Source organism: Mesoplodon bidens (assembly GCF_964165515.1).
Source record: "Mesoplodon bidens genome assembly, chromosome: 15".
In the NCBI taxonomy this organism is placed as follows: domain Eukaryota; kingdom Metazoa; phylum Chordata; class Mammalia; order Artiodactyla; family Ziphiidae; genus Mesoplodon; species Mesoplodon bidens.
The window spans coordinates 26,678,480-26,732,671 of NC_138171.1; the positions used below are offsets into that span (position 1 = coordinate 26,678,480).

At 43.9% G+C, this 54,192-nt stretch overlaps 1 protein-coding gene across 3 annotated transcripts; it reads right to left on the minus strand.

Annotated features, from left to right (window-relative positions):
* Positions 1-2,484: 2,484 nt before the first annotated feature.
* On the minus strand, positions 2,485-41,053 carry KIF3B (kinesin family member 3B). 3 transcript variants are annotated; one of them, XM_081255487.1, is made up of 10 exons: positions 40,881-41,053; positions 39,561-39,684; positions 18,226-19,695; positions 15,165-15,266; positions 14,828-14,950; positions 14,601-14,719; positions 9,995-10,108; positions 9,199-9,304; positions 6,734-6,912; positions 2,485-6,050 (listed from the first exon to the last, which is right to left on the minus strand). In XM_081255487.1, exons 3-10 carry the CDS (start codon positions 19,627-19,629, stop codon positions 6,044-6,046), a joined length of 2,154 nt encoding a protein of 717 aa, XP_081111613.1. In that variant the 5' UTR covers positions 19,630-19,695; positions 39,561-39,684; positions 40,881-41,053; the 3' UTR covers positions 2,485-6,043. The 3 variants fall into 3 exon arrangements, with proteins under 3 accessions (XP_081111613.1, XP_081111611.1, XP_081111612.1); XM_081255485.1 differs by having other exon boundaries at positions 2,485-6,168; XM_081255486.1 differs by lacking the exon at positions 39,561-39,684 and having other exon boundaries at positions 2,485-6,168.
* Positions 41,054-54,192: the final 13,139 nt, after the last annotated feature.

Sequence of the window (54,192 nt, forward strand, 5' to 3'; positions counted from 1 at the left end):
AAAATCACGCGCCCCGAGACAAAATACCAGTGTAAAGTTCAAAACAGTTTCCAAGGTCAACTGTTTTTATTCACAGTACTTATGATGATGAAATGTATGGGTTTTTTCCCTCCACCCGATAATTTTCTGATTCTCCAGACACCAAGTGGGTGTCCTACAATTCAATTCAGTACTGACACTAACTCCCAGTATTTCAGGACTCGGTCCCACAAGACTGCCCCGAATTCAGATGCTAGTCCAAAGTCCCAGGTTGCCACTTGTACCTCTGACCAACCAGCTATAACTGTCGAGGGTTTCCACAGTCCTGTCCTCAGGTTAAATAATTACTAGAATGAATGGCTCACGGAACTCAGGAAAGCACTGTAGCTACTATTACCGGTTTACTATAAAGGATGCAACTCAGGAACATCCAAATGGAAGAAATGCATAGTGCAAGGTTGGGGGAAGAGCGCAGAGCCTCCTTGCCCTTTTCGGGCATGCCATCCTCCCAGCACCTTCGTGTGTTCGCCAACCTGGAAGCGCTCCAAACCCCCATCATTTAGGGGCTTTTATGGAGGTTCCATTAGGTAGGCACGATTGATTGAATCATTGACTATTGGTGATTAACTCAATCTACAGTTCCTCTCCCCTCCCTGGAGGTCAGGAGGGGTGCTAAAAGTTCCCACGCTAATCACATGATCGGTTCCTCTGGCAACCAGCCTCCATCCTGAAGTTATCCGTGGGTCACTTTATTAGCATAAGCTCAGGTATGGTTGAAAGGAGCTTGTTAGGAATACCAAAAGATACTCTTATCACTCAGGAAATTTCGAGAGTTGTAGAAGTTTGGGGGGGATAAAGACCCCATATATTTCTTACTACATCACACAAGGTTTGAGTAGTTTCTTGATTTTTTTTTTTTTAAACAACCCGGAAGATGAGAAGACAACTTGGTGAGTCAGCAGGAATTTCCAAGTTGCCCAGCAACCCTGCCCTGTACCTCCCCTGATATTTAGCCCCTGACCCACCCAGATTTCTGCCACTTTCAAGAACACACTCAGAATTCTTCAAATCACACTCTGAACCCTTGCTTTCTGGCTAATGAGTTTTGATCTGTTCTCAACCAATAATTATATACAAGCTAAGCTAATCTAAATCATTTTGGAAAGAAAGGGGGCTATAGGGACATTACACATAGTTTGAGGCCATCTTATGAAGAGTTAAGAATCATTTGCCTAATCACATAGGCCACCGTCTTCTCTGTGCTCTTTACATTTCTTGTTGGTATATATATTTTAAAAGTCCTCTACTAAATTCTATAGTAGTTCTCCATGCTTCCCCCTAGTGAGGGTAAAAAAGGACTGCAGATCACTTCCTGTGAAATTCTACTTGTCTGCTACAAAAGGCCTTCACAAACGCTGTTCCCTCTTTAAACAAATTCCCTTCCTTACTTTCTTGTCCAGATAACTCCTTGTCCTCTAAATCTCACTTTATGCCATTTCTCCAGAAAGCCCTTCCCCTCTTTACTCGCCCAACCCCAATTAGGCCCGTTACTCTCATAATGTCTTATAATATCACTTCATGGCACTTGTCATGATTTGTAATTCTACTTTTGTGTGCATTAGGTTACCATTTACCCTGCCTCCCTCCCCATTAAAGCACAAGCTCCATGCAGGCAGCGACCATGTTGCTCTCACATTTCTATATCCAGTGCCCAGAACAGCATGGCACATAGTAGGTACTCAACATGTATTTGTTAAGTGATGAGCAGCTTTTCTATAGAGGCCTAGGGTTTTCTAAACATAATATGCCCAGTAATAGCTTCTAGTTTCTTAGGATACAAATTGTTCACGATGTCTTCTGAACACAGGGTCCTGTCACAGCAATAACCATATTTTATTATTTTTTGGCCATACCGCGTGGCTTGCGGGCTCTTAGTTCCCCGACCAGGGATTGAACCCGGACCACGGCAGTGAAAGCATGGAGTCCTAATCACTGGACCACCAGGGAATTCCTATTAACCACATTTTAAAATGTCTGCTCTCATCCACATACCTGAGTACTTGTTGCTTTAAATGTAATGCTAATCCTCCACAATGGCCCTGCTAGGTGGGGATTATTGGCCCTATTTTACAGACAAGGACCCCAAGGTTCAGAGAGATAAACTAAATTCCTCATAGTCACACAACTAGTAAGCAGAGGCACAACCAGGATTCAAGCCCAGCCTGGAGTCCACGGTCTGAGCTCCTTCTACTGAGTCCCCACTCCTCAGACAGGGTACATGACCCCCAGGGAGACACGCCAGCAGGCCTGAGCATACGAGAAACCATAAGACCAACAAGTGGCCCATTTCTGGTATTTTTTTTCTTGATGGTAAATAACATGAAATATTTCTGTGTTAAAAAAAGATATATATTTTAAAGTATAATATGTAATAAATTTAAAGAAACATAAAAAACAAAACACAGAAATTAAAAGAAATTTCATGCCTGTCTCAGGAACCTTCATGGAAAAACACGAGAAGCACTCATCACTCTTTCTTCATTTCATGTCCCTTTACCTCACTGCTATATTTTTAAAATGCCAACATTCCAACTCAATCTTCATTTTCCATTCCCACCCTCCTTTCACTAGAAAAATTCAAATGTTTAGAGAAATGGGCAGTGTGTCAGCCACAGGCAAGTCATTTTCAAAAACGTTAGTCATTTATGAGGACACCTTTTTGTAAGTACAATAAATCTGATTGATTTTTATTACACATCTTAGTTTAGAATCACTTTTACATTCCTAGACAAAGAGATGATACAAATAAATATGAGTTGTAAAATTAGAGCCCCAAGTATTGGCATATTCTTTGTCTAAAGGTAGCCAAAGAGAAGGTCAAGATCAATAGTAACTCCAAGGAGCCATAAAGCCCACTGCCTCCTGCCTGCCCCAGGATCACTCCTTTCATAAATAACCTCAAAAGCATTTCATTCAAGAAACAAGGGTGGGGAGAAGGGGGGCAGATTTCTGAACAGTACAAGACAAAACCTTGCATGACAGACAATAGCCAGGCCCACTCTTCTTATCCAGGTCCCTTTGAGCATTCCGATTATGGCTTTCAGAGAATATTAACAGCCCCCTTTTCGTCCACTGATGGCGCTGAGATGGCCCAAGGCGTTGTTTGCAGTGAGCCTCGACCTCAAGTGGGAAATGTGAGGCAGAACTGATATCCCACGTTAACAGGGAATCGACGCTTCTCAGAAACCTGGCAACGATTCTACATTCAGTGAAGGAGGACTTACAAGAGTCAGACAGAAGTGGGGCATGGCCCACGCCTGAGCTGCAGAACTCTCTGACGCCCTTGGTCGTGGAGGTGCGGGTGGTGAGATTCAAGCAGCATGCAGGCATTCGACGGAGGACAATCCAATATTAGGGCGGAGTCTTAAGAAAGTGCTTCATGCCTATGATTTGCGGCCTTGGGTTCTGAATCCAGGGGCCTGGGAGACATGGGATTTGAAATCGGAAGCCAGATACATTCCTACCAATCAGAGCAAAAGGGGGCCTCACTGAGGGGGGTTGCACACTCCGTCTCAAACTCCTTCTCTCAGATGAGCTTCTTAGATCCTGTTAGACTTGCTGCCAGACTTCATTAGCTGCTGCTGACTTGAAGGCCCTCAGATGGCTTGGAACATTCTAGCATGACTACAGACATGAAAACCAGGTCCCTCAGTCGACTTGGTAGGTCTACACATTTGGCTCAATTCAGAGCCCAAAGCAGCAGCTTTCCGGTGTCAGCAAGACATTCTACTGTCTACTCTATTCGAACATTTCTCGGATCCATTTTGAGAGAAGAAAAGCACCGGAGACTGCTCTGGGATGGGACGGCTTCACCTCCACCCAGGTGTCCTTCTACTTCGTTTCACAGACCACCAGATGAACACAGCCAAGTACAAGGCAAGCCTGTTTTCATAATCCTGCCTGTCAACTTGGCTTTCTTCTTTTGCCTTCTTAGAAAAGTTCTACGGTCACTCAACCACCTGTATTCAGAATAGCCACCTCGAGACATCAGTATTCAGCTACAGTGTTATCTGCAATTTTCAATTCTCAGATTTGCCAAATGGACATGTTCAGCCTAGAGAATTCAGACTAGCTTCGAGGAAATGTGGTGCAAGAGACAGGTGTAACCGGCAGGTCACCATCTTAGGCTACCCACCTCATTATCTGGTTCCTGTTCAAACAGGTAAACTCTTAGTTAATAATCAAGAAGCAGAGTTCGATCCCGAGAACGATGAGGGATGCCTCCATTATGCTCTGGGAATTGCTGAAAAGGGCCCTGGGTTCAGAAAGAATGGTTATAAAAAGGAGACAAGCTGTCAGACGACAGAGCTCCATTTGTAGAGCACTAAGACATTGCACTTGGCACCTCCTCTTTCCCACGGGTTCTGATCCAGAAATGTGCCCTGGGAACTGAGCAGCTGAGTTAAAGTATAACTCAAGGCCCACCTGAGTCGCCACCTTCCCGAGGCACCGTGCCAGCAAGGTGCGCCGGTGTGGCCGACTGGGGACGCATATTGTCCCCTCAGACTTGGCTCGTGGACTCAGACACCCACGTGGGAGCTTCCAGCCTGGATTAATCATTCAACGGGCCTTTAATACAGACAAAGGCAACAACTGCACGGTAGCATATTTCTAAAGTCGGGCAAGTTCTTCATCTCTCTCTCTCTCTCTTACAAACACACACAGACACACTGGAAGCTTGTGCTTGCACACCCGCACACGTTTATGAGCTTCGCTTAGGGGGAAATGAGTAACATTCACCTAATGACCAACGTAAAATGAAGCTTTGAATTTCAATAATACGAGTAACTAAAACTTACAAACCAAACTAGTATATGTAAACGGAAATTCCTAACTCTCTCCTCTGAGCCTATTCGATCGCACAGCCACGCCTCGCCACCACCTTTGGCTCTGCCTGAGAAGAGCCACAGTTCTAGGATTAGGTGAGTTTTCTGCTGAAGGCAGGCAGGATTCCTCTGCTTCCATCTGTTATGTCTTCCCTTGCCAATGCACCAAGCCTCGTGACTCTTGACCTGCCTAGTCACCCCAATGCTGTCTATGCAAGTACGGAACAAAACGGGGGATGCAAAAGTGCCACTATGCGTCTCGTCCCCCCAGCTCTCGTCCCATCAGAGAAGGCAGAGCCAGCCTCCCTTCTCCCACAAATCAGGCCCACTGCAGAGCATGCTCTGGAGGCAGAGGATGGGCCCAGGCAGGGATGCTCAGAGTATGCGTGCATGGGGAAAGTGGTGACAAATGAAGAGTAAAGTGACACGGTGTATGGACATGGCATCAACTTACAGATTTATGTCTTTGACAAGATGGTCATGGTTTTGAGGTTTTAAAGAAGCTGTTTCCCTAAACTCTCCAAGGAGGCAAAGGGAATGTTATTTCTATTGCCTCTGACATTGAATCCTTCTGGAGCAGAAGTCGGTAGCTTCCTCGAAAAACACTTACTCCTTCAGCAGATCCCAGAGGGAGACCCACTTCTTACTGAGGGGCATGGACTGTGCCCCTCGGAGGCTTGGCTCCAAATGAGATTTCTCATTTCTACCTACAAAAACAAGCACCTGTTCAAGTTCTAGGGCTTTCGTTTTCCAACCTCAGTATCATTTTATCCTGAGCCTCCAAAGACTTGGTCCTGCTAAGGTGACTCCTGATTCTGCCCTATTGTTCAACAAGAAGGGAGCCCAGTGTAAAGAACAGGCTAGAAAGGAGACGGGAGAGGGTGGGAGGGCAAGGGAAGGGAGAGGAGAAGGAGGCAAGGGAGAAGGGAAGCAAGGTCACTGGTCATTCTCTTGCTTTCCAATTCGGCTATAGCGCTTTACCTTACCCATGCATTTCTGAGATGCTAATTAAAGGACGGTTCCCAGAGGAGCTGAGTTCCAGATTATGTTCCAACCAGATTAAGTTGGTTAATCTGCAAAGAGGCTATCGCTTCTCCCCAGGGGAATGGTTCTGGGTTTGGGCTCGAGTCCTCTCTGCGGGTTTTGGCTTGTCTCTTCTCTCAGAAGGCAAACGCTGTTTATACCCTGGGAGAGGAGGAAGTGGGTTTACTTTGGAACCAGCCCCCGAGACTGTGGATAAAGCTGAGATGCGGGGGTTCCTGAGGAAGAGGAGGAGGATCCCGACTTCCTTCCACTTTTAGGTCTGCAAAAGTCAAGCACATATGTACATTACACATCCCGTCTCTGACACAGATCAGATTCCTTTCCCATCAAATGCCATTACATCTCAGGGTGGCCTTGCCTCAGTGGACTTTCAATTGTAAAACCACCAGAGACTGGCACAGCCTGCCTCTCTTCAATGGCCAACACAAGCTGCCAACGGAGGAGTGAGATCTCAGGGGAGGGCCTCTGATTCTCAGCAACTGTTATTCCATTAAAATCATATTTTGACTGTCTTCTCCAAATTGGTAAAAAAATACTAAGTTTGCAGGTAGAATTCACTCCTTTTTTGGTTTTTCACTCAATTATTTTCCTTAAACTTCAAATCCAGAATTTAATAAGGTAGGATTTCTAATTTAGCACCAAATTAAATCCTTGGTCATTTAAACTGAGGCTCAGAGCCTGGGTTGTGGATTCAGATAGACCTAGGTTAACTCTGGCTCTGCCACTTACTTCCATGATAAACAAGCACTTTTGCCACCCTCTCCCCTCATTTGTCCTCGTTCAAACATGTTCTGTTCAAACATAGGTCACCAAAAGCCACTCACCTAGCCTTGGGTTTCTTATTTGCAGTGCTTTCAAAGGATGATGCGTCCACCTGTATCTCATCTTCATCCTGCAGAGCCGCATCCAACGCGGCTTGGACTTTGGGGGCAATGGCGGGCCCCTCGTAGTCTCTGGTGGTCCGGCTGGGCATGTCCAGCTCCAGCAGCACGATGTTTTCTGCCTGCAGAAGCAGAGCCAAGACCAGCTAGGATGCAGAGAGTTCAAGCAATCTAAACCCAAGAACAGAACTGCAAATTGCATGCTACTCAAAGCCTACCAAGGGCCTGCCTGGAAGAAGTGATGTAGTTTTATAACTTTTTTCCTGGTGCAATTACAGATGATTTTTATTTTCTTCTCTATGCTTTTCTCTATTTTCCCTTTTTTTTTTTTTTTTGTGGTACGTGGGCCTCTCACTGTTGTGGCCTCTCCCATTGTGGAGCACAGGCTCCGGACGCGCAGGCTCAGCGGCCATGGCTCATGGGCCTAGCCGCTCTGTGGCATGTGGGATCCTCCTGGACCAGGGCACGAACCCACGTCCCCTGCATCGGCAGGCAGACTCTCAACCACTGCGCCACCAGGGAAGCTCTATTTTCCTTTTTTTTAAAAAAACAAAACAAAACAACGAACATGTATTCTATCCTAAGGGGAATAATCAGGGGAAAAGAATAAATTAAGTAAACCCCATTTATTGTAGACAATGTGAAAATACAAAAAGATACGCAGGAGAAAATAGTAGTCACCAATAATCTCCCCACCTACGGCAGCTTTGATGAACTTTTTGGTTGCAGAGGGAAGGAGGCAGGTATGGTGTATATATGTGGAGGGTGTGTGTGTGGCAGTATATGTGCTTATTGCCACATTTTAAATATCAGACTGGGCCCTGCCTCATAACTGGCCTTGGAGATAGAGTCCCTCACTTGATATCCCGTGGTGGGCCTTTACCTAGCTCCTAAATACCAAGTTGAGTGTGAAGAGGGAAGAACACCCATGGTTCCACATCTTCCCCTCTAGCTCCTCCCACGCAGTGGAGTTCAAGCCCCAGGGCCCCAGAGGGGGCACAAGGGGCCCCAGCTGGGAGAAGGTGGGGGAAAGAATGGCGTGGCTCCACTGATCAATTTTATATGTTGAGATACTGCATAACATTTCTCTTAATGGAGCCGGTCCATTGCTAAAAAATCACCTGAGAGCCACTGCTTTAAATTCTACCTTTAGATCAAGGTAAGCCACCTGGAAACCCACATATTTGATTTGTAGGCTTTAAAATCATGTTTTTGGCTTAAGACATGAAATAACCGGCACTCTCTGAAACTGCTAGAAAAAAGTTTCTGAGGATTCTGTGTGACACGTCACTCATCTTCCACTACATAAAGCCACACCTAATACATCTTTTTTGCTTTTGTTTTCTTTATGTAAAATAACTCAATGCCAGGAAGAACAGTGCCTGAGGAGCTAACTAATCCTAATCTGTTTTGCTCTGGCTGCTAAGGGAGATTCAAAAACATTTAAAAATTTTTAAGTGAAAATCTTTCATTATAAAAGTAATACAGGGAATTCCCTGGTGGTCCAGTGGTTAGGACTTGGTGCTTTCATTGCTGTGGCCAGGTTCGATCCCCGGTCGGGGAACTAAGATCCCATAAGCCATATAGTGCGGCCTAAATAGATAAATCAATAAAAGTCATACCAGTTCCCCACTGATAGTTAGAAAATACAGATAAGCAAAAAGAAGAAAATTTAGATGAGTTCACTTCCATTAACCAGTGACAACCAGTTCATATTCTGATCTACTTCGCACCAGATTTTTTAATTCATATATACACTTCCAGTACCAATTGCTCTATAACTTAAAAACACACGTGTCTCCTGATTCATCCACTTACCAGCTACCTGACCTTTAAGCCACAGGACTGACCGAACAGAGTAGGTGAGAGGGCTCAATTAGAGAAAGCAGCAAAGTGCTGAGTACAGTGCCTGGCACACAGCAAGTGCTTATCAATAGAAGGCTGTACAGTATTTTTATTGTAAAATACGTTTGGATCATTAAATAGTCATCCATTATGTCACTTCAAATAACTACTTGACTCACACACATTATGTTAAATGGAAGGACCGTCAGCTCTTTAACGCATTTCCATCTCCTGTTACTAGACGTCTACTTTCCTTCCCATCTCCCCGCAAGGCCATTCTGAAGCTTATTATTGGCTACACGGACAGTATGTTTGGACTCTCCTCCTTCCCTCCTGATTTGCTAAATCTCATTCTCTTTTACCTTTTTATTTATTATCATTTGTTATTTATTAATTATATTTATCTATTATTTGTTATAATTGCTATTATTAATATAACTGTCCTCAGGTCCCTCTGGGAAGAGGATACAAACTGTGACTTTGCAAACCGGTGCCTAAGGGTTTACATAAATCTAATCTCTTCTAAGAGAGAGGAGAGAGAAACGCGAGTACAATCTTCTCACCCTATATCGAGCCTCTGGACGAATCATCATGGACATTCTTGCGTGCTGGCTCAATGGTCTCTTGTATCCCACAGCTGATACTGGCCGCTTCATCATCTGTTGATTCCTGGAAATGGACTGTGGTGGTCAAAGCCCTGGCTGGAGTGTGTTCCACAGTCCCAGGATCGGTACTGTGGAACCAGCACTCAGAAACTCAGCCTTCTTTAGCTAGAACCTGAAGCAAGAAACTCCCTGGACTGAAGGCTGACATGTAAACGGGGCAGGAGCTGCTTATATTTTCTGCTGGAGTGGCTTTCTGATTCAAGTGTGAGCATCACGCATCTCTTAAGCTGGAAGGGCCCCGAGTCATCCTCCAGTTCTTAGACAGCAGGCACGAAGCCTAGCTGTAGACACTCTCCACCCCTGCAGCCTTGGCAGACATCTCCCATCTTTGCAGCGGAATCCAGATGCAGACTGAGAATCCTTCTCCACGTTGCCAGACTGACACGTAAGAGAACACCTATGTACCGCCCCTCCCTTGGCCCATCAGTTTCACTTGACAGCTGGGGGAGCTGAAAAGCAGAAACTTGGGAAAGGTCATTAGTTCACTGTGATAAAGTCTCCCAATTCCTAATACCATACTCATCACCAAACTTTTACCTCATGGACTTATGGCAGCCACAAAGACCTGCAATTGGTTCCAAGTTTAAAGGGATCAAACTGTATTCTTACCATAGCTCTCTGGCCAAGCCCAGCTTATCAACATTCTTTCCCTCCTCCCCACCTTAAAGTCTACTTGAAGTCATTTGTGACTTACTCCAGTCTGGTTATAGGATGTAATTTCCAATGATCTTCCTCTTCATCAAAGAAGGATCTATTCATAATTTTACTTTTTTCTTCCAGAGGGATGAAGTTTTCTATGATAAGATGCCTGTAACAGCACACATACACGGGTGAATAGATGGAGAAAGAATATGAATGGGGTGTTGGCTATCTGGTCCCACATGAAGTAAGTAATAGGCAAGGGTCAAGTCACTCAGCAAACATTTACTGAGCAGGTACTATGGGCCTAGCATCATACAAAGAGCTGGGGTACAGACATGAATGACACTTGGTTCTGCCTGAGATAGACAAACACTCCTAGCTATGCTGACAGGTCTGTCCTAGGAATATGGAAAGGTCACTTATGCCCAAGGAGTAGCAGCTTGAGGAGGTGAAAGGACTAAAGAGGACGGCAATGCCTGGGCTACGCTGGAGTGAACACGTGCTAAGTGAAGTATTTTGGGAGGGCCACTGGTACTGCTAAGCCAGCTTGTTAACTTCCAAAATGCTGAAAACAGATTAGAAATTAAACTGCCTTCCTCCAATCCTATGCATTGTTGCCCGAGGTGGAGAACTCCACATTCTAATCACCAGAACAAAGAGCAGAACGAGATGGATTTCCGTCCCTTAGACCCCTGAGAATGAAGACCATTCCTGAGAAGAGTCTCTGCCTAAGAAGCACCCAGGGAACATGGCAAACAATGAAACTGGAACCCACTGGGTTGTGTCTCTCCATGGTGATGACGATCTCCTGACCCCTCTCTGTGTTCACTCTTTCAAAACCTCAGGACAGAACAATGCCAAAGGGGTGTTAACGTGGGAGAGACACAAAACAAACACCACAGAGGTGGAGGGTGCTATGAGAAACAGGCTGACTCGCTGTTTATTCAAAAGATATTAATTAGAGGGACTTCCCTGGTGGCGCAGTGGTTAAGAATCCGACTGCCAATGCAGGGGACACGGGTTCGAGTCCTGGTCTGGGAAGCTCCCACATGCTGCAGAGCAACTAAGCCCATGCACCACAGCTACTGAGCCTACGCTCTAGAGCCTGCAAGCCACAACTACTGAGCCCGTGCGCCACAACTACTGAAGCCCACGCACCTAGAGCCTGTGCTCCGCAACAAGAGAAGCCACCGCAATGAGAAGCTCACGCACCGCACCGAAGACTAGGCCCCGCTCCCCACAACTAGAGAAAGCCTGAGTGCAGCAACAAACACCCAACACAGCCAAAAATATATATAATAATAATAATAATAATTTTTTAAAAAGATATTAATAAGAGACATAGCAATGAAAATGGCTTCCTTAAAGAAAAAAATATTTTGGAGAGAAGAAATTTTCTCTTTATTTAAGAAACTATTTTTTATAACATATATATATATTTTTTTCTTTCTGATTTTAAAGGTCCTATTTATACATTAGAAAATGTAAGAAATACAATTATGCACAATTTCACCACCCAGAGATACTCTTATTATTTTGGCATATTTTGTTCTGACCTTTTTTCTAGGTGTACATGCCTAGAAAGAGGACTGACACATACATTTAATTTTAAGGGCTCCTTTCCAAATTTAAAACTTAATCATTAAAAGAATCTCTTTGAGGGCTTCCCTGGTGGCGCAGTGGTTGAGAGTCCGCCTGCCGATGTAGGGGACATGGGTTCGTGCCCCGGTCCGGGAAGATCCCACATGCCGCGGAGCGGCTGGGCCCGTGAGCCATGGCCATTGAGCCTGCGTGTCAAGAGCCTGTGCTCCACAACGGGAGAGGCCACAGCAGTGAGAGGCCCGCATACCGCAAATAAATAAATAAATAAATAAATAATAAAAAATAGGAACCTTTTAAAAAAAAAAAAAAAGAATCTCTTTGAAAAGTTCCTCTTTTTTGGCCACGCCTCATGGCATGTAGGATCTCAGTTCCCCAACCAGGGATTGAATCTGTGTCCTCTGGAGTGGAAACCTGTAGTCTTAACCACTGGACCACCAGGGAAGTCCCCTGGAAAGTTCCTCTTTAAAGAAAACTTCGAGCAAATGTGGTGGAAGGACCGATATAAAAAAAACATCATTTTGCAAAACGCCTAATGAAATAATGGAGCCAGACAAAGATCATTGCTGGCTGAAACCATTAGCTCAGTGGTTCTCAAGCCAGGCTGCACATCAATAGCAGTTACAATATTTTAGCCAAACCTCATGAGAGACCAACGGTTCTCAAAGTGTGTTCACCAAACCAGCAGGAGCAACAGCTGGTACTTGTGAATGCAAATGCTCAGGCCCCACCCCAGACATACTGAATCAGATTCTCTGGGTGTGGGGCCCAGCAATCTGCATTTAACAAGCCCTTCAGATGATCTGGTGCCTGCTGAAAGTTTAAGGACCACTGCCCTAGACCAGTGAAATTAGAATCTCTTAGCAGGGACCTAAGCATCACTATTTTTAAAAACTCCTCAGGTGATTTTGGTATGCAGCCAAGGTTGAGCACTCACTTTCAGTTATAGAGAAGTAAGGGAGATAGAGCCACAAGTTAAACGGCACTGTGAAGAAGCAGACCGACAAATCCCGAACATGGAATGTTTCTATAAGCTATCTGCCCTAGCCTTTTCAACAAGTCAACTATGAAAAAAGGTTTTTAACAGGAAAAAGGATTGCTCCAGATTAAAATAAGCTTAAGAGACATAATAACCAAATGCAATATGTGGTTCTTATGTAGATCTTAATATTAATAAACCAAGAAAATCTGAATATGGACAGGGTACGAGAGAAACAATGTTAACTTTGTTAGGTGGAAAGATATCATTACGTACGCAGAAATCTATTTTATTTCTTCTACACTACACTAGCAATAAACATTCTGAAAATAAAATTAAGAAAACAATTCCATATACAATAGCATCAAAAAAATACTTAGGTATAAATCTAACAAAAGAGGTGCAAAGACTGCACTGAAAACTATAAACATCCTTGACAGAAATTAAAGAAGATTTACATAAATGTAAAGACATCCCATGTTCATGGATCAGAATATTTAATACTGTTAAGATGACAATATTCTCCAAATTGATCTATACAGTCAACACAGTCCCTATCAAAATCCCAGCTGGCTTTTTTTTGTTGCAGACTTTGAAAAGCCAATCTTAAAGTTTATATGGAAATGTAAGGGACCCTGAATAGCCACAAAGAATCTTGAAAAAGAACAACAAAGTTGGAAGACTCACATTTCCTCATTTCAAAACTTACTACAAAGCTACAGTAATCAAGACGGTGTGGTACTGGCATAAGGACAGACATACAGCTCAATCGAACAATACTGAGAATTCAGAAATAAACCCTTACATTTATGGTCAACTGATTTTCAACAAGGGTGCAAAGACAATGAGAGAAAAGCCTTTGCAACAAATGGTGCTGGAACAACTGGATATCCACATACAAAAGAATGCATTTGGAACCATACCTCAGACTATACAAGAAATTAACTCAAAATGGATCACAGACCTAAAGGTAAGACCTAAAACTGTAAGACTCTTGGATAACCTAAGAGAATTGAAAACCTAAGTCCACAATAAAACTTGTACACAAATGTTCACAGCAGCATTATTCATTATAACTAAAAGGTAGAAACAACCCAAATGTCCATCAACTAATGAATGGAAAAAATGTGGAATATCCATACAATACAATATTGTTCAGCCATTAAAAAGAATGAAGTGCTAACATGCTACAACATGGATGACCCCTGAGAGCATGTTAATTGAAAGAAACCAGTCACAAAAGACCACATATTGTATAATTCCATTTATATGAAAGGTCGAGAATAGGCAAATTTATGGAGACAGAAAGTAGACCAGTAGTTATTAGGCTGGGGTAGGCGGTAATGAGGAGTGACTGATAATTGGTACAGGGTTTCTTTGGGTGGGGGCGGGGGGCACACACAGATGTTCTAAAATTAGATTGTGGTGATGACTTTACGACCCTGTAAATGTATTTTTTTTTAATGACTTGTAGGGGAGTTCCCTGGTGGCTTAGTGGGTAGGATTTCGGGCTTTCAGTGCCATGGCCCAGGTTCAATCCCTAGTCAGGAAACTGAGATACCGGGTGCCACGCGGCACTGCCAGAAAAACAAATGACTTGTATACTTTAAATAGGTGACTTGTATGGTATGTGAATTATACCTCAGTAAAGCTTTTTTTAAGAAAAGAACTGTGGTCATGTATGTAGGTATATAGGAATGAGATAACATGACGTAAGATTTGCTTTAAAATATTTTTATGAAAGATAGAGGACAAAATATTGTTTATCATGGAATCTGGGTGATGGGTATTTGGCTGTTCATTATACCATTCAGAAAATTCTAGTTAATAAAATATTCCCTTTTACCAATAGATAGAAGCCTTCTTTAAAGGCAGGAAGGTAGAGTGGAAAGGAACTTGGAGATCATCTCAGTTAACAGATGGGACCCAGAGACAGAAAATAACTTTCTTTGGAATAAACAGAAGACAGACAAGGTGGCAGGAGATGGGGTGGAGAGAAGTAGGGCCCTGTCCTCAGGGGTGTGTTTCTGCCTGAACACACAGCAAGTGCTGGGGGAGCCCTGGAAGGCCCAGAACTCACTTGAGTTTCAGCTCCCTGGTGAGCTCATTCTGTGTCTGTTCCAGCTCCTGCCGTTCCTTGATGTGCTCTTCTTGGAGGTCATGGATCTCTGCCTTCACTGCCTGAAGCTTGGAGAAGAGCTGGAACCGACAGGAGAGGCAGGTGAGAGGGCCAGCCCTCTAGACAACAGAGTTCTCCCTCTGCCCCAAGCCTCAAGGCACCTCTGCCTGGCCTCGTTCCTTTCATACCTTTTTGAGCTTCTTGGTCTTGATGTCCACCTCTTGCTGCAATGAGCTGTACGTCTCTTTCAGTTCCAAGGTCTCCTCGTCGCGGCTTTCCATCTGTTGCTGGATTTCTCTTTCTCGACGTTTCTGAGCAACATCACAAAATTGATCAGGGTGCCTAGAGACAAGGTCTATACAAGAATATGGGGCTGGGTGCTCCAGATCAGGGTCTCCCGCCAGGAAGGGGCTGACACACTTCAGTTCCGTTCCCTTTGAAGAGTCTAATACAAGAGATGTTTGCTCTGTTGCATTAACACACCTCACCCCACCCCATTCTCTCCAAAAAGGCATGAAAAGTTACCTGCTCTGCAATTTCCTGCCGTTTCTGCTCCAGGATTTTCTGCTGTTCGTTTGTATGATCTACTATATTCTTTCCTCCAACGAGCAGCTTACTCTCCATGGCCTTTGTGAGGAAAAAGCAGAATCCATCTGATGAGTGGTCTCCCTCAGAACACAGCTCCTCACAGTGAAGCCCATGAAAGATAAAGAGCTCAGGGCTGAGCCCAAGGGGATGAACTCTGGGGGAAAATATAGTGTGCTCAGCTGTACCCTTCCCATCACGGGTGGGGCTGAGGCCGCTTCACTGGGGGCTTTATCTTGGAAACACTGAAGATACAGCTTCCCCAGACGTACATGAATTGCAGCTTTCTTTTTAAAAAACACTCTTTTTGGTTTGTTTGTACAAAGTATTTGACCCCACTAAGAACCTATTAAGCACCTCCTATGTGCTAGGTACTCAGGATGCAGCTGTAAATACAAATCACAAAGCTGAGAGTCCACGGAGAGCCACAGACAAGCAAGCGGCCTCTTACCCTATGGAGCCAGACCCCATCAGGAGGAAAAGACCGAGTAATAGGGGAGAGGCACACTGGAGGGAGAGCATTCTGGCCTTTGGAGGGAGTCAGGGAAAACTTCCTGTCTCAAGGAATTAGCTACGAAAAAAATTTTTTTTCAGAGGGTAGGGTAGGGAGTGGTGATACATGAAGTTGGCAAAGCAATCAGGGGTCAATTCAAAAACCTTCAAGCCCTGTTAAGGGAGACTAAGCTTGACCCTGAGAACCGCAGGAACCACGGATGTGTCCTTTGAGCATCAGGGTACAAAATCACATTTGTGTTTTAGAAACAAAACTCCCCTGCGACAGGAAGAATAACTGGAAAAGGGCAGGCTGGGTGGAAGGAGAGCAGACAGGAGGCAGTTTTAAGGGTCCAGGCCTGGGCTAGGGCAGTAGTGGTTGCGGAGAGCAAAGTGGATGGGTCCGAGAGAGGCAGGATTCAGAGGCTTCAGGGAGATGGACAACAGCTAGCAATGATAACTCTTCGGAGTCTGGCTAGACTGAGAAAAGGCAGGCAGGAGCAGGCTCTGGGTGGCCGCGGGCATCTCCGTGGAGATGTCCAGTAGGCAGAGGCTATCGGGCTGGGATATTAGGAGAGAGCTCTGGGCTGACTATACAGACTGCAAGCCTTCAGCATTTAGATGGTGGCTGAAGCCAGGGGAAGGATTTGCACCTGAAAAGCATGGAATCCAAAAACCCCACAACCTTGCTTTTAAGAAACTTATACCCCTGCCGCCATGTTTCCGGGAGCGCTTGAAATTTTCCTCTTCTCTCAAAACGAAGGGGCTGGACTGATTACTAACCCTCCCCTCACCACACACACCCTTCTGCCTCTAAAATTCTTTTGTCCTGTGATCTTACAGCATCCAGGGATGGAGAAAGACAGATGTAATGTCATTCTCCCATAAATAAAACTTGTAAGAGGTACAGTGACCTTGAGGTGATGCTGAGTCTTGCCACACTAGGCTTCTGAGAGCTGCCCAAATATCCCAGGTTGTTTAAAGGGTCTAGGTGGTTCCTGGGCTTGAATAACAGATGTGATCTTAAAAAACAGCATGGAAATCAAACATGGGTACACCCAGTTACACAAGTGCAGGAGTGAGGAGGGGTGAAGTGACATAATGGAATCCCATTGTAAGCCCCTCCCTGGAACACAGTTACCTCCTAAGTGTGTTGTATGTGACTCCATTTTCACACCAGGTCTTGAAAGTCTTGGAAAGGACCCCTGCCTCTGAAGTAAAATAGGACCCAGCTCTGTGAAAGGGCTACTGTGATGCCACAGATAAAGTACAGCTTCATATGGTAGGGGAAGGGGAAGCAAGAAAGAGATCACTTGTCATTTTTAAATTAATAAACATAGATACATTTTAGAGTAGAAATTAAAGTTTGCACAAATTCCATAAGATAGAACTTCAAAGGAATTTTGGGTTGTGGTCAAGCAGCAGTCATCCTCAGATTTCCAGAGCTAGCTCTGCACTCTCTTCTGTCATTAAAGCCCTGTGGCAGCCCAGAGTCCAGGCACCTGATGGAATTGTACACTGTGGACAGAAAGAACGCTCAAGAACACTCAAAGAACACTCACAAGGGGCACCTCCAGGCTCTAGAATACAATTCAGCCATTGCCACACAGTGGTTGACTGCAAGGGAGCCTCTGGGCGGGGGTGGTGACGGAACTGTTCTGTATCTTGCTTAATCAGAGACACAGCATATTAAAACCACAAGGAGATACCAGTGTATATCTACCAGATATACAGAAAGTCAAGTCTGCTAATCACAAGTGTTGGTAAGGATGAGGAACAACCAGGACTCATACCCTTCTGGTAGAAGCTTCAATTCACAGGGCCACGTTAGAAAGTGACATGTCATTGTCTAGTGAAGTTGAAGCTACACACACCCTAGGACCTGACGGTGTCAGGAAAGAAACTCTCACGCACACGTGTTCTCCTGGAGCCAAGTACAAGGAATTCAGGGCAAAAAAAAAGAAACAGAAAACAACCCACACGATCAGGAGAATGGAATACCATGGAATTCTCAGAACAATTATAATGAATGAATCACAGCTTCAGGCATCAATATGGATAACTCTCATTAACATAACATTTAGCAAATAAAAGTAGATCACAGTAGTGGGATTCCATTTATATAAAAGATAAAAATTATGTGAAACTAAAACTATCTTTTATGTAGAGATATATATACACATTTGGAAAAACTATAAAGAAAAGCAAGGAAAGAATAAACACCAAAACCAAGATAACAGTTACCTCTGAGCAGGTGGGGACACAAAGAGCTTGTAAAGCTATCGATGCTGTTCTGTTTCTTACACTGGGCCGGGGTTGGGGAGGGGGTACATGGGTGTTAGTCTTATTGCTGTCAAAGAAAAATTGTTTTTCGTCATCCAATTTAACAAATGTTCCTTGGACACTGGGTATCACAAACCCTAAAGAGACACCATCCTTCATATCATTTTTTTGATAAAACAAAAAGATTTTAAAGAAAAAAGACCACGCCTAAGGCAGGGTACAGTACCTTGATTTTGGCGCCCAGCATCTCGGCAGCATCCTTTTCCCGCCGCAGATCCTCCATCTTTTTCTCCTTCTCCTTTAGCAGCCTCATCTTCTCCTCTGCAACCAAGCTGTGGTCCTCTACAATGGCCCGCTTCTCGATCTCCAGTTTTTCTTGCTGTTCCCGCCAGTAATCATCCTTATCATCCCCTTCGTCCTCACCCTCTTCTCCCTCCTCCTCCTCCTCTTCCCCACCCCCACCCCCGCCACCGCCTTCCCTCCGCTTCTCTCGCCTCTTCCTTCTGCCAATGGACCGTTTTTCTAGCTGGGCCTTGAGCCGAGCAATCTCTTCCTGGAATTCTCGAAGGAGGGCATCCTTAGGGTCCTCATTGACCCTCGGCTTGTTCTTAATGTTCTTGGCACGGTTGGCGTATCTCAGAGTGGTTAGAGTCTCTTCTACGTTGTACGAGGCAGGCCCCACGTTGGCCACCATCACAGTTTTAGCATTGCCACCGAGAGAATCTTGGAGGAGCCTGGTAAGCTTTGAGTCCCGATACGGAATGTGGGTGCTTTTGCCGTCCACCAGGGCGGAGATGACGTTACCCAAGGCTGAAAGGGACAGGTTGATCTTGGTCGCTTCCTTCAATCTTTCCCCTTGCGCACCGGTCTTGGCCTGCCGTTCGCTGCCAGCAAGATCTACAAGGTTCAGTTTCCCTACCCGGATGTGGTTTTCGCCATCGAGGCCCACCTCACTGCACTCAATGGTGATGACAAAAATCGCATGCGAACGGGAACTGTGCTCGTTCATGTTGGTAGCACCGACAGAGCGGTTCTGGTTCCCCACATTCATCACGTGCTCTATTTCCTTCACGCTCTTGGTGACAAAGGAAGACAGGTCTTTCACGTACACTCCAGTGTCCGGCCTCTCCTTGAGCTCGAGCCTTTTGGTCTGATCCTTTGAGAGGAGATCTCGGATCTCCTCCTGGTAGATCTCTAAGTAAGAAGCCCTGACCAGGTACTGTTGATTCTGGGATCGAGAGATATGGGTGAAGATGTGATCAAACGAGTTAGGGATGACCCCTCTTTTTTCAGGGTCGCCCCGGACTCCTTCCATCGTGTACGTTTTCCCAGTCCCGGTCTGTCCATAAGCAAAAATCGTCCCATTGAAACCCTGCAGGACGGAGTCCACCAGTGGTCGGAACGTCTCGTCGTAGAGTTCAAACTGCTTGGCGTTCCAGTCGTAGACGGCATCAAAGGTGAAGGTCTTGGGCATTTCATGGGCCACTCCCTTGGGGTTCTTCACCGACACCTGCCCCAGCTTCACGTCCACATCTACCACCTTGTCGTACGAAGCAGCCTTTTCCTTGCCATTCATGGGCCGACAGCGAACCACCACCCGGACTGACTCTGAGCTTTTCAACTTTGACATGATGAGCTCTGACCGGGTCGATCTTAAGGGCTATGAATCCAAAATAAGTCTCACGATGCTAGGGTCCTAAGAAAAACAAAACAAAAGTAAGCAAGGACAGTACAGTTGTCACTGGGGGCTGCTGAAAAGCAGACGACACACCCAGGTCACCAACATCTTGCCAACCTTCTGACAGCTGCACTTAATAACTTCATTACATTGGATATTTCCTCATGGGATCTTAACCAGCTGCAGTGGGAAAAATAAAAGCACTAGTCCACCTACAGTGTTAACTAGCTTGTCCTCCCTTCAACTGATATTTTATCTTATACTACAGGCTGAGGCAGCTGGAAACTTTATAAAAGCCTGGGTAATCTTACATGCTATGGAACTACTACAACCTCTGCACAGAGCCATTTGGAACTATCTATCTAAATTTAAAATGCACGTCCCTTTTGATCTAGCAGCTGTATTTCTAAGAATTTATCCTACAGATAGAAGGATATCTGTGTTGTGGCATCATTTGTGGTAGCAATAGATTGCAGGCAACCCCAATTCCCATCAAGAGGGGACTGATTAAATAAATTTAATATATTTAATATATACAAATCCTGGGCAGTTACTAAAAAGAATGCGCTAACCTAAACGCAACCCTAAAACAAGATATGTTGTTAAGTGAAAAACGCAGATGAGGAACAACATGTATAGTACAGTTTACATATGCATGCTACAATGTAAGTATATATGTAAAAGTGGTAACAGTGGCAGACTCAGCAGGGGAACTATGGGCCCCGATGACACTCAGAGGTCTAGAGAGAAAAAACGACTTCAACACTCAGAGGTCTAGAGAGAGAAAAATGACTTTTCACAGTACAATTGTTTGTACTGTTTGAATTTCCTATCTTGTGCTGATAATACTTTTCCATTCTAAAATCATCAACTATGGCTTGTGCAAAAAGTATTCAAATAAACAAGTATGTGGGGTAATACATTACAAAGAAAGCACTTATCCAATCAATAAATTTAATACAATTTGAATGCAAATAAGAAAATAGATGTTAAGAAATTTTTAAATAAAACCAAAAACAGAACTTCATTTGGTGCTGAAAAACTCAGGGAGCAGAAGGAAGTATGATTAAATGGGTCCTTTGGGCAGGCGTAGGGAGCAAGCAGATCAGAGCAAAGCGGTATGTGCGAGGACCGTAAACTCCCGAAAACCTCAGTGCAAGGGTTTTTAAAAAACAGGTAAGTGGGCTTCCCTGGTGGCACAGTGGTTGAGAGTCCGCCTGCCGATGCAGGGGACGCGGGTTCGTGCCCCGGTCCGGCAGGATCCCTCATGTCGTGGAGCGGCTGGGCCCGTGAGCCATGGCCACTGAGCCTGCGCATCCGGAGCCTGTGCTCTGCAGCGGGAGAGGCCACAACAGTGAGAGGCCCACGTACCGCAAAAATAAATAAATAAAACAGGTAATTCACATGGTTCTTGATCAAAAGGCCCTTTGGTGACAGGTCTCTCTCCTTTACCTGTTCTCCAGCCACCCAGTTCCCTGCTTACAAGGTGAGTGTTATTAGATTTTTATCCTCCTCAACTTGTTTATGCATAACAAGCAAATATGTATTAATACATACTTACCCTCTCCCTTTTTACACAAGTGTAGTATGTTATACACAGTAATATGCAGTGTCCTGCATCTTGCTTTTTTTTCATTAAACAACCTATCTTGGAGTTTGTTCCCCTCAGTAAATGCAGAGCTGCCTTGTTCTTTATGACAGCAGAAAACTATCCCTCTGTATGGAAGCATCATTATTTATTTAACCACTACCCTAGCACTTAAGCTGTTTCTGTTATTTTACTGTGAAAAACCTAGGACCACATCCTTTCATGTGTGGGAAAATCTATCTGTAAGGATAAATTTCTAGAAGCGCAATTGCTGGATCACAGGATATACGCATTTGTAATTTTAGTAGATACTTGAACAGTAATAACAGGATCCTTTTTAGCTGTGAGAATGACCTATTCTTTGCCAACAAAAGGTGGGAAAATGTGAAGCAGGGCTGGGTCACTCTAGGTATATATGCTGCAAGTTAATAAATACAGAGTCAATATGTTCCTCCATTGGTCCTTCATAAAAACATTGTTCTGCCGCTAAGCGCATGGAAACATGAAAAGTTACTTTTCATACTTCTTCTAGTTGTTATATTAATAAAATAATGTTGTCTAGAATGCAGAACCAGGAGACCTCTTACCCTCTCTTCACCCATTTTCTGTAAAATCTGTAAAATAGGGGTAATTCTTCATTTTGGATGCTTGTGAGACTAAAAGCCACTTACAAAGGTGGAAGTACTTTGTGTACTAATATAAAGCTGGATTAAAATTAACTAATACAGTTTCATCCAAAACCCTTGTCAAAGGGTCATTCCAGAGGTTACTAGTGAGCCCTAACTTTATGCATTAAGAAACAGAAAGGGGTGGGTGGGGAACGGGTCACTGGAGAGGATCAGTTCTTTTACATTACATACCTGGCAAGAGGCCGAGCTGTCCAGCTTTTACCTGTCAAAACAATGTGGCCCCAAGCCTGTTTAATAAAAAAAGCCTGCGGCAGGCTTTCTTGCAGATCTTGATGTTCAGATGCTTCTGTTACAGCTGCATATATTTTTAAGCTCTCCAAAACAATAAAAACAAAGGAATGATAATGACCTACAATAATCTTAAAAATCTTTTTAAAAAGAAGTAATTCCCAAAGCCTGAGTCCCCTTAGTTAAATCTCCTTGATTTGGAACACAGAACACCATTTCTTTTCTGAACTCACAGAGCTCGGCTGAGCTAGTCATGTACTACTGACATATTATTTCAGGAAGATGGACTAATTTAATTTCCTGCCACCAGGGCTTAAAATCTTGCTGTGGGTCCTCCTCAAAGGAGAGGGTTTTCTTGGAAGGATGCCCTGATTCTCTCTCTTTATTACCTTCCTTCTCCTTCTTCTGGTCAGTCTAATTACAGTGATAAATCTTTAAAGGAACTCACAGCATTGCCAGGAAAGAAGGAACCACAGGTCAGCAGTTCAGCATTCTTGTCCTGAATACTTTTTCTGCTAGAACTTGTCATCCCGATGTTAACAACCACTATTTGAAAGGCTACTACACGAGAAAAATTGAGTCTTTCCCTAACTTCAACTCTTTTGTCCGCTGAGGAAATCAGCTGCACATTTCTCATGGCAGCCACTCTCTTCCAGAATCTTTGAGGACTTCCCTGGTGGTGCAGTGGTTAAGAATCTGCCTGCCAATGCAGCGGACACAGGTTTGAGCCCTGGTCCGGGAAGCAACATGCCACGGAGCAACTAAGCCCGTGCGCCACAACTACTGAGCCCACGCACCTAGAGCCCCTACTCCGCAACGGGAGAGGCCACCGCAACAAGAGGCCCAAGCACTGCAGTGAAGAGAAGCCCCCACTCGATGCAACTGGAGAAGGCCTGCATGCAGCAACAAAGACCCAACAAAGCCAAAAATAAATAAATAATTTTATTAAAAAAAAAACTTACATGTTTGGATTCACACTCTCTCACCCTTGCTAGCTGTCATGGAGTCCACCTCAAATTCTAGAACCAGGTGCAGATTGGATGCTTAGTAACGACTGGCTTCCTATAGAGATTCTAGGACAGAGGTCACAGACTGGTCACATTCTACCTGCCCCCGCTCGCCCCAACTAGAGAAAGCCCGCATACAGCAACGAAGATGCAATGCAGCCAAAAATAAATAAATAAATTTTAAAAAGAGAGAGAGAGTGGTGTCGTTAAAAACAAAAAACAAAAAAAACCCCCAGCAATTCCACATCTATATTTGTGTATGTCCTGGTGAAAAACCTTTGCACCTGTGCACAAGGAAACACAGACAAGGATGCTTCTTGCAGCACTGTTAAAATAATAGAAAACTGGAAACAACCATCCATTTATAGAGGAACTGAAAAATAAAATATGGTATACTCATATTACAGATAGTATACTATTCAGTAGTTCAAAGGAATAAATTAGAGCAGGGGTCAGCAAATGACAGCCCACAGGCCAAATCCAGTCCATAGCCTGTTTTTGTAAATAATGTTTTACTGGAACACAACCATACCCCTTTGTTTACATATCATCTATGGCTGCTTTAGCTATAAAATAGCACAGCTGAGTAGCTGCAGCAGGCAGTATGGCCCACAGAACATAAAATATTTACCACCTGATCTTTCACAAAAAAAGTGTGCCAACCCTGAATTAGAGTTATATATATTTACATGGATAAATAAATAGGTTGAGTGGAAAAGCAAGCTGCAGAGTGACGATTATGACTAAAAACTTGGAAAACAATATGGTGCTCATGGATTTGCATTTATGTATACATAAGTATTCCCCCAAATGGGCAGAAGGATATACAACAATTTATGATAGTGGCTGCCCAAGTTGGGCAGGGTGAAATGTAGAGAATGGGACAAGAAATGTGAAGAATTTTTCAATTTTATCTGTAATATTTTATCATTTCTCCTAAAAAAAGAAACAGGGACTGAGACTTGAAACAAGTAAGAGAAAATGTTAATGATTATCAATTCTGTTTCCTATATTTTTCTCTGAATGTTTAAGATTTACCAAAAAAGAAAAGAAAAAAGAAAACCAGCAATTTCACATTGAAACAGAAAAACCAGATTTTCTGCTTCTCTGGAATAATGGGAATATCTGACAGCCCAGGCCCCAGGTGGCAGCAATGGGAATTGAGTGCCGGCTGCCCCTCTAATGGGCCCGGCCACCCAATCCTCCACAGCCCACACTCCCTGCTGTCTCACACCCAGCATGCTCTGCTCATTTATACTGCCTGTCCGGCTCCTGTAGGCATCCCTGTCCATGACCAAATTCATGTATACATGATCTAATTGAGAAAGGCCTGCCATGCTAGTCCATCTTTTTTTTCCTCTTTTTAATATTTATTTATTTGTTTGTTTGTTTGTTTGGCTGTGCTGGGTCTTAGTTGTGGCACGAGGGATCTTTGTTGCGGCATGCATGTGGGATCTAGTTCCCTGACCAGGGATCAAACCCGGGCCCCCTGCATTGGGAGCGTGGAGTCTTAACCACTGGACCACCAGGGAAGTCCTAGTCCATCTTTTAAAATGACATTTACCGGGCTTCCCTGGTGGCGCAGTGGTTGAGAGTCCGCCTGCCGATGCAGGGGACGCGGGTTCGTGCCCCAGTCCGGGAAGATCCCACATGCCGCGGAGCGGCTGGGCCCGTGAGCCTGCGCATCCAGAGCCTGTGCTCTGCAACGGGAAAGGCCACAACAGTGAGAGGCCCGCATACCGCAAAAATAAATAAATAAATAAATAAAATGACATTTACCAAGGCTCTGTAATGACATGGAATATGCTTAGAATAAATGAAAAAGCAGTTTACAAAATTGAATGCATGCAATCACAACTGTATAAAAATAAGATACACATCAAAACATTAATAGTGGTCCACTTTGTGTGATGGGACTACATATAGGTGATTTCCCCTGCTCCTTCGACATTTCTATATTTTTCAAATTTTCTGTAACAAGCATGTGGTATCCTCAAATGGGGAAAAAATAAAGGTCTGGCAATTCACCAGAAACATCCCTGCAAGGAGGAGCAATCTGCGGGCACACAAAGTGCATACTAATGCATCTTTAATCAATGCACTCCAATGCAATGTCCTCTAAGATCTGACCGAGCAACCACCTGCCAATTGTCTGGCCTAGAGTTCAAGGACTCAGAGTGTCTGAAAGGCAGCCCAAACTATGGATCACAGGGGCCATCAGGAAAGCACTGCAACACTCAGGCAAGAAGATAAAAGTGACTCCCTATTAACCAGCCCAAACCAAGTCCCTGGGCAGGTTTTTCTCAGGGGAAGCAGCTGTTTCTACTCTGTATCCAACTCATCACCATCAACACTACGTTCTTTCTCAACTGTTGCTAATTGTTTTGAAGTATCTGGACCCCTTGTCTGCAAACACTGAACCAACACCAAGAGAGCAAGTCCACCTCTGGGTCTCTGGTTCCCATGACAGCCAGTTATCAAAATGTGAATTACACAATTTTCAGAACAAGATTATTCATCTCCAGTTTAAAAAATAACATCACTGTCTGGAGAACTTTTAAAAGGACATGGAATGTGTGTTGAGGGACTAGTCCTATATTTGCTTCTATGTACATAAAATATATCTGAAGGGATATGCTAGAGCCAGATATCAACACTGGTTGCCTGTAGGGAAAAGAGCTGGGTGGCTGAAGGCCAAGAGTATAAGGGAGGCTTTGCAGTGTATATCCTTTTATACCTCTTGAATCATGTAAATATATTACCTAGTCAGAAAAATTAAATTAGGGGAGAAAAAAGATGGAAAAAATCTGTAAAATTAACTATATCCAGGTGTTAAAACTCATTTTTCTCTTTTCATCTATCCACCATGAATATAATGTAATAAAATGTTTTAACTGATGAACAAATGGTCCGAGTAGTAAAACTATTTGTCTCAACTTCATGGTAAAGCTTCATAAAAGAGCTTCTATGAGGTCTACAGTAATGGAAATCCTTAACTTTCTAATGTCAATGTAGCATGTCACACAGCCTCAGCCATAAAAGGCATTCAGAGCAAAGATGTCAAAATAACAGACTAATAGAGTATATTCTGGGGACTTCCCTGGTGGTCCAGTGGTTTAGACTTCGCCTTCCAATGTAGGGGGCGCGGGTTCGATCCCTGGTTGGGGAGTTAAGATCCTACATGCCTCGCGGCCAAAAAGCCAAAATATAAAACAGAGGCAATACTGTAACAAATTCAATAAACACTTTAAAAATGGTCCACATCAAAAAATAAATAAAATAAAATATATTTATTTTAGTGTAATATAGTGTAATAACAGGCACTGTTTATAAACACAAGGTCATCTTTTTTTTGTAAGCCAAACAGTTGTGTGAACTGTCTAAACACTTTCAATCTGTCTCTTACAGTACATATGAGAGCCACAGAACCTCAAACTGGCACATATTATTTGAGGGCATCTGAGCAGTCAATATCAAAACACTGAAATGCAATACTCGAAATGTAATACTCCCTTGAGACAGCAACTCCATTTCTTGGAACTATTTTAAGGCCTTCAGTGAATAACTGAATACATGTGCAAGATGTATGTACACCTTTATGTTTATCTCAGCAGCATCTCTAACCACTTAAATACTCATTGATAAGGGACTGGTTAGATTATAACACATCTCTACAGTGGGAAATTATGCAGTCATTAAGAATGGCAATATAGGGCTTCCCTGGTAGTGCAGTGGTTAAGAATCCGCCTGCCAATGCAGGGGACACGGGTTCGAGCCCTGGCTTGGGAAGATCCCACATGCTGCAGAGCAGCTAGATCCCACATGCCGCAGAGCAGCTAAGCCCGTGCGCCTAGAGCCCATGCTCTGCAACAAGAGAAGCCACCGCGATGAGAAGCCCACGCACCGCAACGAAGAGGAGCCCCCGCTCACTGCAAGTAGAGAAAGACCGCATGCAACAACGAAGACCCAACGCAGCCAAAAATAAATGAAATAAATAAACTTACATTAAAAAAAAAGAATGGCAATATACTTCTAAGTATTTACACGTGGGAAGATGCTCATGACATTTTGTTGAGTGAAAAAAATCAGGCTACCAGGGACTTCCCTGGTGGTACAGTGGTTAAGAATCCGCCTGCCAATGCAGGGTTCAATCCCTGGTCGGGGAAGATCCCACATGCCGCGAAGCAACTAAGCCCATGTGCCACAACTACTGAGCCTGCGCTCTAGAGCCTTCGAGCCACAACTACTGGGCCCACGTGACCCAACTACTGAAGCCTGCCTGCCCAGAGCCTGTGCTCTGCAACAAGAGAAGCCACTGCAATGAGAAGCCCACACACCACAACAAAGAGTAGCCCCTGCTCGCTGCAACTAGAGAAAGCCCTCGCGCGGCAACGAAGACCCAACGCAGCCAAAAATAAATAAAATAAAATAAAATAAATAAATTTATATTAAAAAAGCAGGCTACCAAACAGAAGACTTACTATGATGCGATTTATGTTTACATGTGTACATGCACAAGTGCAGAGAAAGTTGTGAATGAGACAGTGTAAAGTCATGATTCAAAGCATGAACTTGAGTATTCAACAGGTCAGCATTTGAATTTCTGCTCTGCCACTTAGCTATAAAATCTTGAGAAGGGCTTCCCTGGTGGCGCAGTGGTTGAAGGTCCGCCTGCCGATGCAGGGGACACGGGTTCGTGCCCCGGTCCGGGAAGCTCCCACATGCCGCGGTGTGGCTAGGCCCGTGAGCCATGGCCGCTGAGCCTGCGCGTCCGGAGCCTGTGCTCCGCAACGGGGGAGGCCACAACAGTGAGAGGCCTGCGTACCGCGAAAAAAAAAACACACACACACACACAAAAAAAAAATCTTGAGAAAGTTACGTTGTCATAGTTTCTTCTACAAAATGGGATTAATAACAACACCTACCATAAAGAACTGTTCTAAGGATTATTAAGTAAGCTAATAAATGTTAAATGGTTAGCCTAGTGCAAGTTGTGTAATAAACACTCAAGAAAGGCAAGCAATATTGATCTCTGGGGGGTGACTTGCAAGTGGTTGTTTTTGCTTTCTTTGGCCTTCTTCACAGGTGCATGTATTTTGTTTCTTACAATCAAGCAGGGGGATGGCAATAAAGCTATTTTTTCTTTGGGGGAAAAAAGTCTAGTAACTTGGTTTCAGCTTACACATCTTAGGAAGACAGGCTACTTATCTGGAAAGAAACCTAGAAAGGTCACGGATAAGAAACATGAACAACTAAATGCCTGCTCTGAATTCAAATTGGCGCCAAGCACTCCCTGTCACTTGATGACCCCAACAGGCTAACAAAGAAAGCATTTAACTGATAAGGGGGAAAAAGAGGCAAAGAAATCCTATTTTGTGAAACATTCATAACATACATTCATAAAAAATATATTCAGGGCTCCCTGGTGGCTCAGTGGTTAAGAATCTGCCTGCCAATGCAGGGGACACAGGTTCGAGCCCCGATCCAGGAAGATCCCACATGCTGCGGAGCAACTAAGCCCGTGCGCCACAGCTACTGAGCCTGTGCTCCAGAGCCCGAGCCACAACTACTGAGCCCAAGAGCCACAACTACTGATCCCAGGTGCCACAACTACTAAAGCCCACACGCCTAGAGCCGGAGCTCCGCAACAAGAGAAGCCACCACAATGAGAAGCCGGCGCACCGCAACGGAGAGTAGCCCCTGCTCGCCGCAACTAGGGAAAGCCCGCGTGCCGCAACGAACACCCAACCCAGCCAAAAATAAATTTAAAAAATAAATAAATTTATTTTAAAATATATATATATATATATATATATTCAAGTCTAGAGGACGCTAATTCAGAATCAATGTGGGTCTGGGGCTTTGTTGTATTCAATAGTCACAGCTCACAGTACATTAGGAACTTAATGTATATTCCTCTTCTAATCCTCAAAATCGCCTTATGAGGAATAGTATTAGCCCTATTTTAAAAATAAGGATGGGAGGCTCAGAGAAATTAACTGGCTCAAGGTCACACAGCAATTAAATGGAACAGTCAGGATTCAAAACCAGGTCTGTCTTATTGAAAGACCCTAATTTAAACTTATTTTAAACACACAAACACACACACATGTGTATACACGTGTATTAATATATGAATAGATTAAAACAATTCAAGTTGTACATACAGTGAACAGGTAAATCTTCCCCCTACCCCTGGGGAGATACTCGAAGCATATGCAAGCATTAATGTATCTATATTGCTTCCTTACCTTTTTTTGTTTTGTTTTTAAACTCAAGTTTAAGTATAGTATCACCATTCTCTATCTTACTTTATAGATCTTGGGGCCCCCCACCCCCATCCCCACCTTTTAAGTAGCTGCCTAAATGCCATGGTACAGTTCTCTTATAATGTATTTGATTAGTCCCCTGCTGAGGGAACCTCCGATAGTTTCTGGTCTTTGCTACTGCAAACAATGCTGCAGTGAATATCCTGAACATATACCTTTAGCTACACATGAGGGTTCTTCGTAGGAGCTATTCCTGGATGTGTAAAACACTACACATGTTCCTTTTTGACAGAGGGCACCATCCTACCCACTTCCTAGGCTGTACCATTTATCCTCCCATCAATAGAGCACCGACTGCCCATACAACCCCAATATCCAGGGCTCGTGCTCTGAACCACCATGAAGCTATGAAGCTGGAAGAGCCTGCCTGTCAGGAACTTCTCATTCCATGTACTGATCCAGGAAAGAAATGAAACTGTTTCTCTGCTAAACATTTACACTCTGATGTCAGAGACTTAATCAACCAAATACAATATTTGGTACTTGAGTAGGGCCCTTTTTTGGATCTTGATTCAAACAAACCGACTGTTAAAAATGTATGAGACCATCAAGGAAATTTGAACATTAAGGAATATTAAGGAACGATGATGTTAAGGAATGTTAAGGAATTATTGTTACATTTTTAGGTGTGAAAATGGTATTTTTTAAAGAAGGTTCTTACTCTTAAGAGACACACAAAAGCATTTTCATATAAAGTTTTTTTTAACATCTTTATTGGAGTATAATTGCTTTACATTGTTGTATTAGTTTCTGCTATATAACAAAGTGAATCAGCTATATGTATACATATATCCCCATATCCCCTCCCTCTTGCATCTCCCTCCCACCCTCTCTGTCCCACCCCTCTAGGTGGTCATGAAACACTGAGCTGCTCTCCCTGTGCTATACGGCTGCTTCCCACTATCATATAAAGTTATATGCTGTCTGGGACCAAAATAATCAGAGGTGAGGTGAGGTGGGGTGGGATGAATAACAGGTTATAAGTGAAACAGAACTGCCATGTGCTGATAACTGCTGGAGCTGGGTAATGGGTCCACGGTTCATTACACTATTCCATTTTTATGTATGCTTGAGAGTTTCCAAGATGGGGGGGAGAAAAAAAAAGATTGCCCTCTGACCAATGCCTTTTAACTTTTAAGAAAATTTTAATTGTGGTTAAAAAAACCCCACATAATATAAAATGTACCCTCTTAACCGTTTTTAAGTGTACAGTTCAGTAATGATAACGATATTCACATTGTTGTGTGACAGATCTCTAGAACTTTTTCATCTTGCTAAACTAAAACTCCATACCTATCAAATAGCAACTTCCCATTTCCCTGTCTCCCCAACCCCTGGAAACCACCATTCTACCTCAGGGTTCATCCAGGTTGTAGCATGTGACAAGATCTCCTTTTTTTTTTTTTTTTTGTGGTACGCGGGCCTCTCACTGCTGTGGCCTCTCCCGTTGTGGAGCACAGGCTCCGGACGCGCAGGCCCAGCAGCCACGGCTCATGGGCCCAGCCGCTCCACGGCATGTGGGATCTTCCCGGACTGGGGCACGAACCCGTGTCCCCTGCATCGGCAGGCGGACTCTCAAGCACTGCGCCACCGGGGAAGCCCAAGGTCTCTTTTTTTTTAATAAGGCTAAATAACAACCTACTGTGTGTATTTACCACATTATCTTTATCCATTGATCTGCCCACAGACATCTGGGCTACTTGCACCTCTCATCTATTGTGAATAACGCTGTGGCTGATCACAGGTGTACTCAATGACTTGTCCTTTTAATCAGACTGCCATGCAGCTGGGTAGAGAGCCACAGCAAATTCTATATTTAAAAGAGGGAGGTGGCCTGGAATAACAAAAAAAAAGAGATTCAGACACACCTAGGAATGAAACCCAGCCCAACCATTCCCAGCTCTGGGACTCCAGGCAAGTTCCTTCAACCAGCTAAGCCTATATCCTCCTCTGCAAACTGGGACTACCACGAATGCCCTGCTCCTTGGGGCTGTGTGAGGATTAGAGGAGGACAAGCATGACAAGGTCTGGCCCACAGGAGGTGCTTTTGCCCTGACCCAACTTACAGGAGAAAAAAACCTGAGACTTGGAGAGAGAAGCAACATGGCAGACTGAGTTAATCAGCAGCAAAGTAAGCAGAAACCAGGGCTACCAGGCTCCAAAGTTCATGGCGTTTCTCTACACCAGCGTGTCCTAAATGTCAGTCATCTGATTGTCTCTTCACAATTTCTGCCATATCCATACACCACCTGTACCATTATTTAGTTAAGATTTTCCTTTAAATCTGCTTTAACACTTTTTATTTTTTTTAATTTATTTTTTTGGCCATGCTGCACGGCTTGCAGGATCTCAGCTCCCTGACCAGGGACTGAAGCCAGGCCACAGCAGTGAAAGCCCAGAATCCTAACCACTAGGCCAGGGAACTCCCAAATATCTTTTTAACAGAAACTTCATATGACTACCATGAATGGAAAACCAGTATCACTTGTTGTAAATAGAAGGTAACTGTGAAAATAAAGACAAACAACAATGTTACTAAATTCGAACTAGATACTGTAGCTTACCTAAGGCCAGGGGCCTGATCTCTCTCGGTTAGAAAGCCAGTAGAAGGGTGAGATAGGGAGGGTGGGAGGGAGGCTCAAGAGGGAGGGGATATGGGGACATATGTATGCATATGGCTGATTCACTTTGTTGTATAACAGAAACTAACACAGTACTGAGAAGCAATTATACTCCAATAAAGATGTATTAAAAAACAAAAAGAAAGTAAGAAAGCCAGTTTAGCACGTGTTAAGAAAGACTGGAACCAAACAAATACTCTCCTTGACATAGTCAAAAGAACCAAAAGAGTTTCGAAGGGAATAACTCTCACCGTGTCGTTCAACATAATTTAGGATGTTGTGTCTGAGTGTCAACTAAAATCTTCTGTTCCACCTGGTTTAGCTCCGGAATCTAAGGCCATCCATGTCCCCAAATCAGAGTCCCGTTATCAAGATCCCTGGTGATTGGTGTGTACATTAATGTTGGAGAAGCTGCCCACATATGCTACCTTTATCATAAACAGTTCCCAAAGTTGATCAAGCAGAATGTCCCATGAATCACAGAATTTGTTTCAGTAATATAACGAGTTAAATACATTAAAAAAAATCCCCTGCCTAAAGTCCACCAGAACTGTCATGGTTCACTGTCCAATTCCATAATGACATACTCTCACAGCTCATTCAGTGCACAAAACTGATCATGTACATACAATATTCCTGGTTAATGTCACCAGCCAACAGTCTGTTCAGAGAATGAAGGGTTTAAATGTTAAAGGCGCAGGTTCTGGGTCCTACTCATAGGGAATTCTGTATCAAAAAGAAAAACAGATTAAGAAGAAGCAGCAAAGAAGGTGACAAAAACTATGAAAAGATATCTTATGGCTTGTGAATTATACCTCAATAAAGCTTTTTTTTTTAAAGATATTTTTAGGGTCCTAATCAGATTTTAAGAAGGAAAATGTACAGTTCTCCTTTTCAACTTTTTAAAGTTCTAACTTTCCCCAAACTAATTTATTTAGAATTGTTCTCTTATGAGGCTGAGAGGGAAGCAAAGATATTCACTACAGCACTATATGTGATTATAAAAAGCCAGAAACAACGTCAATGCCCAATGCTAGGGAAAGTTTACTAGCTCATAATTACTAAACATGGAAAACTGGTTATGAAATGTTACGTGAACATTTCCAAATGCAAAATGGGAGATACACTTTGAGAGCAACTACCTAAAAAGATAGCTGTGCAAGTGGACAAGTAAGCTGAAACTGAGTCAGGATACCCTTTGCACAGGTAATCCCTCTCCACCAAACTGCACTAATGTCTGCCTTTTCAACTTTATTTAGACACTACTTTGTTAAAAACATTATTTAAGGAGGCTGCCTTTATAATTAAAAATTTTTAACAATGAAAGGATCTAGTTTAAAGAAATCATCAGAAATGTAGACAAAAGTTTATGCAAAGATAATCTTCAAGATGTTCTCTATAGCATTATTTATAGCATTTAAGTATTGAAACCAGCCTAAATGACAATGACTGGGGAAACAGGTAAGAACTGCACATTCATGAGATAAAATACATTTAGGAATATATTTTCCTTTGGACAGTAAGATGTTTTAACAGTAGTTATTTCTGAGTGAATCTTATTTAATCTTTTCAGGGTTTTCCTCAATGGAAATTATTTTTATAATTAAAAAAAATTCTATTAAAAAATGCTGGCGGGCTTCCCTGGTGGCGCAGTGGTTGAGAGTCCGACTGCCGATGCAGGGGACATGGGTTCATGCCCCGGTCTGGGAGGATCCCACATGCCGCGGAGCGGCTGGGCCTGTGAGCCATGGCTGCTGAGCCTGCGCGTCCAGAGCCTATGCTCCGCAACGGGAGAGGCCACAACAGTGAGAGGCCTGCGTACCGCAAAAAAAAAAAAAAAAAAAAAAAAAAAAAATGCTGGCAATTGAAGAAGTAAGGAGGGAAAAATACTATATATTTCTTAGGCTAGAATCTGACCTGCTGTTGCAGACGGTGCAAAACCAGTAACTATTTCCACCAAGAACTATCTTCTTGCTGTTATCTTAAGTAACTTGAGATGACATTTTGTCTTACCTGGATGGAATCTTTTATGATTTACTAGCTAGATTTCTTTGCTTGGGTTACTGAAATGTGTTATAAAGTAATGATTACTGCAGTCCCCTAAGCTGCTGGAGACAGTACTATGAGCTATAGTTTCTGTGTAATTTATGTCACACATAAAAGCCCCAAAGCAAGCCCTTCCTGAAACCACTGCTGAAAGGGATGTTAAGGACCCCAGAGTGGGTAACAGCCACGTCCAGTCTCAGCTCCCAGTAGTCTATTACAATCTCTATTTCACTTGGACTCACTTCCATTTATACACTATGTTCAAATATGACAAAATGCAACTGCTGCAAATATCTTGCCAAAAACTTAAAAATAAAACCACACCCACCACAATTATCACTGGTGCTCTCTAATGCAAACTATGATTTAAATAAATCAGCATACTAAAGATAGATCTGCCTGTGTGTGAAGAGCTCAGTGTCTGCTATCAGTGTGACAAAGCGAGGAGACACAAAGTGTCACCAAGATTAACTGAAGCCTTAAACAAGAACATCCCAAACTGCAATGCAGATGTGTGATGCTGATAAGATAAGCTGATTGCAATGATCTCTGACTGCCAAGAAACAGCTCTAAAAGCCCCACCCTGGAAGGTCTGGGAGAAAGTCCTGCATGAAGTCACCAAGGAAGAGGAAAATATTACCCAACTCAAAGCTGTCTTTCAGGCAGTGCTGGAAGAGCCTTGGAAGATTATCGCACATCCTTATTTTGCCTATACAGACACTGAGGGCCAGAGAGACTGAGTTACTTGCCTCGGGTCACACAGCAAGTGGCAGAATTGCTATTAAAATTCATGTCTCCACCCAGATCCCCGCTGCCTTTTCACACCAGAATTTCCTGTGGTGGCACAGGCCTTGACCAAGAAATCTTTCTAAGACTGCAGAGATAAGGGATGTTGAAGGGAAAATAACGAGCCCACGTGGCAGACAGAGAAAACTGAGGCTCGACAAAATTGAATCTTTTACAGATAAAAAAATGGGTAAAAATATTCTTTGGTGACAGAAGATAGGGTAGTGGTCACCCTTCTGGAGGGAGGTGAGGAAGGCTTCTGGAGTGCTGGTAATGTTCTATATCTTGATCTGGGTGGTGGTATCATGGGTGAGTTCATTTTATAAAAATTCAACAAACTATACAGTTACAATCGTCTAATTTTTCTGCCTGTATCTTATCCTTCAATAAAAACATTACATTAAGAAAAGAAAAGAAAAAAAAACAGAATCTTTTGCAATTAGTCAGCAGGTGGCATAGGGCTTTAGCCACCCTGTCCTCACCAGCGCAGATGTTATCACCAGAATCAAGAAAAGTTCAGGGCCAAATGTCTCAGAATACAAGCTCTCAGTTCCTACCTGCTTCATGTTTCAGCCCTGAGTTAGAGCTAAGAAGGAAGAGAAGTAGCCTATCTCACAAATTAGATTATCTATTTGTTGCCTATCAGTGAAGTAATTGACCCCCATAGTTATGTTAAAATACCTCAAGGGTTTTTCCCCTGATTTCTTCAAACATTCTATGAGGTCAGTTTCTTCATCAGCCTTTAAAGTTAGTTACCCAGATACAGAAGAGAAAGAAAGGCTTTTGACAAGACGTCAGGGATGTACTGCCCACCTGAAAAACAGATGAACAAGTGAGCGGTAGGAAGAGCAATGGACTTGGAATCAGCAGACCTGGGTAAGTTATTTGACTTTTCTGTGCCTCTACTTTCCTCTTCTGGAAAATGGGATTCATAACAGTCCTCATGTTACAGGGTTGCTGTGAGGACTAAATGAGACAACATGTGTAAAGTGCTGAAAACAGCGTTTGGCTCAATAAATGTTAGCTATTCCTATTACAGGTAGACCTCGGAGATACTGCAGGTTTGGTGCCAGACCACCATAATAAAGCAAATCTTGCAATAAAGCAGGTCACACAAATTTTTTGGTTTCCCAGTGCATATATAAGTAATGTTTACACTATACTGTAGTCTACTGAGTGTGCAAGAGTATTATGTCTAAAGAAACAATGTATATTAATTAATGTACACTAATTTAAAAATACTTTATTGCTAAAAAATGCATCGTCTGACAACGCAGGGTTGCCATAAACCTTCAAATTGTAAAAAAAAAAATGCAGTACTTGTGAAGCACAGTAAAAAAAAAAGGTAAGCCTGTACTTTTATTATCATTATCTTTAGCAAGTCCTAGTTTTGCTACTTATTACCAAAGGAGTACATCTCAAGCTTTAATGTACTCAGGAAACACCCAGAGCTCTTGGTAAAATGCAGACTGGCTTATTATATCTAGACTTAGACTCTGCATTTCTAACAAGCTCTCAGGGCACATGGGTGCCTCAGTCATGCAGAACACACTTTGAGTGGCAAGGATCTACCGAACCCAGCACCTATCGGGTGCTTCATATTACTGACCAAAATGAATGACTCCTCAGTAGCTCAATGCTTCATCTGTAAACTGGGGATAATACACATGCCATGTGATCTCAACTGACTGAACATTAGTACACGAGAATGCACAGGAAAGAGCATTCTAAACTGCAAACAAAGCTACACAAGCAGAGGTGGTAGGATTATCAGTCTTGCTATTCGCAATGTTGAATTTACAACATTGTGAAACCTAAATTTACAGGGGCAATTATTAGCATACGTTAAAAGAAGGCTCGAATTCCCTTGCTAGAATTCTAGCAAGAACACAACAGCCTCTCCAGGGATTCCCAAATCAAAAGCTCTGAAACTTTAGAAATGTCATTCGATGGCCAAGAAAGAACCACTTTGGCAGGGAGAGTGTGGCCATTTGAGGCACTAAGCTTCAAGAGTGATTCCATTCTCTCTCGCAGAGATGGCCAGCCTCCTCCCAAGCTTTCATCAGCCAAGATCTCAAGTCAGGGTAGCAATGCCAACAGCATGAGACAGATGGGCACTGCCCTGGCAAAGCCCACACCTGCCACTCCACAAGCTGGCAAAGAGCCAGACTTCGAGAAAAGCAGGGCTTCTGGATGTCCAAGGTGGAGGCTTCAAAAAGATGTACCTGGCTATCTTCCTGCAGTATAAGCAGGGATCTCCTCCCCAGAGGCTATAAGTATGATGTTTACACCTTGTGCCTCTCCTCCAAGGGTTCACAGGGAACCAGAGCTAATTCTTCCACACAGGGCGCCTTACCAAAAAGTTCTCTCATCATTTTAGAGGCAGATGGCACCACCAACATCTACCTAATTGCTCAGGCCCCAAACCCAAGAGACGTCTCTGATTCCTCTAGCTCTTCCCCTCAACCACCATCCTGCTGCTGGTTTCACCTCCATGACACATTCCCAAACCATCCTCTTGTACCATCTCCACTGTCACCACCCTAGAAAGCCACCATCACCTCTCACCTGGCCTCCTAACTACTCTCCTGGCTGCCATTCTTACACCCCTCAAAATTCACTGGCCACAGTGATTCTTTTAAAAAACAAAAAACAGATCACATCACTCCCCTTCTTAAAGCCTTCAATGCCTTCCCATTGCTTTTGGAATAAAGTCCCATCTCCTCACTCTAGCCCACAGGCCCTAGATGACCTGAGGCCTCACCCCCAGCCCAGCCCCCACTTGGCCATCTCACCATTCTCCCCTCCCCCCACCCCAGCCCACCTGCTCCAGCTGCTCTGAGCCTTCTTTCAGTTCCCAGAACTTACCAAGCTTATTCCCACCTGAGAGCCTTTACTTTTGCTGTTCCTTCTGCCATATTCTCAAATGTTTGGCCCCTTTCTGGCAGCAAGTCTCAGCAACAATGTCACCCCCTCAGAGTGGCCTTCTCAGACCACCCAGTTAATTGGCAGCATCCCCATGGAGAAGTCACTCTCCATCACATCACTGTTTTATTGTTTGCACAGTACTTATTTCCATCCAAGTGACCCTGTTCATTTATTGGTCTGTTTTTCTGCTGCTGCCACTAGAATGGAAGCTGCACGAGAGCAAGGACCTCACCTACCTCTCTATCATCACATCCCTAAGCTAGAACTGGGCCTGACACACACCAGGTGTTCAGCAAATGCTGAATGAATGAAACTGAGGCAGTGGAGGTAAGAGCACTGAACTTGGAGTCAGAACGCCTGGAGGCCAGTGTGAAATGGGCCACCTACTAGCAGCCTGGCCTCTCTTACCTCAGGTCCCTTGACTGTAAAATGGGAATCTCAAGCTGCACCTTCCCTTCCTTGCAGGGTTACCGATAGACTAAGTGAGTGAAGACACGTTTAAGCATTTTTGTAAACCATCAGGCACCATAAAGAGAGCACTGTATTATTAGCCAGCACAAGAGAATGCTCTTTCTCAGGGACCCATAAATCAGTGGATGAAAGGGCTTAGAGAGCAAGCCAAGGCTTCTAGCCCAGGCACCCAACAGAAGCATAAGGACACAAGAGATGTGAATCCGAAGCTCTACTCCGAGGAGGGGCAAACACAAGCTATGGATTCATTTAAAGACATCAAATTCATTTCCAATGCTAGTAATATGCAAATTAAGCTCTGAGGTCCTTGAGGAATGTGGAGTTGGGGCTGATCTCCACATGCTCCACTGTGCTTGGCATAAAGGGATTTAGTAAACATTTACTGAACTGGAGGTCGGACTACCAAACCTGGCATCCTATCATCAGCTTTCATTTTTCTTTGCAACCCATTCTGGCATGGGATTACAGGTTCCTGGGGCAACCCTGTAATACTGACATTTATGACATTTATATAATACTATGACAGCTACTGCTTCATGCATGCAATGACCCTGTGAGGTTGAGAGACCTGGTATCGTCAGCACATGCTTTAATTTATTCATTCACCAACCATAAATAGAATATAAAGTATAATACAGGTGTTATGTTAAGCCCAAATAACAATAGTTAATGTTTACCAAACATGCCAGGCACTTTACATGTATTAGGTGCAAATAAATCCTCATAACAGCCATATATAGTGGATACTATTATTATCTCCCTTTTACAAATGATGAAACTATAGCACAAAGAGGTAAAGTAAATTACTCAGTGGCATGCAGCTTGGAAGTGGCAGAGTTGAGACTTGAACCCAGGCAGACTGATTCAATGCTTTTAAACCACTAGCATGCAATCAGAATTGTACAATAGCACCAAAAGCGCCTACCAGCCTACTCCTCTCACTTTAAAGAGGAGGGGGCATGGGGACAGAAAAGCCCCTTGTAAACATTCCATCTTCGTTTTGAGGTCCACACTTTGGATGGTATCTATTTAAATGAAGCTTTATGTAAGATCTTGTTTCCTTGCCAGTGGAAGAAAAGCCTCTAGCCAAAGCAGTCAAAAGGAACAAAAGAAGGCCCTTGTGGCTTTGTAACAGCTACTGCTGAGAAATCAGAGATATCAGGGTACAGGGAAGAAAATACAGGATTTACCTGGAAATGTGTCCAGCTCCATCACTTAATAGGTATAAAATTCTTAGGCAAGTCATTCACTTTTCTTAGCCTCAGTTTCCTCATCTTCGAAATGGGGATGACATCACCACCTACCTGGCAAAGTCTATGTGAAGATTAAATGAGATAATATACCTGAAAAGTGCTTCTTAATCATATACAGTTGACCCTCAGTATTTGTAGGGGATTCCAGGAGCCCCCTTGGATACCAAAATCCACGGATGCTCAAGTCCCTTATATATAAAGTTGAAGTACACACCTTCCTTGAAAAAAAATCCACATCCACACATTTCAAACCTGTGTTGTTCAAGGGCCAACCAGACTTGTAAATAGCTATTACTGTTTCAAGCACTTCTCAAAAGACATAAAGATAACTCTTTGTCTTCTGGAAGGGTCAACAAGGCCTAAGTAGAAAATAAAACCATAACCTCAAACAACTACAAGGACTTGACCCCAGGGTTTCCCCCACCAGGACTACTTTGCGTAAGTCCACACCACCTCCCTTTCTCGGAGGAGAATAGAGAAGTAAAACTGAGGGTGGGGGGGGATGTCAACAGGGGGAGGAATATCCAATGAGCTGGTGAACTACACACCTAAATCCTACCTGTCTCAAAGTCAACCCCTCCAGGAAGCCTTACCCAAACCACCCCTCATGCTTCATAATAGCTTGCTGAGCACTTACTATGTGCCAAGCTACTTGACATACCCATCTTACTGGATTCCCACAGTGGTTCATTAACGCATTTTACAGATAAAGAAAAGAAGGCTCAAGGAGATTAACTTGACCAAGGCCACACAGTTACTAAGTGGAGATGCGAAGTCTCAAATTCAGACACTCGGACTTAAAGTTGACTCTCGGTCCTTCTCCTCCCCGTTTAGGGCACTTTCAACATACACGTCTCATAATCTTAACCACTCTGAGCAGCAAGTGATAGGACCCCATTGGGCAAAAAGGTCAATTGAGGCCAAGAGGAGAAGGGACTTGTCCAAGGTCACACAGCAAGCCAGGGGCAGCGCCGAGGTTTGGACCCCAAGCTTTCGCTTCCCCGCCTCCCTCCCGAGCTGGGTCCCAGACTCCGACCCCTCGCGGCCGGGTCTGGGGGTCGGGCCGCACCCCCGCCCGGGGGAGGAGGGGAGAGGTCGCCCGGACTGCCTGAAGATGCCCAGGAGGCAGGGCAGAAGATGCTCCCGCTCCCGGAGCAGCAAAGCCAGTCGGTGGTGCTGCACCGGGCCTTCGGGAAGATCCCAAGCGGCGGAAGGATCGGCCCTACCCGGCGGTCGTTCGCATCGTCGCCGACTCACCTGCAGCCCCAGCCGAAAGCGGGCGGCGGCGGCGGCGGCGGCGGCGGGGGCGGCTGCGAACCGTAGGCTCAGCCATTCCCCGCTGCCCCGGATGGGGCGAGACCTAGGCCGCTCACTTCCTTAGCAACCCGGCTCGGCGACCTACTTCCTTAGCAACCAGTGTCAATTTCAATAACTTTATTGGGACACGAGCGGCGGACATGGAGAGCCGGGCGAGCCAGGCGGGGAGGGGCCGGGCCAGGTATTGGCGCTTAGTAGGTATCCAACAGCCTTCGGTCCTTTCACCCATCTAAGGAGGTATGAGACGAGCGCGACCTGGCCTGACAACCACCTGCTAGTATCTCGTGCCTCAGTTTCCCCATCTGTAAAATGGAATGCACTGGCTTTGTTGCGCCATTTGACCTTTCCTAAAGCGCTTTCACATCTCAAATTGCTGAGATAGCTCCCATTTAGGGCCCACTCGGTCACTCAACCAAAAATTTAGGAACCATTCCTGTCCCTTCCCTCTCTTTCACTCCCCGCCCCGGCCCCCACATCCAATCAGTCACCATGTCCCTTAGAGTACTCCTCAAACATTTCTCCTATCCACCTTTCTTCATCTCCAGGGACACCACATCAGGCCAGGCAGAGTTCCCCTCATCTCTAGCCTGCCTGCCATCTCTGGGCTCTGCTTCTACTCTTTTGTCCAGCCCTGACCTGTCAATCTATTTTCCACAAGGTGGCCAAAATGATCACTTTAAAACATAAAACAGATCGTGTCACATTCTGCTTAACACCATTTAATGGACTCCCACTGCTTTTAAAGTCAAACCCAAAGCCCTTACTACTTTCTACAAAATCAATAAAACTCTGTTCCACCCCCACTGGCCTGGAAGGCCAGGTTCCATACCCGCTCCCCCCAAGAACTTGACCTGCTGTTACCCACTATGCAGAAGCTCCTGAGAGCAGGATCCCTTTATTCATGGTTACATCTGCCACTCTTGGTCCATAGTAGGTGCTCAATAAATATGTGTTGAATGAATGAATGAATACCTGGGATGCTCTTCCCCACCCCCCAGGCCCTGCTTTTGCCTAGTGTGGTAGATATTGCTACTTACTACCCCACATTTTTTTTCTGGCTCCTGAACACACAACTAGACTACATTTCCCAGCTTTAACCTGTGGTTCAGACCAAGTTCTGGCCAATTCAACATGAATATGTGCCATTCTCAGGCCTAGCCCATAAAAACTTCTCATATAATTGTTCATACTGTCTCTGCTTTAATGTGAAGGACTTTAAAGGACTTTGCCTTAAAGTGAAGGACTCCAAGGCCCTAGGAGATGGCTGAGTTGCAAGATGGAAGGAATCTGGATCAATGAGACACCCCTTAGAGGACAGCTGTCCAAACTGGACAAGAAAATAAACTTTTATTGGACTCTGCTATTGAGACGAGGAGGCTTTTTGTTACAGCAGTTAGCTGGCCCCAACTAAGATACCTGACTTTGAATCATCCCTTGGGTCCTCATTTACTTCCCTTCACCTGTTAACCCACCCTACTTCCCTACCCAGCATTATTCAATATAGTTAAGTCAATGAATCATGTTTACCCTATAATAACTACAAATTTTGTTTCTACTGAACCAAATAATGTGTGTTTATGTTTTATTTCTTCCACACCTTTTGATATTTTTTGAGATTGATAATTACCTCGATTTTTTTTCCACTTTCCTTAGTTTTCTTTGTAGCTATTATTTTTTTTTCTAAATGATCAACAAATCTTTCTGTCTTGAACTTCTCTTAGAAGTTGTATTTAATGGACTGAGCTTCTAATTTTCTCATTGTTTTTCTCTTATTTTCCCTCTTTTCGGCTTTTTTGTTCTACTCTCCGGGAGATTTCCTCAACCTTAGCATCCATTTCTTCTATGGAAGGATTCTGGGCTTACCTTTCAGTCATCAGTATTCCTCTCTGCAGACACTGGTCAAAACTTTCTCCTCCTGTTAAGTCAGTTAGTACTTCCCCTTCTGTCTCTGTCTGCCAAAAATTTGCTGAAATCTCTGCACTGCTATTGTCTCCCTCCTGTTCTATCCACATTATGGGCTGATACATTTTTTATTTCTTACTGTCATATAAGCAGGATTCAAGGAGAAAAAAATAAATACATGTCATGTATTCCAGGCCAATCAATACACCATGTTTAACTAGATGTCTTTATTACTTTAAATTTTAAAAAACAGGTACATAAAGGGGTATAAACAGCTAGTTCAGATAAAGGGTATAGAAAACATGGCTTTTAAACATATGAAAATATGCTCTACTCATATTAAAGGAAACGAAAATTGAAATAACATTGAAATTTTTTTCACTTATCAGGAAGAAAAAAAACTTTTATAAGGAACTGCTGATGAGCGTCTGGTCTTGATCCCGTCCTTAGTAAGCTGTATAAAACTGTGTAGATTAGTAGTAGTAGTGTAGATTTAGTAGAAGTGTAGGGCGATCAATTCATCCTTATTTGCACAAACTTCCCGTGTTTTCGAATCAGTCAGAAGTCCCATCTCCCAAGAAAACCTTAGCTGGGCAAACCAGGATGGTTGGTCATCCTAGTATGGGAGGGTAACACTTTGATATATTACCAGTATGTTTCCATTTTCCACCCAACTTAGACACTGAAGCATTTATTTCTCAAGGAAGAGTTGTTTCAGGAGAAAGATAGGGAAAGGACTTTCTGAGTTCCAAAATCCTGGAGAGGGGACTCAGGACATGGAGGAAGTCTCAACAAGTCAGAGCAGGGCTTCCAACCTCCAATTCTGGAGATTTGCTAATTTGTGTGAGAAGAGATATGGTGAGAATGCAACAGCGGGGAAAGAGGCCAGTGGGGCTGGGACAAGGGGTCCTGATATGGAGAGATCATGTGAACCACAGCAGAGACCCCTTCCCCCAGAGCAAACTCCAGCCTAGAAACAATCTGATCTAATTCCAGTGAGCGCCATTGTGTCGGTTCATTATAAGCAACAGTAACCAACTCTGGCTGATGATAGCAGAAACAATTTATTAAATGAGAAGTTCAAAAATCATCAGGAAATTTCTAGAAGTGTCCAGGAATGACAAGACCAGGTCATGTGAGACCACGTACTACTGAGCTAGTCTGGTGAGGACATCGGATGCCCAGTTTTCACCACAGACATCTGGTCATGAGCACTGTCTCAGCATCATTCTCACCCACCCTCCCCATGAGGATTCCCTGCAGTCCCAGCTTCTTTGTAACCCAAGCTCTGATTGGTCAAGTCTGACTCACATGTCCATCTCATACCTGCAGTGGAAGCTGTAAAGGCAAACATCTGGCTTTTTGGCTTCTATGGTGGGAGAAGACCCTGCCTTCATTTACAAAGTGAGAATTCCTTGAACGTAAGAAAAAGAGGTTCTGTTGTTAGGCAAGAAAAAAAGTCCCATTATAACCAGACATCCCTTTGCCAAGGAGCTCCATCCATCCTCCTCCTCCTCATTGTCACTCAATGAGGACACCTCTCCTCAGCAGCAACCATGTCACCCAGTGGCCACCCAGCTGGAATGAAGCCCACTGTGTCATGAAATTTTGCTCAGTCCCCATCTGACGTATCCTGTGAAGGCATCCATTTGAATGGCCAGGAGCATCGTGAATCCCCCGTGACAGAGGAGAGCACTGGGTACCTGGGGGTTTGGGGCAGAAGGGGAGTGAGGAAAGGAATCTGCTGGTACCTCTCATGGGTGGGACAGAGTGGAGCCAGCTTGCAGTCTCCTCCCAAACCAGGAGAAAGACAAAACGCAGCCCAGAAACCCATGGATAATTTTATTTTGATCTCACCCAGGGAAGATAACATCCGATGGACTCCCTACAGGGTTGACAAACGGCAGATGGCTGGCTCCCCATGAAAGAGTAAAATCACCAAATTTCCTTTCTTCTCTGACATTCTAGAGCAGCGCTATCCAACAGATCTTTCCACAGTGATGGAAATATTCTATATTTGATGGTGTCCAATACAGTAGCCATCAGCCATGTATGGCTATTGAGCACTTGAGATGTGGCTGGTACTACCGAGGAACTGAATTTTATTTATTCAATTTGAATTCATTTAAGTTTACATGGCCACGAGTGGCTAGTGGCTACCATATTGGACAGCACAGCTCTGGGATATGAAAAATGACAAGTATGACTGTGGGGTCCAGATGATTTGGGGTTTTCATCCCAGCTCCGCCCCTCACCAGATAGCTGAGTGACCCAGTGCAAGTCACATTATCTCTCTGGGACTCAGTTTCCTCATCTGCGAAATGGGGCTATTAATGCTACTGCTCAGGTTTATTGTGAGGATTAATGGAGATATAGAGTGGGACAGTGCTTGGCACTTAGTAGGTGCTCCAAAAATGGTAAATCTCTTTCCCTCTTTTATTGGGTGAGGACCATGGTGTCCTCCAGGAAAACAATAGTTGCAGGGTAAAGAGTCCTACTGTTCAGGAGAGTTTGGTCTTGGAAATTTAATACCTGTTGGGGAAGAGGCTTGGAAAGGAGTCATGTAAAAAGACAGCAAAGGTAAGTGAAATGAGTCAGACAAAAAAGACAAATACCATATAACCTCACTTATATGTGGATTCTAAAACAAACAGCAAAAGAAAACAAGAACCAAGCTCTGGATATAGAGAAAGGATTGGTGGCTGCATGAGGCAGGGTGCGGGGAGGTGGATGAAATGGGTAAGGGAGTTAAAAGGTACAAATTTCTAATTATAAAATGAATAAGTCATGGTGTGTAATGTAGAGCATGGCGACTATAGTTACTAATTCTGTGTTGCATATTAGAAAGTGGCTAGGAGAGTGGATCTTGAAAGTACTCATCACAAGTAAAAAAATTTTGTAACTATACATGGTGACAGATGTTAACTGGACTTATTGTGGTGATCATTTTGTAATATATATAAATATAGAATCATTACATTGCACATCTGCAATTCATATAATGTTATGTTAAGTATACCTCAGTGGAAAAAACAAAAAGAGACACTGCAAGGGGAACAATTTATTACAATGCAAGGAGGTGGCATCCCAGAGCCCGTTTCAGGAAGAAACGAGATGCTGGGTTTGGACTGAGGCCAAGCACCTGAGACACACTTGATGGTCCTCGCTTGGCTGAGTGCCCAGGTTCAGTGTGGACGAGATGCTGGGATCTGAGAGAGGCTCTAAGGGCCGAGAACCAAGCCAGTGCCTTCTAAATTCACATCTTGATGTTTCCTGAAGAAAGCCAGTCAGACGCTGGCTGCTAATTGCTTCCTCCTCAGGTACTTAACTGGCTGGACAACCTCAGTGAACCTAGTTCACTTTTCCAGACCTCATTTCCCTACTTGCCTCCTGCAGGGTTGCTGTGAGAATTCCCCCAGAGAATGGGTGGGAAACTGCTTTCCCAACTGTAAAGCACCGTAAATGGTGGGGGATGAAGAAACAACAATGATGATTAAAATCTCAGAGCCAGAAGGAGGTCGTAGAAGCCTGAAGACAGAACCAGTACTAGAATCGACGTCCCAGGATGGGGTTTTGTCTTGTATCTGTCCTCTGTGTTTAGCACAGTGGCTGGCACATGGCAGCACACAACACATGTATTTAAAAACATATATTATCACCATTCACCTTTCAAACTGTCAGATTTTTAAAGCATAATTCTCAGTGTTGGCAAGAAAGAAGAGCACTTTCATCCCACTGCTGATGGGATGAAATTGGCACAAATTGTAAGGAAAATTAACACGATGACTAAGAGCCATTTGAGTCAGCCCATACCACTTCTAGGAATCAATTCCGAGAAAATAATGAGAGATGCTCCTAAAGATGTTCATCCCAGCTTCACTTACAACAGGGGACTATTATATCCAACATTAGGGGAATGGATAGATAAACTAAGATATGTCAATAAGAGGGAGTATTATGTTGCCATTGAAAATGTTTTTGTTTTTTTTTTTTGCGGTACGCGGGCCTCTCACTGTTGTGGCCTCTCCCGTTGCGGAGCACAGGCTCCGGACGCGCAGCTCAGCAGCCATGGCTCACGGGCCCAGCCACTCCGTGAAAATGTTTTTTGAAGAGCATCAAATGATATGTGGGAATGCTCCAGAAGATATAATGAGGGGAAAAGTAGAATATCTATATATATTAGGAAAGGAGGTTTTAATGCTCCATGGTGGTCATCAAGAAACAGTCTCTCGGGCTTCCCTGGTGGCGCAGTGGTTGGGAGTCCGCCTGCCGATGCAGGGGACATGGGTTCGTGCCCCAGTCCGAGGGGATCGCGCACGTCACAGGACAGCTGGGCACATGGGCCATGGCTGCTGGGCCTGCGCGTCCGGAGCCTGTGCTCTGCAACGGGAGAGGCCACAACAGTGAGAGGCCCGCATGCTGCAAAAAAAAAAAAAAAGAAAGAAATACGTGTGTGTGTGTGTGTGTGTGTGTGTGTGTGTAGGCAAAGAAAAAGCTGGAGGGATACCCATCAAATATTTACAATGGTCATTACCTTTGGGTATTGGCATTATAGTTGATTCTTATTTTCTTCTTAACACCTTTTCATATTTTCTAAATTTTATGTAGTAAGCAGGAATTATATTTATTGTGAAAACTAAGTAGCTGCCATTACACACTTATTACAATGGCCAAAATCCACAACACTGACAACACCAAATGCTGGTGAAGACAGGAAGCAGTGGGAGCTCTCGTTCATTGCTGGTGGGAATGCAAAATGAATGGTGCAGCCACTTTGGAAGACAGTTTGGCAGTTTTTTACAAAACTAAACATACTCTTACCATATGATCCAGCAATCATGCTCCTTGGTATTTATCCAAAGGAGCCGAAAACTTATGTCCACACAAAAACCTGCACACGGATGTTTAAAGCAGCTTTATTAATAATTGCCCAAACTTGGAAGCCACCAAAGTGTCCTTCAGTAGGTGTATGAATAAATAAACTAAATAAAATAAATAAATATCCAGACAATGGAATAATATTCAGTGCTAAAAAGAAATGCTCAGGACTTCCCTGGTGGTCCAATGGTTAAGAATCCACCTACCAATGCAGGGGATGCAAGTTCGATCCCTGGTCAGAGAACTAAGATCCCACATGCCATGGAGCAACTAAGCCCGTGCACTCTGGAGCCTGCATGCCACTACTAGAGAGCCCGCACGCCGCAGCTACTGAGCCTGTGCACTGCAACAAACGATCCTGCCTGCTTCAAATAAGACCCCATGCAGCCAAATAAATAAATAAATATATTTTTTAAAAGAAATAAATTTATTTATTTATTTTTGGCTGCATTGGGTCTCCATTGCTGTGTGCGGGCTTTCTCTAGTTGCGGCGAGCAGGGGCTACTCTTTGTTGCGATGCGCGGGCTTCTCATTGCGGTGGCTTCTCTTCTTGCGGAGCATGGGCTCTAGGTGCGTGGGTTTCAGTAGTTGTGGTGCACGGGCTCAGTAGTTGTGGCTCATGGGCTCTAGAGCGCAGGCTCAGTAGTTGTGGTGCACGGGCTTAGTTGCTCTGTGGCATGTGGGATCTTCCCGGACCAGGGCTCAAACTCATGTCCCCTGCATTGGCAGGCAGATCCTTAACCACTGCGCCACCAGGGAAGTCCCTAAATAAATATTTTTTTAAAAAAGAAAAAGAAGTGCACTATCAAGCCATGAAAAGACATGGAGGAAACTTAAATGTGTATTCCTAGGTGAAAGAAGCCAATCTGAAAAGGCTACATAATGTATGATTCTAACTATGTGACATTCTGGAAAAGGCAAAAGTATGGAGACAGTAAAAAGATCAGTGGCTGCCAGAGGTTAGTGGGGAGGGATGAATACGTGGAGCGCAGAGTATTTGTAAAGAAGTGAACATACTCTATTATGACACTATAATGGCAGATATATGTCATTATACATTGTCCAAAACCATAGAATGTACAACAAGAGAGAACCCTACTGTAAACTATGGGCTTTGGGCAATAATGATGTGTCCATGTAGTTCATCAGTTGTAACAAATGTACCACTCTGGTGAGGGATGTTGATGGGGACAGGAGACAACTTTGCTGTGAACCTAAAAGTCTGCTCTAAAAAAAAGTCTTAAAAACTAAACAAACTAAGTAGCTGTTGCGGTCTTAAGGGATATCACTGGCAACCCGCCATCCTGGTCCTGGTGATTATAGTTCCTGGGGTAGTCACCACTTGTATGGTCATGAAGGTCTATCGCTTCCCTTTCCCTCCCCTGAGCAGCAATGCTATCTCTGGTGCCCTGGGAACAACCAGATTCAGGCTCTGCACCAAGATGGCATCTGACACAGGGGCGGCCAACCCGTTAGAAAAACATTTACTGAAATGATTGTGGGCAGGGCATCACTGTAGGAGCAACAAGACACCTGAGGATGGCTAAGATGTAGCATTTGCACTGAGCTAGGATTCTGGAAGCAGGGGGAATCTTGGCCATACCAGTTCTGTGTGACCTTGGATAACTTGCTTTCCCTCTCTGAGCCTCAGTTTCTTCATCTACAAATTGGGCATGACTCCTGCTGTATGACCTTATAGAATTCCTGTGGGAGAGTGGATAATGAAGTGCTATAGTGAAATGCTTCATTACTTAATGGTCCTATGGGAGAAGCAGGGTGATTATTCTAAAGGGCAACTGAAGACTCCATATGAGGATTGGGGAGTGGGGGTAAGGGGGAATCACCAGGTTTGGAGCCAGGCAGATCTGGGTTTGGATCTCAGCTCTGCCACTGATGGTCATGAGGCCTTGAACAAGACACTTGATTGCTCACAGCCAGTGAGTATCGAGCCCAAGGAGCATGGTGTGATATCAAAGTTCAGGAACCTGAGAGTCAGTCAGACCTGAATGCAAGACCCAACTCTGCCATTTATCAGCTACATGTGATCTTCTGGCTTTTCCCGAGGAGAATCAGAAGTAAAGAAATTCAAAGGCACACTCTTGACCAGTAAGGAAAGTGGGATCAGGGGATGAAAAGAGAGGGAGCACATAGGTTAAGGAGGTGGTGGCCTAAGGTAAGGAGACCAAGGGGAAGGGCACGGGAGAGCTGAAAGGACATTTATGGAGCATTTACAATGAGTCAAGTACATCAATCCTTACAGTCCCCTATTATGAAGGTACTATTATCATCCCCACCTTACAGGTAGGAAAACTGGCCAAGGTTACATTTTTGTCACATGAACGCAGAGCCCACACTCCTTCCTCTGCCTACAGCCAGGTGGCCCCAGCTCATCCCTGCACTTCTCTCAAGTTCTCTGCAAATATTGGGGGTGTCTCTACGGCAGCAAGACTAAAAAATAGCCTATTTTCCTCCTCCCCCACAACTCCCAGATTTGTGGAGAGGAGACACAAACTCATACTGATTTGAGATGAGGCCTGGGAAAGCACATTCAGCACATCACTGACTAGCAAACAGTGACGATGTTTGGTTATCCCTGTCCCTACATCTGCAGATCTGCCCTGCCCGTAGCTCTCCAGTGGCTCCCCTTCCCCCAGGCACATAGCTCCGAGGCTCCGCCCACCAACACGGACAACCTCATTGTTGGCCGTATTTCCCATGTTTCTCTGGCTAGGTTCCATAAACCCACCGGCCTCTCTGTGCCTTTCTTCCAGAGGTCCTTCTCCCCTGGACCCCTCTTTCCATGCACACATGACAGATCTCTCTTCATATCTGTTCATCACCCCCGCCCCCGCCCCAAAATAAGATCCTGCAAACTTCCTCTTTCAGCTGGGTTTTGTCTCAACCTTGCATGAAGGAAAATGCTGTATGCGCTGGCACCTAAGAGGAAAATGTGAACTGCGCATCTAACAATTAAAACCAAAGTTCCCCTTGAAAACCTTGGAAGTTACCTCAACCACCCTTATCAAAAATTACCTTCATAGGGACTTCCCTGGTGGCGAAGTGGTTAAGAATCCGCCTGCCAATTCAGGGGACACGGGTTCGAGCCCTGGTCCGGGAGGATCCCACATGCCGCGGAGCAACTAAGCCCGTGCTCCACAGCTACTGAGCCTGCGCTCTAGAGACTGTGAGCCACAACTACTGAGCCCGCGTGCTATAACTACTGAAGCCCGTGAGCCTAGAGCCTGTGCTCTGCAACAAGAGAAGCCATTGCAGTGAGAAGCCCATGCACTGCAACGAAGAGTAGCCCCTGCTCGCCGCAACCAGAGAAAGCCTGCATGCAGCAATGAAGACTCAACACAGTCAAATAAATAAAATAAATAAATTTAACAAACAAACAAACAAACAAAAATTACCTTCATAGGCAGAGCTGTGAACAGTGCATGGAAGCCTGAGAGAGGCCCTCATAATAGTTTAGTTATTTATTACATTTATTTAGCACTGCATATTTATTTATAAATATTTGTTTATTATTTATTATTTATAAATTACTTATTTATAGCTCTGCATTTATTGGGTGTTTCCTTATGCCAGGCACTGTGGTAAATACTTTACAGTCTATCTTTCTCTTCACATATCTATGTCTTTAAGATGTGGGAACTATTATTATCTCCATTTTACAGATGAGAACTGAGGCTTCAAACCATTACCCAGTAAGTGGCAGAGCCAGAGTCAGTCTGTTGTAATCCAGTTTCAAAGCCCATGACTTTTGGTGTCTCTGGGCCCACAAACTGGTGAACTGTGGGAGCATCTGCCTGTAGTTGCATTTTATCTGGCCTGCTCCATGTTTTAAAAAATAGAAAATTAACTGCCGACATTTAAAGACTAGATTTCTCATATCAGTTGGGATCTTCAGCTTCTCTTGAAATATCCAGGGAATTCCCTGGCAGTCCAGTGGTTAGGACTCCGTGCTCTCACTGCCATGGCTCAGCTCAGGTTCAATGCCCGGTCGGGGAACTAAGATCCCACAAGACATGCAGGGCGGCCAAAAAAAAAAGAAAGAAATATACAAAGACTTGGCCACACTTGGCCTGGGTTCCCACATGGCAATAATTGGCTGGGAGGAGCAGCAATTGTCCCCCTTAATCAGGATGTGTGGGTTCCACTTTGCCATATACTTCCCAGTCACCTGCAGACCTACCTCATTTATTTTCATTGCCTGCCTGGCCCTTGGAAGCATGTGAGTTTGTACTCCTGGGTCCACACTCTCTGACAGCTGTAATTTCTTTGCAGTGTAGTGAGCTTCCCATCACTGGAGATGTGCAAACTGAGGTTAGCTGGCTGTTGGGTATGGGTGTTGGAAAGGGATTTCAAGAGGTAGTTGGAGAACTAGATCAGATAATGTATATAATCCCCTCCAGCCCTGCAATGCCAAATATTTACTTAAGACTTTGCAGCATATATTGTTAAGAACCCACTTCCCCCTTGGTCTCAACTTACTGTTTCAAACTTTCCTTCCCTTCACCTTGGTTTCTTGATCTATTTATATATTTTAATCATACGATTATGCTATATCAATTCTAGTAAGCTTCCTCAAATCCTTTTTGGAACAAAGCATGGGGAACAAACAAATCCAGACATAAATATTTACATAAAGGGCTTGGTTCCAGATACTGAAAAGAAAAAAAAGAATAAAGAAAGAATTAAAAGTTGTAACAGCAAGTTATCTCAGTTTCACTGAGATGTTTGGACTCAAGGAGATAAGGACCTAGGAGTCTGGGATGCAGCAGCTGTGAGCATGTGCCTAGGTGGTCCCAACCCACTATCTCAGGAAAGGCGTACTCAATGTTTTATTCTCCATTCTCTATTTAAAAATAGATTAAAAAATTTTTTTTTAATTTATTTTATTTTTGGCTGCGTTGGGTCTTCGTTGCTGTGTGTGGGCTTTCTCTAGTTGTGGCGAGCGGGGGCTACACTTTACTGCGGCGTGTGGGCTTCACATTGCGGTGGCTTCTCTGGTTGCGAAGCACGGGCTTTAGACACGCAGGCTTCAGTAGTTGTGGCGCACGGGCTTAGTTGCTCCGCAGCATGTGGGATCTTCCCGGACCAGGGCTCAAACCCGTGTCCCCTGCATTGGCAGGCAGATTCTTAACCACTGCACCACCAGGGAAGCTCTAAAATAGATTTTAAAATCATATAACTAACTGTGGCAGTTTAAAAAAATTGCTTCAGTTTCCTTAACATTCCTCCCATCAGGAGGGAGAATTTATGTCCTCTTTCCTTGAATCTGAGTAGGCTTGTGGATGATTTAAACAATAGAGTGTGGCAAAGTGTTGCTTTGTGACTTCTGAGACTGGGTCATAAAAAGACATGCAGCTTTGCCTGGTTCTCTCGGAATATCCTCTCTCCAAGAGATATTCCTCTGGGGACACAGCTTCCATGTTATGAGAAAGACCAAGCCACAGCGAGGGCCCATTTGTAGGTGTTCCAGTCAGTGGCCCTACCTGAAGCCAACATCCCAGCCATCCAAGCCCAGGCACCACAAACGTAGTCACTCCCAGCTGTTTTCGTCCCCCAGCATAGGCCCTTAGACTCCTTGGAGCAGAGACAAACCATTTCTGCTATGCCCTGTCCACATTCCCAACCCATAGAATCTGTGAGCAGAATGAAAGGATTATTATTTTACAACACTAAATTTGGGGTGCTTTGCTACACAGCAACAGAAAATTTGAACAGCAAACCCAACAAATGATTCAAACTATAAAGAAAACTATAGTGTAAAAATGGTAAGTTCCCTTTCACAACATTTCATTCCATCTCCCTTCCCAGAGGTAACACTTTTAACAGTGTCAGATGTATCCTTCCAGACCTTTTTCTATACATTTACATATATATATATATATATATATATATATATATATATATATATATATATATATAATAGGAATATGTACATTTTGTGTTTCTTTATTAAGTGCAATTATATGAAAAGGCAACTTGCTTTTTTTCTATTAATATCTCAGTGATCTCTTTAAATGTACAAAAGAATTTGAATTGGTGATCTGTTCACATACTGTGGTAGGCAGCGTGTAAGATGGCTCTCAATGACACCCACTGTATTAAAATCCTTGTAGAGCCCCTTCCCGCCCTGATCTAACAATGGCTTGTATGGTTAGAATAGGGTTAGAATAGGATATGGCAGAAATGTTGGTGTGCCACTTCTGTGGTTAGGTTTTAAAAGGCACTGAAGCTTCCATCTTGATCTCTTGGATCTGGGGAAAACAGCTGCCACATCAAGAGCAGCCCTATAGAAATGCCTACGTGGGGAATAATTGAGGCTTCCTGCCAATAGTCAGTGAGGAACTGAGGCCTCCTGCAATAGCCATGTGAGTGCACCATCTTGGAAGGAGACCCTTCAGCCCTAGTCAAGACTTCAGCTGACTACAGCCCAGGTTGACATCTTGACTATAACTTC

Coding starts and splice junctions, on each gene's coding strand:
- KIF3B (XM_081255486.1), bottom strand. CDS start 19,629: ATGTCAAAGTTGAAAAGCTCAGAGTCAGTCCGGGTGGTGGTTCGCTGT. Junction 6,913..9,198: donor GTCCAGAGGCTCGATATAGG/GTGAGAAGATTG, acceptor CTGCTTCTGCAG/GCAGAAAACATCGTGCTGCT. Junction 6,169..6,733: donor AATAAGAAACCCAAGGCTAG/GTGAGTGGCTTT, acceptor TGACTTTTGCAG/ACCTAAAAGTGGAAGGAAGT.